We start from the raw sequence: 71,840 nt of genomic DNA, 5'->3' as shown, positions 1-71,840 counted from the left end.
ACACCAAAAGTAAGAACCAGACCATTTTCTTTTTTTAACTTAAAGCAGTTGATCGGTGTTTTACCATTGTTATGTTCATCCCCGTTTGAATCTCTTCTGTTCAAGACCATGTTCATTCTCTCCTTTTTTTGCAGAACTGCGTATTAGTGAAATCACTGCGCAGAACAAAAAAGATAAATTCCCAATTTTAATTTCAGACGTCATTATTTCAGCGTCTCAGTTAAAATTATTTATCAAAAAGTCCAAAACGGATCAGAAACAGCATGGACATTGGTTAACTTTGAACTCGTTAGCTGACGCTTCTATCTGCCCGGTTTTAGCACTAAAAAAGTGGAAAGAATTACGACGTATTAATAACATACCCCCCCCCCCCTTCCTTTTTCACTTACAGACTATACTCCAGTTACCAAATACCAGTATAACTTTGTATTGAAAAAATGCCTGAGTAAGCTAGGCTATTCTGATTTAAAATTCTCAGCACATTCTTCAGAATTGGCGCTGTGACTTTGGCAGCTCAGCTTAACTTGGATGTTAAATTCATCAAACAATTAGGTAGATGGCAATTGGATAGGTATAAATTATATATTAGGCCAAATTTAATAGTATCTTATTTTTCTTTTAGGTGATCATCGAGTTATCTGGATTATGAGAAACTATATACACTGCTCAAAAAAATAAAGGGAACACAAAAATAACACATCCTAGATTTGAGTTAATTAAATATTCTTCTGAAATACTTTGTTCTTTACATAGTTGAATGTGCTGACAACAAAATCACACAAAAATTTAAAAATGGAAATCAAATTTTTCAACCCATGGAGGTCTGGATTTGGAGTCACACTCAAAATTAAAGTGGAAAAACACACTACAGGCTGATCCAACTTTGATGTAATGTCCTTAAAACAAGTCAGAATGAGGCTCAGTAGTGTGTGTGGCCTCCACGTGCCTGTATGACCTCCCTACAATGCCTGTGCATGCTCCTGATGAGGTGGCGGACGGTCTCCTGAGGGATCTCCTCCCAGACCTGGACTAAAGCATCTGGCAACTCCTGGACAGTCTGTGGTGCAACGTGACGTTGGTGGATAGAGCGAGACATGATGTCCCAGATGTGCTCAATTGGATTCAGGTCTGGGGAACGGGCGGGCCAGTCCATAGCATCAATGCCTTCGTCTTGCAGGAACTGCTGACACACTCCAGCCACATGAGGTCTAGCATTGTCTTGCATTAGGAGGAACCCAGGGCCAACCGCACCAGCATATGGTCTCACAAGGGGTCTGAGGATCTCATCTCGGTACCTAATGTCAGTCAGGCTACCTCTGGCGAGCACATGGAGGGCTGTGCGGCCCTCCAAAGAAATGCCACCCCACACCATTACTGACCCAATGCCAAACCGGTCATGCTGGAGGATGTTGCAGGCAGCAGAACGTTCTCCATGGCGTCTCCAGACTCTGTAACATGTGCTCAGTGTGAACCTGCTTTCATCTGTGAAGAGCACAGGGCGCCAGTGGCGAATTTGCCAATATTGGTGTTCTCTGGCAAATGCCAAACGTCCTGCACGGTGTTGGGCTGTAAGCACAACCCCCACCTGTGGACGTCGGGCCCTCATATCACCCTCATGGAGTCTGTTTCTGACCATTTGAGCAGACACATGCACATTTGTGGCCTGCTGGAGGTCATTTTGCAGGGCTCTGGCAGTGCTCCTCCTGTTCCTCCTTGCACAAAGGCGGAGGTAGCGGTCCTGCTGCTGGGCTGTTGCCCTCCTACGGCCTCCTCCACGTCTCCTGATGTACTGGCCTGTCTCCTGGTAGCGCCTCCATGCTCTGGACACTACGCTGACAGACACAGCAAACCTTCTTGCCACAGCTCACATTTATGTGCCATCCTGGATAAGCTGCACTACCTGAGCCACTTGTGTGGGTTGTAGACTCCGTCTCATGCTACCACTAGAGTGAAAGCACCGCCAGCATTCAAAAGTGACCAAAACATCAGCCAGGAAGCATAGGAACTGAGAAGTGGTCTGTGTTCACCACCTGCAGAACCACTCCTTTATTGGGGGTGTCTTGCTAATTGCCTATAATTTCCACCTGTTGTCTATCCCATTTGTACAACAGCATGTGAAATTGATTGTCACTCAGTGTTGCTTCCTAAGTGGACAGTTTGATTTCACAGAAGTGTGATTGACTTGGAGTTACATTGTGTTGTTTAAGTGTTCCCTTCATTTTTTTTGAGCAGTGTATATATATTGCTGCCAGACACAACAATAGTCCTTAAAAGGACTTTTGGGACTCTAACACCAACCCTGCCTAACAAAAAAAAATAAAAAATTATTATAATTTTATTCCCTACACTATCTGTCTCTTCTACAGCACAGCTCTCCCTGACTAAGACTGAGCCAAACCACGTGTTTATATACATAGCACCCGATGACGCATTTCGGCCAGCCAATCACTGTAATGCCAGTAACCAACATTGCTATGGCATTACAGTGAAGGGCAGTACTTACCTGCACGTTCATTGGCTCCGTAACAGCCTCAAGCATCACGCTCGAGCACACGCGGTATTCAGCCAAACACCGCAATGTTCCGAACATGCTCGAGCAACACTACTCAGGAACAAAGCCTCAGATCAACCAAGAAAAACATCAGTTTAATCAGGTGAACCACAACTATGTGTCTATGCAAACAACTTGAAAGGGAGGTCACTGGGGACAGATTCCCTTTAAGGCAACATTCCAAACAAATCTGATACATTGTTGCATGTAGTGCAGGGGGCGGAGCACCAGGTGTAACAATGTATCAGCTCCTCCTTCCCAGCCCCTTGTAGCAGTGACTATCTGGCTCTGCCGCTCACCTCTCCATGGCTTCACATCCAATCTTCTCAGCGTCAGCGTCAATCTTCACAAACAAGGGCTCCAAAGCCACCTTCTCAGCATCTGATAGCGCCATCCTGGGATGTGAAGCTCCAGCACAAGGGCCAATCTGCACTGAGGGGCCCCAGACTCCATCATCACCTTTATATAGGGAGGAATGGCTGCTGATCCAGCACACCTGGGGCCCTACAGGAGAGCCTGACAACCTGGGCTGGCTGACAACTCCTGGGACTGGAGTCTGGGAATGGTCATCATGAGGTGATTTTCTAATGGATCTGGAAGCCGACAGCAGGAGCTGAAACATTCTAGAAATGTTTGGCCATCAAAAAATAGGACCTGTCCTATTCTGTCCTTTCTCATGGCCTGACAGTCCCCGTACAAGTCAATACTGCAACGGCCGTGTGCACGAGCCCTTATTACGAGCCAAAACCAGTAGTGAAGCCTCCACACAGATCAGGTAGAATGGGAAGATCTGCACCTGTTCTGTGGTGTGGACCCGCACCTGGTTTTGGCTCACAATAAGCTGATGTGAAATAACTTAAGTGTGAACTTGGCCTAAGACTGCATTCACATGGGACTTTTTAAAAACCAAATAAAAAACTGGTTCCCGTAGTTTTGCGGTGCTGTTTCTGCCCTTACAGCTTCTATGGATAAAGCTCATGATTTTAATGTGTACAAGTGGCGGCCAAAAACCACAAAGCAACATCGCAACTCATGCCAAAATTGTGTGCGATTTTTATAGCACAATTAGAAAATTCACGCATCCTTAAGTTGAATTTGCACATAGTTTTTATGTGGCTTTTTGCCTTTTTTTTTTTTTTGTTGTTGTTCAGTCTTTTTTTGCATGTGTTTCCAAATGGTAGCTGACGTTCAATTAGAATGGCATTTTAAAAAAAATGTTTTTCCATCACTCTATCCTTTGCCTGATAAAAAACAAAAATATGCAAATTTTTTACCCCAAAACGCCATAAAAAAACAAAGTATGCAGCAGGAAAAAACATGCCAGAGCAAATGTGTGCGTAGAGGAAGAAATCTGAGATAAATTCTGTTTGTCTTGCATGCAGATTTTCTGCAGATTTCCGTGTGCTGGAGTGACTGTGTTAGGCCTCATGCACACGAACGTTTTTTTTCACGGTCCGCAAAAACAGGGTCCGTAGGTCCGTGATCCGTGACCGTTTTTTCGTCCGTGGGTCTTCCTTGATTTTTGGCGGATCCACGGACATGAAAAAAAAAGTCATTTTGGTGTCCGCCTGGCCGTGCGGAGCCAAACGGATCCGTCCTGAATTACAATGCAAGTCAATGGGGACGGATCCGTTTGACGTTGACACAATATGGTGCCATTTCAAACGGATCCGTCCCCATTGACTTTCAATGTAAAGTCCGGAGTCCCTTTTATACCATCAGATCGGAGTTTTCTCCAATCCGATGGTATATTTTAACTTGAAGCGTCCCCATCACCATGGGAACGCCTCTATGTTAGAATATACTGTCGGATATGAGTTAGATCGTGAAACCTCATTTCCGACAGTATATTCTAACACAGAGGCGTTCCCATGGTGATGGGGACGCTTCTAGTTAGAATATACTACAAACTGTGTACATGACTGCCCCCTGCTGCCTAGCAGCATCCGATCTCTTACAGGGGGCCGTGATCAGCACAATTAACCCCTCAGGTGCCGCACCTGAAGGGGTTAATTGTACTATCATATCCCCCTGTAAGAGATCAGGGCTGCCAGGCAGCAGGGGGCAGACCCCCCCCCTCCCCAGTTTGAATAACATTGGTGGCCAGTGCGGCCCCCCCCCCCTTCCTCCCTCCATTGTAATAAATCGTTGGTGGCACAGTGTGCGCCCCCCCCCTTTCCTCCCTCTATTGTAATAATTCGTTGGTGGCACAGTGTGCCCCCCCCGCCCCCCCCCCCTTCCTCCCTCTATTGTAATAATTCGTTGGTGGCACAGTGTGCGCCCCCCCCCCCCCCCTCCCTCCCTCTATTGTAATAAATCGTTGGTGGCAATTATTGGCCCCCCTCCCTCTATAGCATTAACAACATTGGTGGCCAGTGTGCGGCCTCCCATCTTGCGCCCCCCCCCCCCCCCCGATCATTGGTGGCAGCGGGTTACTAGCAATAGTACAAGATTCATACTTACCTGGGAGCTGTGATGTTCGTGTCCGGCCGGGAGCTCCTCCTACTGGTAAGTGACGGTTCATTTAGCAATGCGCCGCACAGACCTGTCACTGTCACTTACCAGTAGGTGGAGCTCCCGGCCGGACACGAACATCGCAGCAGCAGGTAAGTATGACTCTTCAACTATTGTACTATTGCTAAGTAACCATGGCAACGAGGACTGTAGTAGCGTCCTGGTTGCCATGGTTACCGATCGGAGCCCCAGCGATTAAACTGGGACTCCGATCGGAACTCCGCTGCCACCAATGATGGGGGGGGGGGGGAGATGGGAGGCCGCCCACTGGCCACCAATGTTGTTAATGCTATAGAGGGAGGGGGGGAGGCAATGGGGGGCGCACACTGTGCCACCAACGATTTATTACAATAGAGGGAGGAAGGGGGGGGGGGCGCACACTGTGCCACCAACGAATTATTACAATGGAGGGAGGGAGGGGGGGGGGGGCGTACACTGTGCCACCAACAAATTATTACAATGGAGGGAGGGAGGGGGGGGCGCACACTGTGCCACCAACGAATTATTACAATAGAGGGAGGGGGGGGGGCCGCACTGGCCACCAATGATATTCAAACTGGGGAGGGGGGGGAGGGTCTGCCCCCTGCTGCCTGGCAGCCCTGATCTCTTACAGGGGGATATGATAGTACAATTAACCCTTTCAGGTGCCGCACCTGAAGGGGTTAATTGTGCTGATCACGGCCCCCTGTAAGAGATCGGGTGCTGCCAGGCAGCAGGGGGCAGTCTTGTACACAGTTTGTAGTGTATTCTAACTAGAAGCGTCCCCATCACCATGGGAACGCTTCTGTGTTAGAATATACTGTCGGTTCTGAGTTTTCACGAAGTGAAAACTCAGCTTTGAAAAAGCTTTTATGCAGACGGATCTTCGGATCCGTCTGTATAAAAACTAAACTACGGCCACGGATCACGGACACGGATGCCAATCTTGTGTGCATCCGTGTTCTTTCACGGACCCATTGACTTGAATGGGTCCGTGAACCGTTGGCCGTGAAAAAAATAGGACAGGTCATATTTTTTTCACGGCCAGGAAACACGGATCACGGATGCGGCTGCAAAACGGTGCATTTTCCGATTTTTCCACGGACCCATTGAAAGTCAATGGGTCCGCGAAAAAAAACGGAAAACGGTCGTGTGCATGAGGCCTTAGGCACAGTTCACACTTCAGTTATTTGGTCAGTTATCTCCATCACTATTGTCAGCCCGAGCCACGTGTGGGTCAGTCAGGAGGAAATCTTTACATTAGGTCTTATTTCCGAGTAGCCTTCACTACTGGTTTTGGCTCACAATAACTGATCAAATAACTGAAGTGTATACTTGACCTTGACTGCCCATAGCTTTGCATATGTTTATATAGGGCGTTCGTTCTACCTCCGCTAATCAGTAACCCAGAACAGAGTTACTGCAAAAGGTTAACTGTTATGTTGTATTGCTGAGTAACAGTGTTATGATTTACCATATTTGTGCACCCAACAGCATTGTTTGGATAAATCAGGGTTAACATCTTGACTCAACCCCGTTTAGGTTGCCAGGAAATGGACTTTGGTCCACTCCCTGTTTAGTCAGTCAGTATAGAGTGTGTGCTTAGCTGAGGAAGAGAGAAGAGCTACATGTGCATGCTCCTCAGAGCATCTCCTTCCCTTTCGTCCTAACCAGCAGCACAAGTGGGGTATTTGCCCCTGTGAAGCTGGTCAGGACAGGTGGAATTTTTAATGAACAAAAAAATTTCTGCCTAAGTATCCTATTAGTAATTAACTAATTAAGCCCCTACCCCATATAACCCGGCCCCTAACTGGACGGGGTTGCTTTTTTATTGTCCTGTGGACTCCAGGACAGGCTAGACTCCTTACTGGAGTCTCCCATAGTTATCTGTAGCGTTTTAATATGGTTATTATAATGTTTAATTCTGCCTTCTTGTTTTCTAGGTATCCTGCAGTGTCCTGCCCTCTCCTGCCTCGGTGGGAGCGTGCCTCCGGTGGATTACTTCGGGGCCCATCTATGTTTCCAGTCAACCTATCCCACCTAATGGCAGTCCATATCAAAGGGGATCTCAATGTGGTGGCAGATCGCCTGAGTCGGGGTCTACCGGTTCCAGGGGAATGGTCCCTGAACAAGAGTATCTTCTCCATGATTGTCCAGCGGTGGGGCACCCCGGAAATCGACCTGATGGCTACCCGATTGAACGCCAAGGTGAGCAAGTTCTGTTCCCTTTACAAGGAGGACAACCCGGTAGCGATAGACGCTCTGTCCATAACGTGGAGGTTCAGGCTGGCATATATCTTCCCTCCAATTTCCATGATACCGAGGGTATTGATGACGATCAAGCAAGACCAGACCTCGGTAATTGCCATCATGCCATTCTGGCCAAAGAGGTCTTGGTTCACCCAGCTCATGCAGATGAGTCAGGGCAATTATTGGAGACTTCCCCTAATACAGGACCTTGTGTATCAGGACACAGGTCCCTGTCTAGATCTGAGGAGGCTCAATCTGACAGCCTGGAGATTGACAGGTCCCTTCTAGAAGCTAGAGGGTTATCTGTGGAGGTCCTGAGAACAATTGCTCACTCCAGAGCGGAATCTACAAGCAAGAAGTATTCTAGAATCTACAGAATATTCCTGCAATGGTGTAATGACAGAGAGGTAGTTGCCTCAGACCCTCCTCTCTCCGCTATTTTACAATTTCTCCAAGATGGTCTAGACAAGGGTCTAAGCCCATCTACACTCAGAGCTCACGTCTCTGCCTTATCGGCATGCCTTAGCAGACCGATTTCTCAGGACCCCCTAATCAAGAGGTTCCTGAAGGGAGCCGAGAGGCTTAAACCCAGAATCCTGAGACCAATCCCACAGTGGGACTTAACAGTGGTTCTAAAAGGGTTATGTGTTCCCCTTTTGAGCCTTTGAATGAGGTAGACTTAAGGTTCTTATCTCTAAAGATCACCTTCTTACTGGCTATAACGTCAGCTAAGAGAGTTGGGGAACTTCAGGCTCTGGGGGCTTCCGAGCCCTATTTAAAATTCCTTCAGGACAAGGTCCTGTTAAGGTTTTTGCCAACCTTTTTGCCCAAAGTTCCTACTTTGTCTAATATCAATCAGACGATATGTCTGCCCACTTTTTTACCGGCTGCGGCTTCTCCCGAGGAGGAAAGGCTCCCTCTGAGCAGGTGGATTAAAGAAGCAATAATTCTAAAATATAACTTTTAATATGTATAAATAAAATAGTCAATGAATCCCTCCAAGTAATAATTAATCAATCAATATATAAGGACAAAAGAAAAAAATATATATAGAATACTAGGGTCAGGATGATATAGATTGTTTAATAATGGTTAGTAGTTGTTAATGAAACCTAATTAGGGAGGTAATAACCCTATTAAGGACCCTAACGTAGTAGCCCTACCTAATACGGAATAGCCGCCCCGATAGGGGCGATCCCGTTTCTCGTGCCTCCTAGAGTCCCTAGTTGACCCTACAGGGACAGATGCCTATATAAAGGGGACCCTATGGAGAAACCTGGGCTAATCTACACAAGAAAAATAATAAATGTACACAGATAATAAACCCCAGTGACAGACTACACCAAAATATGAGAAAAAGATATGTAAAGAATACAGAAATAAGATGTCCCTACGCGTTTCGCCTGGTTGGTGTCAGGCTCATCAGGGGACATATTCAGCAAAGAATACCTATCACCAAAGTTAAATACAAATATTATTACATATAAATATATAGAGATTTTTTATTTCTTTTTATATTTTTCTCCTCCGTTAGAGGGTACGTGGAAAGATATTAGAAATTAGAATAGAATGGGCCAGTGCTTGGATTAATACTGATCAATAGAGTCAATAGGATGGTTAGATCAGTTGCCAACAGTAATAGAAAAAAAAAAAAATCATTAGGAAGATGAACAGGAGGATGTAACGATATTAACAAAAAACCCCTGCTTATTCATCAAGCTCATGCTGAGGGCTGCGGCCAGACTGAGATACACCGAACCATATATTTAGGTGTATACTAGTCTGTCTATTATATTGAGACTCCGCCTCAAGACTATTAACATTACCACAGGTGATACCAATAGCGGACATTAGATATCAGTCAAAAGATAAAAGATAAATATGGTCATCTTGATATTAGTTAGCTATAGACAATGGCTAACATTTCAAGCAGTATATATAGATACCAACATACTGACACCATTCAATATAGAGGCTGTGGACTAGTAACTGCTGATTTATATCAGTAATACTTGCGTGCCCACATGGGGCTAGATGAATCAATGATATTGTCCGCAGCTCGGATGTATATAGCAGTAGTAACTTCGGAGAACCTGTGGTGATGGCGTCCGGTGGGTAAGCGGCACGATATTGCCGGCGTTCCTACCTTTTGAACCCTAACTTCCGGGTATCCGGTCACATGAGAGCTCACGTGATCGTGATGACGGAGGCGCGTTGGACGTCAGATGCCTGGAGCCAAGCCTCGTTTAGGAATGAACGGGGTAGCGTCTAAGGTGAGACGCATCCAGGAGAACACTGCATCTCTGATGTTAGACCGTGACTTCCGGATCACAAGGGAAAATCACGTGATCGCAATGGTATTACTGTGACTATATAATCTGTTGACCATATTCTACTATGGAATTCCTTGAACAGGCACTTGTTCAACCTGTGAATAAAATAAAAAAAAGGATTAAAGAAGCAATCCATCTGGCCTTTCTGTCCCAAGATTTGACGCCTCCTTCCTTTGTCTCAGCCCATTCTACCAGGGCTGTATCCACCTCTTTTGCTGAAAAGAAACTGATCCCCTTAGATCAGATTTGTGCAGCCGCTTCTTGGAGTTCTCTGAACACCTTCATCTCGCATTATCGTCTAGAGGCTAGACAGGCGGAGGGAATGGCCTTTGGACAATCCGTTTTAAGTGCCGCCCTCTCCTAAGAGGGGAGTAGGGAGCCCTCCCAATTTGGGTGAGGTTTCTTGCTACTTCCCCACTTGTGCTGCTGGTTAGGACGAAAGGGAAGCGTCAATTTTGACGTAAATTTGTTTTCCCTTAGTCCTAACAGCAGCACACAAATTTCCCTCCCCTTGTGTGATTTATTATCATTTACTTGTTATAAAGAAACCCCGTCCAGTTAGGGGCCGGGTTATATGGGGTAGGGGCTTAATTAGTTAATTACTAATAGGATACTTAGGCCAAAATTTTTGTTCATTAAAAATTACGCCTGTCCTGACCAGCTTCACAGGGGCAAATACCCCACTTGTGCTGCTGTTAGGACTAAGGGAAAACAAATTTACGTCAATATTGACGCATCTCTGAGACATCTACAGCTAAAGCTACTTCAGCTAAAAGTGCTCCAGAAAGAGAAAGGTGTCAGTCAGCAAGGTACTGTGCTCGTTTATGGCAGATAACCATCCGGTTGGGGTTGTTATATTTTAATATATTTCCAATAAAGACATTTTTATCATTAGATTCTTTAGTGGTATACACCAGGCACACAACAGAACTCACTGACCAGACCACGGGGAAAGTCTGGAGTACGTTCTCAATCCTCTGTTGTTCATCTTGGAAACGATTAAAGGAGTATTCCAGTAAGGCTACTTTCACACTAGCGGCACGGACCTCCGGCAGACTGTTCCGTCGGGTGAACAGCCTGTCGGATCCGTCCTGCCGCTAGTGGCCGTGTGCCCCTGGACTCCCGCTCCGTCCCCGTTGACTATAATGGGGGCGGAGCAGAGTTGGGGCAGAGCAGAGAGTCGGCGGATGCACGGCAAGAGGCTGCCGGAATAAATGTCGGACATGTCTTAGTTTTATTCCGGCAGCCTCTCGCCGTGCCTCCACCCCCATTATAGTCAATGGGGACGGAGCGGCAGTCCGGGACAACATGGTCACTCGCGGCAGGACGAATCCGACAGGCTGTTCACCTGCCGGAGGTCCGTGCCGCTAGTGTGAAAGTAGCCTTAGTTTAAGATATCAGGATAACTATTAGATTGGTGGGGGGGGGGTCAAACCTCTGGAACCCCCACTGATCACAAGAACCCCTGAAATGTACAGAGCAGCTGGTCACATGCGCATGTCCGCTCCATTCATTTCTATGGGAGTTCTGGAGATAGCCCCCTACAGTGCTCTGCTACCTCTGGAATTCCCCTAGAAATGAGCGCCTGCACACATGCCTGACCAGCCGCTCTATTAATCTCCGAGGGGGCTGCAAGGGGTACCAGGCCCCTGTCCTTGTGATCAGCAGGGGTCTCTGAATAAGGAATATCATGGAAACAGGGGTTAAAGGGGTTGTCTGGGTTCAGAGCTGAACCGGACTTAACCCCATTCTCACCCCCCAGCTTTCAGATATGAGCATTGGAGCATTTCATGCTCAGACCGCTTTCCACATCCATATGTCCATTCCATAGACCAAAAAAAGATATTCTTGTCCATTTTGGGGACAAGGATAGGCATTATTGTTAAATGGATCTGTGAAAAAAAAAAAAAAAAAGCAAGAGTTAGGCTACATGCACACGACCGTGCGCCCCCCGTGGCCATATTGCGGCTCACATACAGCGGGTCTGCAATCACAGAGATGTGGAACAGAGGCACAAATTGGAACCCCACACAGAAGCACTTCCATGGAGTTTCTGGTCGAGCCTCCGCACCGCAAGAAAGTAGCGCATGCACTACTTTTTTGCAGTGCGGACCGTCGGATTTGGATTGAGGACCCCATTCAAGTGAATGGGTCGCATATGGCTGCCCCACGGTCTGTGCCCGTACATTGCAGACCGCAATTTGCGGTCCACAGCACAGGCACGGAGCCCTAGCAAAAAAACGGAATGCACAAGGATGTCATCCGTATTTTTGCAGATTATTTTTTTTGCAGACCGCAAAATACATACGGTCGTGTCCGAGAGGAGAGATTATATATATATAATCTCTCCTCTCGGACACGACCGTATGTATTTTGCGGTCTGCAAAAAAAATAATCTGCAAAAATACGGATGACATCCTTGTGCATTCCGTTTTTTTGCAGAACAGAACAGCTGGCCCCTAATAGAACAGTACCAGATTTGTCCGAAATGCGGACACTAATAGGACTAATGTTCTCATTTTTTGCAGAACGGAAATAAAATGCACATGAAGTACCTTCTGTTTTTTTTGCGGACCCATTGAAATGAATGCCTATACCAGGGATGGCCAACCTGAGGCTCTCCAGCTGTTGCAAAACTACAACTCCCAGCATGCCAAGACTGCCTACAGCAGGGCATGGTGGGAGTTGTAGTTTTACAACAGCTGGAGAGCCTCAGGTTGGCCATGCCTGGCCTATACGGTCCAAAAAAAAAAAAAAAAAGGAAAGAAAAGAAAAGAAAAGAAAAGTTCGTGTGCAAGAGCTCCACCCCTGGAGATATGGAGTATTACACCATCTTATTGAACTATATTTATAACACACAGATGTGCTGGGTCCTCCCATGATGAATGAAGAATTCCCTAATAGTGTATATGAGGCCAGACAACCCCAGTTATGTCTTCTATACCTCCTACACCCTGTGACACCGTTCTTTCCTCCTCGGCTCTAGAGTTTATGGCAGGGATGCCCAACCTACAGTGTTCCAGCTGTTGCAAACCTAGACCTCCCAACATGCCCCAATAGCTGTAGGCTGTGGTGTGTCAGTGACTGAAGTTCAGACTAAATACAAGAAGACGGGATGTACAAGTATATAATTTATTATTACAGATCAGAAGAAGAGATCCCAGGTCATGGAGACATCAGTATCATGGAGGACAGACACCTGTTACAGGAGACACATGGACATAGATCTGAGGAAACCTCCCGGTCAGCTGGAGATCAGGGCAACAGCAACCTCATTGAGGAACTTGTCACAGGCCGACTTGTCCACATCCGGGAAATGCTTGACGATGACCTCCAGGAGACAACCACACAGCAGCTGGGGATGGATGATGGGAGTCATTGCACGCTCAACATTTCTTATAAGGATGGGGGTGTATTTGGTTTTGACAAGTCTAGCCCCCTCTCACCCCTCAGAACCAGCACCAGTCTTGTCTATGGGTTGTGTCTGGTTCTGCAGCTCACAATGAGGAGCACCTGCAATACCAGATAAAGCCATGGACAAGAGTGGCACCATTTTCAGCAAACTTTCTGCTCCTCACCTTGATGGTGTCCACACTGAGCTTCAGCTTGTTGGTGTGCATCTCCCGCAGTGTGGCCAAGTTCTCCTGCAGACTTCCATAGTGTTTGAGGGCATCATTAATGGCGTGGATGATCTTCCCTCCATGTGTCTTCAGATCCTGACTGCCGGGGGTCACGTCCATGTGAGTGAAGTGGGACTTGGTGTCTGGATGGTGCTGGAAGAGACTGAGGAGGAGAGGGGAACGTTCAGTGTTAGGGTGCATTCAAGTGACCGTACGCATTTTGTGGTTCGCAAAACACTGTGCTGCAAGATACGGATAAGAATGTATGTATCTCTTGTGGGGTGAAAGAATGGACATACACATGCTGAGCACACTGTTGGGCCACAAGAAATGTGGTCAACTGAAATGAAAGGGGCTGGAATTTTTTTTTGTGTGAATGGGGCTTTATATGAGAACACCCCAAGGGGCAACTTAATATGAACTTGCAGAAGCAGCACCTAACCAATCCATGGATTGTATCTGGTATCACACACGTCCGTTCCATTGAAGTGTATGAGGTCAAGCTACAATATAACAAACTATAGACAGCAGCCATAATTTCTAATCCTGTGCAACTTTTAAAATTTTTGGGTTCAGGTCACCTGGTTAAACATTAAAGGGCTTGAGCAGGATAAACAGGATCAGCACCAACCACAAGATGTCCTACTGCAGATCAGATCCACTCATTGAATACAAGTAGCACTTATCACCTTCACCACACCACCCAAATCTCTGGACAGTCAAAGAGGAACACCTATGGGTCATTGTGTGCAAGATCCATTTTTCCTGAAATATACAATGTAGGGTCTAATATACAGATAGGAACCAAAATGTTCCTGGATCAATATTGTAAGTGTAATAATACAAGTCTATACCTCAGGTCAACAAGAGGGACATTTGAGGAGCAAAGAGGAACTGGGATCAAAAAAAAAAATAGGGACCAACCCCCTAAAAGATGAACACTAGGGAGATCTGCCTTCACCCCTCAAGCTGCCATTCACAGGAAAGTTTTTAACTTTATGAGAAGTCCTATGGACATGCATTGTTATTTCTAGCAGCACATTCCCTCCCCCCACTGAGAAACATGCATGCTCAGCCCCATTCCTGGATTACAGTTTTTCATGATCAAGGAAGATTCCAAACAAATCTGACACATTGTTGCATGTAGTGCAGGGGGCGGAGCACCAGGTGTAACAATGTATCAGCTCCTCCTTCCCAGCCCCTTGTAGCAGTGACTATCTGGCTCTGCCGCTCACCTCTCCATGGCTTCACCTCCAATCTTCTCAGCGTCAGCGTCAATCTTCACAAACAAGGGCTCCAAAGCCGCCTTCTCAGCATCTGATAGCGCCATCCTGGGATGTGAAGCTCCAGCACAAGGCCCAATCTGCACTGAGGGGCCCCAGACTCCATCATCACCTTTATATAGGGAGGAATGGCTGCTGATCCAGCACACCTGGGGCCCTACAGGAGAGCCTGACAACCTGGCCTGGCTGACAACTCCTGGACTGGAGTGCAGACACAATCAGCTGGTGGCTCTTGTAGACTCCTATCATCTGAGAAGACGCTCGTGTGTATAAGGACGCCTTCACACGCTGCAGATTTTGTTGCTGAATTTTCTGCAACTAAAACTCAGTTCTTACATTTGAATGGGGCGGCAAGCACATGGGTTTCTGCAGGCCGCATTCAGGTGAATGGAACTAACTTTCAATCATGGAAAATTCTGCAGCAAAATCCGCAGCGTGTGCAGCCAGCACTTTGCACCATTGGCCGCTCAGTTTTCGCTGCGGATTTGCACTGAGGACTTCACCCTTTCCAAAAGCAGAGGATGAAATCGGCTGCAAATCCGATCAAAATGCTCATCTGGTCTGCAGCAGAATTTCCACAGTAGGAAAATCTGTAAGTGTACAACCACGCGGCGCGGTCCTGATGCGGTCGTGTTACAAACTGCATCATCTCATTTCCCAATAGAAGTCAATGGGGAAAGGTTCCTGAGACTGACCTGGCTAAGGGCTCATGCACACAACCATTGTTGTGGTCAGCATCCGTTGCTCCGTTCCGTGGCACGAACATTCACAACAGTTCAAACACCAGTCCATAGACGATCACAGACTTAAAAGCTCTCCCTAACCGCAGCATGATCGCAACACGACCGTACTGTGTGGTCGTACCCTCACAAAACCAGCTCCGGACTAACAATCTTCATGGCTGGGCCGCATTCCTGTCGGCCACACCGCTAGTCGACTCCATGGGGGACATTTACAAAGACCAGGGTTTTCATGATCGTCTTTGTTACCTCTTGCGCAGCCAGAGGATTAGCTTAATTTATGACGAAGCATGTTCTTCGCAGAAAAACTCTACCAGCCTCAGGCATACATGTTAGCAAATTAGCCAGGACCATAGTCACAACCCCTGACATGCCCCAAACTTTTTGACCTTGATTTGTATGTAGTAATCTCCTGAGCTCCCTCTAGTGGTGGCTGTATATATCTGTATACAGTAATCTCCTGAGCTCCCTCTAGTGGTGACTCTATATATCTGTATGCAGTAATCCTCTGAACTCCCTCTAGTGTTGACTGTATATATCTGTATGCAGTAATCCTCTGAACTCCCTCTAGTGGTGGCTGTATATATCTGTACACAGTAATCTCCGGAGCTCCTTCTAGTGGTGGCTGTATATATCTGTATGTAGTAAGCTCCTGAGCTCCTTCTAGTGGTGGCTGTATATATCTGTATGCAGTAAGCTCCTGAGCTCCTTCTAGTGGTGGCTGTATATATCTGTATGCAGTAATCTCATGAGCTCCCTCTAGTGCTGGCTGTATATTTCTGTATACAGTAATCTCCTGAGCTCCCTCTAGTGGTGGCTGTATATATCTGTATTCAGTAATCTCCTGAACTCCCTCTAGTGGTGGCTGTATATATCTGTATACAGTATTCTCCGGAGCTCCTTCTAGTGGTGGCTGTATATATCTGTATGCAGTAATCTCCTGAGCTCCCTCTAGTGGTGGCTGTATATATCTGTATGCAGTAAGCTCCTGAGCTCCCTCTAGTGGTGGTTGTATATATCTGTATGCAGCAATCTCCTGAGCTCCCTCTAGTGGTGACTCTATATATCTGTATGCAGTAAGCTCCTGAGCTCCCTCTAGTGGTGGCTGTATATATCTGTATGCAGTAATCTCCTGAGCTCCCTCTAGTGGTGGCTGTATATATCTGTATGCAGTAATCTCCTGAGCTCCCTCTAGTGGTGGCTGTATATATCTGTATGCAGTAAGCTCCTGAGCTCCTTCTAGTGGTGGCTGTATATATCTGTATGCAGTAAGCTCCTGAGCTCCTTCTAGTGGTGGCTGTATATATCTGTATGTAGTAATCTCCTGGGCTCCCTCTAGTGCTGGCTGTATATATCTGTATACAGTAATCTCCTGAGCTCCCTCTAGTAGTGACTCTATATATCTGTATGCAGTAATCCTCTGAACTCCCTCTAGTGTTGACTGTATATATCTGTATGCAGTAATCCTCTGAACTCCCTCTAGTGGTGGCTGTATATATCTGTATACAGTAATCTCCGGAGCTCCTTCTAGTGGTGGCTGTATATATCTGTATGTAGTAAGCTCCTGAGCTCCTTCTAGTGGTGGCGGCTGTATATATCTGTATGCAGTAATCTCCTGAGCTCCTTCTAGTGGTGGCTGTATATATCTGTATGCAGTAAGCTCCTGAGCTCCCTCTAGTGCTGGCTGTATATATCTGTATGTAGTAAGCTCCTGTGCTCCCTCTAGTGGTGACTGTGTATATCTATATTCAGTAATCCCCTGAGCTCCCTCTAGTGGTGGATGTATATACCTGTAGGGACCTTAAATGCATTACTCTGCATGTGTAAATTGTATAAATACTGTGTGTGGCGAAAATAACCTCGCCACTGGGTTTTGGAGGGGCCTGTTTGCCAGCCTCCTGCCTCAGGATTATGGCCCATACTAACTTTGAAGGAGAAGACAGACCGGACAGCTTAAATCTGTGGAACTGTTTTGGGCAGGAAAGCCATGCTTGCGGCCGGCCGACCAAATGTGACTTCCATGGAATTCGGGAACCCCTGCTCGGATCTGGGTGATTTTTTGGTAGGTTGTTCACCCAGATTAGAGCTATCCATGGATGTATACATTATGGGGATATGTGGGGTTTTGAGGTGTTTTCTGTGTTTTGGGAAAAATGTGTGGTTTCTGTCTGAGTGATTAAGTTAGCCCATTATGTTTGGTAATGGTATCACAGGCAGAGCCCAATGTGTTTTGGTAATTGTATTTTGCGTCAAAGACAATGCTAGTGTGTTTGTTGAATATGGTTAGTTTTGTGTTTAAACTGTACAGGATTGGCTGCTATGTCATGTCCTCAGTATGTCATGTGTATATAAGTCAATGCTGTGTGTTCAATAAAGAGTTCCTGTTTTACATTCAACATAGAGCCTCGTCTCATGTGTATGGGGATCGCTATATGCTGTATACTCCCCTGGCTATAACTCCTAGCTCTTGTAAGAGCTGTTCCTGCTCTCTGGAGTGGTTCACCCACTGGAGCCTTGTCGTAGGTCCAGGGTGAGTAGGAGACGGTGAGACCTCAAGCTTCGGCTGTTCGTGGGGTCTGCAGCGCTTACAGTGTTAAGTGGAGTGCTTGGAGTCCTCGGGAAGCACTAGGAGCATCCATCGACGGAGGCACGCAGTCGGGGTGTCAGGAGATCCTTTTCATACTGCAATGTCTCACTTTTGTCAGTAGATGGCAGCAAAGAATAATATGCTAAAAGTCTACATGGAGCTGCCTCTCAGAGTAATATTATTAACCTGTTTTGTTTGCAAAGTTGGTAATTAACTAATTTATGGGCTGTACCTCTACAAGTGTGATAGCAGGCTGTATATGTAGGTTTGACACTGCACTTAGCAAATGACTTATTGCATCACACTCTCCCCGTGAAGGGGAGGAGCAAGAAGTGGGGAGACAGAGGCTGCTCTTGGTGCAGCTGGAGACCAGAAGAGATCTTCTCTGCAGATTCTGGAGGCGAATGGACAGGCTCACCGTGTAGACTGGCGACAGCACGGAGGAGAGGTTTGCAGCAACAACCCCAGGAGTGCGTGTCTTTAGGATCCAGTTCTGGAGGAAATAAAGCACCCAGAACCTGCTCAAGGAACTGTAAGTGCGGCTGGTAAAGTGGCATTTGGACAGACAATAAGGCTGGGTTCACACGAGCGTGTCCGGATTAGGTCCGGATGCGTCCCGGTGTGTTGCGGCAAACCCGCGCGAGTAGGAATGCAATTGCAGTCAGTTTTGACTGCGATTGCGTTCCGATGTTCAGTTTTTATCGCGCGGGTGCAATGTGTTTTGCACGCGCGTGATAAAAAACCGACTGTGGTACCCAGACCCGAACTTCTTCACTGAAGTTCAGGTTCAGTGTTGTGTAGATGTTATTATTTTCCCTTATAACATGGTTATAAGGGAAAATAATAGCATTCTGAATACAGAATGCATAGTAGGTGATCAATTGAGGGTGATGGACCGCGGTGATGGACCATGTGATTGGAGAATGTGATCTGACGTCACCAAAGGTCCTTTAGCCCATAGTTCATCTTTTTAAAGAACTAAAGACCGGGAGAACTACGCGAACAAGAGGAGAAGGAGTTATTTTTTTTATTTTTTAACCCTCAATTGATCACCTACTATGCATTCTGTATTCAGAATGCTATTATTTTCCCTTATAACCATGTTATAAGGGAAAATAATACAGTGTATAGACTGTCACCTAGCAACCGTGCGTGAAAATCGCACTGCATCCGCACTTGCTTGCGGATGCATGCGATTTTCACGCAACCCCATTCACTTCTATGGGGCCTGCGTTGCGTGAAAAACGCAGAATATAGAGCATGCTGCGATTTTCACGCGATGCGTGAAAATCATCGCTCATCTGAACAGCCCCATTGAAATGAATGGGTCCAGATTCAGTGCGGGTGCAATGTGTTCCCCTACCGCATTGCACCCGCGCGGAAATCTCGCCCGTGTGAACGCTACCTAACACTCCAAATACAGTTGCATTGCGGTGTACGGGCTGCAAACTAATGCAAAGCCCTAAGGGACTAATACGCTGACACCTTCCTAACTCACTGGCTGCTCATAGGGTGTTAAATACTGGGAGCTGGAGTAAGAATTACAGCTGCAATCAAAGGGACAGACATAATTTACCTGTGGATTACAAATAGTATTGCGCAATACTTAGGGTGCACCCCAACAAGGAACATACAAGTGCAGCTAGGCTGCTTAATGGACTTTGGAGAAAACATCACATTTACTGGTTTATTGTTAGGCCGTTTTAAATTCACTGTTGATTTATTTTCTGTGTACTAGTCTGTTTAATATATTCTCAGCTTCTTGTTCACTATACTCAACTGCTGGGAAAGAACCATTGTCTTGGTGGCATAGTGTACCCTCTGTAACCAGCCCTCGTCTTCTTTCATATGCAGTAATCTCCTGAGCTCCCCCTAGTGGTGGCTGTATATATCTGTATGCAGTAATCTCCTGAGCTCCCTCTAGTGGTGGCTGTATATATCTGTATGCAGTAATCTCCTGAGCTCCCTCTAGTGGTGGCTGTATATATCTGTATGCAGTAATCTCCTGAGCTCCCTCTAGTGGTGGATGTATATATCTGTATGCAGCACTTCTAATTGGAGATGAGCAAATTTCCACTTATGAAAATGAATCCATCTCGTTATGCAGGGGAGGACTCCCCTGCATAAGATGGATCCGCTTTGCAGCCCATAGACTTCTATTATAACAGAATGGCTCTAAAGGCATTCCGTCATAGAATTGCGTTATGGTCTGTGCTAACGGAATCCATAACGCAATTCACCTTTAACCAACAAAGTGTGAACGGATTTCACCACTCATCTCTACTCATAAATCACACAGCCATTAACAATGCATACTGACTAAACAGTTCAGTCCTTATTCATCTCTTTAAGGTGCACAGCATGGCCACATTGCAACACTGACAGGGCTGTGCCATGTGGTCATACCCAGGGACAGACTGGAAAAGTCAAGTGGCCCTGGGGGAAGAAAAAAAAAAAAAAAAACCACTAAGAGTGGCCCCCATACTGTAGTTGGGTCTGAATTGACAGAAAGTGTGGCAACAGAAGTAGGCAGTGCCAACAATATCTAATATCACAAAATACTGTTGCGTGCACCACAGTATTAGACCTCATGCACAGGTCCACATGTTGTTTTGGTCCACATCCCAACCTGCAGTGTTCCAAACCTACACCCCCCAGCATGCCCTAATAGCTGCAGGCATGATGGAACTTGTTCTGCAACAGCTGAAAGCCCACAGATTGGGTATTCCTGGTCTACTGGATTCTGTGGTGTAGAAGACATTATTGGCCAAATTCACAGTTAGACGCTCAGACTAAAAATACAAGGAGACGGGATGTACAAGACTATAATATTTATTACAGAGATCAGGAGAATGGAGATACCGGGTCATGGAGGACAGATGCTTGTTACTGGAGACACATTGACATAGATCTGAGAAGAATCCTCCGTCAGCTGGAGATCAGGGCAACGGCAACCTCATTGAGGAACTTGTCACAGGCCGACTTGTCCACATCCGGGAAATGCTTGACGATGACCTCCAGGAGACAACCACACAGCAGCTGGGGATGGATGGGAGTCAGCGCATGCTCAACACTAGATATCCTTTAAAGGGCTTCTACCACCAGAAATAGTTATGTAGCTGACTGACATTAGCGATGCGCTAATATCCGCACTAAATAACAGTGTGCTTTATAACATTTCTCCCTGCAGCCGTTTTTGTAAAATAAGCACTTTTATTATATGCTAATGAGCCTCTAGGTGCTATGTGGGCGTAGATTCGGCACCTAGAGGCTCCGTCCACTCACCCTTTATCCCGCCCCGCTCCTCTTGATTGATGTCACCGTTCCCTGCATAGTTCACAAAATCCCGCGCCTGCAACTTCTGTATTTGGCGCAGGCGCAGTGAGTAAGCTGGCATCAGGAGAGCGGCCTTCACTCACTGCGCTGAAGACAGAAGTGAATGGCGCAGGCGCGGGATTTTGTCAACGATGTGGTGGACCGTGGCATCAATCAAGAGGAGCGGGGCGGGCAAAACAGGGGACCTGGGCGGGATAAAGCGTGAGTGGACGGAGCCTCTAGGTGCTGATTTTATGCACATAGCACCTAGAGGCTCATTAGCACATTATAAAAGTGCTTATTTTACAAAAACGAATGACAAATGTTAGAAACATACTGTTACGTAGTGCAGACATTAGCGCATCTCTATATCAGTCAGCTACATAACAGTATTTCTGGTGGTAGAAGCCCTTTAAGGATGGGGGATGTATTTGATTTTGACAAGTCTAGCTGACTAGAGTGTAGCCCCCCAGAAACTGCACCAGTCCTGTCCATGGGTTGTGTTTCGTTCTGCAGCTCAGTGAGAAGTTACTGCAATACCAAATACAGCCATGGTCAAGAGTGGCACCATTTTCAGCAGACTTTATGATCCCCACTGTACAGATCCTCACCTTGATGGTGTCCACACTGAGCTTCAGCTTGTTGGTGTGCATCTCCCGCAGTGTGGCCAAGTTCTCCTGCAGACTTCCATAGTGGTTGAGGGCATCATTAATGGCGTGGATGATCTTCCCTCCATGTGTCTTCAGATCCTGACTGCCAGGGGTCACATCCATATGAGTGAAGTGGGACTTGGTGTCTGGATGGTGCTGGAAGAGACTGAGGAGAGAGGGGAACGTTCAGTGTTGGGGTACATTCAAGTGACCGTACGCATTTTGTGGTTCGCAAGACAGATGGCTTTTTGTGGACCTATTGTTACAACGCCTACTCTGGTCCACAAGATGGATAAGAAATGTATATGCATCTTGTGGGGCCACAGATGCTGACAGCTTACCGTTGACCACATTTCTTGTGGCCTCACTGTAATGAAAGGGTAAGAAAAAAATAAAAAATGGGGCTGTATATGAGAACATGTCCTTAGCCCCAAGTACTAAGATCTCTAGACAGTATGGTGGGGGGGTTACCCTGAGGGGCAACTTAGCCCTCCTTGCGGAGGCAGCACCTCACCAATCCATGGATGGTACCTGGTATCACAATTCAGTTCCATTGAAGTGCGAGGTCAAGTGACAATATCAAACCGTAGACAAAGATGGCGCTGTAATAGAAAGCAGCCATGTTTTCTAATCCTGTGCAACTTTTAAGATTTCTCGGTTCAGGTCACCTGGTTGAACATTAAAGAACTTGAGCAGGATAAACAGAATCAGCACCAACCACTAGACGTCCTACTGCAGCTCAGATCCACTCATTGATTACAAGTAGCACTTTCATCACCTTCACCACACCGTCAGAGGGGGACACTTAGGGCTCATGCACACAAGTGTATTTTCTTTACGCGTCTGTTCCTTTTTTTCTGTGGAACCATTCATTACAATGGGTCCGCCAAAAAAAAAAAGTGCATTACGTTTGTCAGTATTTCCGTTCTGCAAAAAACACAGAACATGTCCTATTATCGTCCGCATTACAGAGAAGGATAGGACTGTTCTATTAGGGGCCGGCTGTTCCGTTCTGCAAAATACGAAATGCACACAGACGTCATCCGTATTTTTTGCGGACCGCAAGAAACATATGGTCCTGTGCAAGAGCCCTTAGGCCCCATTCACACGTCCGCAATTTCGTTTCACATTTTACGGAACGGAATTGCAGACCCATTCATTTCTATGGGGCCGCACGATGTGCTGCCTGGATACGAATTTGCAGACGCGCACTTCCGGGTCCGCAATTCCGTTACCGAAAAAAAAAACAAAAAAAAAAAAACTGTCCTATTCTTGTCCACAATTGCGGACAAGAATAGGCATATTCTATAAGTGCCAGCGATGTGCGGTCCGCAAAATGCGGAACGCACATTGCCGGTGTCAGGGTTTTGCTGATCCGCAAAACACACTACGGACGTGTGAATGGAGCCTCATGGGTCATTGTGTACAAGATCAATTTTTCCTGGTGGGGGTCGAATATACAGATAAAAACCAGAAACTGTTTCTGGATCAATATTGTAACTAATACAAGTCTATACCTCAGGTCAACAAGACACCAAAGAGGGACAGAGGAACTTTGATCAAAAATAGGGACTGTCCCCCCAAAAGAGGGACACTTGGGAGGTCTGCCTTCACCTCTCAAGCTTCCATTCAGGTGAAATTTATTAACTTCATGAGAAGTCCTCTATAGACTGTATTATTCCTAGCAGCACATTCCCCTCCCCCACTGAGATAAACATGCATGCTCAGCCCCATTCCTGGATTACAGTTGAAGATTCCAAACAAATCTGATACATTGTTGCATGTAGTGCAGGGGGCGGAGCACCAGGTGTAACAATGTATCAGCTCCTCCTTCCCAGCCCCTTGTAGCAGTGACTATCTGGCTCTGCCGCTCACCTCTCCATGGCTTCACATCCAATCTTCTCAGCGTCAGCGTCAATCTTCACAAACAAGGGCTCCAAAGCCGCCTTCTCAGCATCTGATAGCGCCATCCTGGGATGTGAAGCTCCAGCACAAGGGCCAATCTGCACTGAGGGGCCCCAGACTCCATCATCACCTTTATATAGGGAGGAATGGCTGCTGATCCAGCACACCTGGGGCCCTACAGGAGAGCCTGACAACCTGGCCTGGCTGACAACTCCTAGGACTGGAGTCTAGGGACGGTCATGAGGTGATTTTCTAATGGATCTGGAAGCCGACAGCAGGAGCTGAAACATTCTAGAAATGTTTGGCCATCAAAAAATAGGACCTGTCGTATTCTGTCCTTTTTCATGGCCTGACAGTCCCCGCACAAGTCATGGGGATGTTTTTTCTTCTCTGTTGTGTGAAAACAGCCTAGGCCTTTTTTTTTACATTTCCGTTCCGTTTTTTGCGTTCCGTGTACGGAACCATTCATTTTCCGTTCCATTCAAACATAGAACCTGTCCTATTATTGTCCGCATAACGAACCAGGATAGTCCTGTTCTATCAGGGGCCGGCTGTTCCGTTCCGCAAAAATCTTAATGCACACGGACGTCATCCGTATTTTTTGCGGATCTGTTTTTTGCGGACCGCAAAATACTGAAAAAGCCATACGGTCGTGTGCAAGAGGCCTTAGGATGAGTTCACACTTCAGTTATTTGGTCAGTTATTTCCATCAGTTAGGGCTCGTCCTCACAACCGCGTTTTGAGTCCGTATCCGATGCACATTTTTTGCAGGGTCAGTTGTGGACCCATTCACTTCAACGGGGCCGTAAAAGATGCAGAAAGCACACCTGTGAGCTGTCCACATCCGTATGTCTGTTCCGAGGCCCTGCAAAAAAATAGAACCGTTTTGCGGACAAGGACAGAACAGTTCTATAGAGGGCAGGACGTTCCTTTCTGTAAAATGCGTAAAACACACTGCCGATATCCGTGCTTTCGTGGATTCGCAATTAGTGGGCCCCAAATACGGCAATGGTTGTGTGCATGAGCCCTTATTGTGAGCCAAAACCAGTAGTGAAGCCGACTCAGAGATGAGGTAGAATGGGAAGATCTGTTCTGTGTATTTGACCCGCACCGGGTTTTGGCTCTGATGGAAATAAGTGTGAACTTGGCCTAAGGCTACTTTCACACTGGCGTGTTGGATCCGGCAGGGTTCAGCAAAAACGCTTCCGTTACTGATAATACAACAGTCTGCATCCGTTATGAACAGATCCGGTTGTATTATCTTTAACATTGCCAAGACGGATCCGTCATGATCTCTGTAAAATAATAAACTAACATTTTTTATCAGGCTAGGGTTATTTCAAGGACCATGCAAGGGCAGCACTTGTGTTGAAGTGTCAATTTTGACAGGTTGAGACGACAATAGCATTTGGGAAGGTTAGGAATCCTCCTTCTCAGCATATTATTATTAGCTTTACAAATAAGGTATACATAGAAGACCACGATGTAAGGGAATTTACTTGTTAACCATATATGTCTATTAGAATGTTAAATTTAGGATACAATGTAACTCTATGAAGAGTCAACCTATAAAATGGCTTTGTTTCATGACATAGGCAGAGCATTCTTGCACGGACACCTGTTGCTCTCACACACACACACACAGATTCACACATACACGTTATTTTGGGGAAATAAGCTTTTTCACTTATTTTAATTGTTTTATTGCTTGCTTGAAACCTTTCAAAGACTTATTGCTGTGCTATATTTTTCTCTTTCTAAACTTTGTAACTTTCTTTTTATGAGAATTAAATCCTTCTAATTTTATCTTTCATCACGAACTTTGCACATTTTGTTGGGCTCCTTCTAAAGCATTTCTTGAAAAATAGAGAAATGCAGGACGTTATTCTACAATCTCCAATAAAAGTCAATGGAGGACGAATCCGTTTTCTATTGTGGTAGATTGTGTCAGAGAAAACGGATCCGTCCCCATTAACTTGCATTGGGGGTCATGACGGATGCGTCTTGCTCCACATCCCAGGACAGAAAGCAAACAACATGTTGAGCTTTGCTCTCCGGTATGGGAACGCAACTAAACGGAACGGAACGCATTCTGTTCAGTTTTGTCCCCATTGACAATGAATGGGGACAAAACGGAAGCGTTTTTTTCCGGTATTGATCCCCTATGACGGATCTCAATATCAGAAAACTAAAACGCTAGTGTGAAAGTAGCAAATAGCGGGCCGCAATGCACGATCGCCGGCCGTAGGTCAGCCGCATCGGATCGCGGACCAATTCACTTTAATGGGTCCGCGATCTGCCCGTTCCGCAAAAAGATAGGACATGTTCTATCTTTTTGCGGAACGGAAGTACGGGACGTAACCCCACGGAAGCACTCCGTAGTGCTTCCGAGGGGTCCCGTCCCGTGCGGCCGTTCCGCGATTCCGGATTTGCGGACCCAATGAAGTGAATGGGTCCGCATCCGTGATGCGGAATGCACACGGAACTGTGGCCGTGAACTGTGGCCGCAATACGGCCACGGATCACACACGTTCGTGTGAACTTAGCCTTACCTTGGTTTTGCTGTGCTGTTTCTATGTGTACAAGTCGCAGCCAAAAACCCCAAAGCAAAACCGCAACGCGATTTTTACAGCGCAATCAGAAATGCATGCATTATGTGGCTTTTTGCATTTTTTTTTATTTTCGGTCTTTTTTTGCATGTGTTTATGGGTGTGTTTTTTGGGGTAAAAACGCTATCTCTAAATGGCATATTTTTTTTCATTTTTCAATCTCATCCTTTGCCTGATAAAAAAAAAAAATGCAACAATTTTAACCCAAAAACATCATAAAAAAACACACAGTATGCAGCGGGAAAAAACATGCCAGAGCAAACGTGTGCGTGGAGAAAGAAATCTCAGATGAATCCTGCTTGCAGGTTTTGCATCAGATTTCCGTGTGCTGTTTGCAAGGTTGTGGTGGAGTGACTGTGTTAGGCCCAGTTCGCACTTCAGTTATTTGGTCAGTTATCTCCATCAGTTATTGTGAGCTGAAACCAAGTGTGGGTCAAACAGGAGGCAATCTTTACATTATACAGTCCTGATCAAAAGTTTAGGACCACTTGGAAAATGGCAAAAAATCCTATGTAGCACGGCTGGATCTTAACAAGGTTCCACGTAGAGCTTCAACATGCAACAAGAAGAAATGGGAGTGAGACAAAACATTTTTTGAGCATTCAATTTAATGAAAATAACGATTAAACTGAAACAGGCTGTTTTTCAGCTGATCCAAATTTTAGGACCACATGCCTTTAAAAGGCCAAATCTGTGCAAAGATATGGATTCATTGTCATTTTCTGTCAGGTAGTCACACGTTGTGATGGCAAAGGCAAAAAAACTCTCCCTTTTTGAACGTGGTCGGGTTGTTGAACTGCATAAGCAGGGTCTCTCACAGCGCGCCATCGCTGCTGAGGTGGGAAGCAGTAAGGCTACTTTCACACCTGCGTTTAAGTGCGGATCCGTCTGGTGTCTGCACAGACGGATCCGCACCTATAATGCAAACGCTTGTATCCGTTCAGAACGGATCTGTTTGCATTACCATGAACAAAGAACATCATGATAATGCAAACGGATCCGGTTTGACTTACAATGAAAGTCAATGGGAGGCGGATCCATTTTTAATTGCACCGTATTGTGTCAGTAAAAACGGATCCGTCCCCATTGACTTACATTGTAAGTCAGGACGGATCCGTTTTACTCAGTTTCGTCAGACGGACATCAAAACGCTGCAAGCAGCCTCCAGAGCGGAATGGAGGCTGAACGGAGGCAAACTGATGCATTCTGAACGGATCCTTATCCATTCAGAATGCATTGGGGCTAAACTGATCCGTTTAGGGCTGCTTGTGAGAGCCTTGAAACAGATCTCGCAGGCGGACCCAGAAACGCCAGTGTGAAAGTAGCCTAAGACAGTCATTTGGAATTTCTTAAATTCTTAAATGATCCTGAGGGTTATGGAACAAAAAAGTCAAGTGGAAAACCCCAAAAGAATTTCATCAGCACTGAGCCGGAGGATCCAATTGGCTGTCCGTCAAGACACTGGACGATCCTCGACCCAAATTAAGGCCCTTACTGGTGCTGACTGCAGCCCCATAACCATCAGACGGCATCTGAGACTGAAGGGCTTCAAAAACAAAAAAACATCTTCAAAGACCTCGTCTCCTTGAACGCCACAGAACTGCTCGTTTGGACTGTGCAAGAGAGAGCACCAAACATGGGACATTCAAAGGTGGAAGAAAGTTTTATTCTCTGATGAGAAAAATTTTAACCTTGATGGTCCTGATGGTTTCCAACGTTACTGGCATGACAAGCAGATCCCACCTGAGATGTTTTCTATGCGCCACAGTGGAGGGGGCGCCATAATGGTCTGAGGGGCTTTTTCCTTCAGTGGAACAATGGAGCTTCAGGAAGTGCAGGGGCGTCAAACGGCCGCTGGCTATGTCCAGATGTTGCAGAGAGCATTCCTCATGACTGAGGGCCCTTGTCTGTGTGGTAACGACTGGGTTTTTCAACAGGACAACGCTACAGTACACAATGCCTGCAGGACAAGGGACTTCTTCCAGGAGAATAACATCACTCTTTTGGCTCATCCTGCGTGTTCCTCTGATCTAAATCCAATTGAGAACCTTCGGGGATGGATGGCAAGGGAAGTTTACAAAAATGGACAACCGTTCCAGACAGTAGATGGCCTTCGTGCGGCCGTCTTCACCACTTGGAGAAATGTTCCCACTCACCTGATGGAAACACTTGCATCAAGCATGCCGAAACAAATTTTTGAAGTGATAAACAATAACGGCGGAGCTACTCATTACTGAGTTCATGTTTGGAGGTTGGATTTCTGTTTTAGGGGGGGGGTTTAGTTTTTTTTTGGAGGTGTTGTCCTAAACTTTTGATCAGCTGAATAACAGCCTGTTTCAGTTTATTCGTTGTTTTCATTAAATTGAATGCTCAAAAAATGTTCTGTCTCACTCCCATTTCTTCTTGTTGCCTGTGGAAGCTCTACTTGGAACCTTGTTAAGATCCAGCCATGCTACATAGGATATTTTGCCATTTTTCAAGTGGTCTTAAACTTTTGATTAGGACTGTATAAGCTATACTAGCAACCTAGAACAGGTCTTAGCTGGCCAGCTACATAAGGTCCTGAAGAGAGAGTTTAGTAAGACAAAGAGAAGTACTATAACTCCTATCAATGCTGCTATCCATCCATACATTGCCACTAGGGAAGAATTTACTCAGAATTGTGCCTTGATTCTGGCAGAGGTACTACTCCTCCTATTCTGCACTTTAGTATATCACCTGGCTTATCAACTGACTCCATCAACATCTGCTGGACGCTGTTTCCACACTTCTTACCACCAAGGGCACCCCAGCCAGCACCAAGACCAGGGTGTGCCCGAGGAAAGAGGAGGGTGCCACCTCCAGTTACTGCAGAGCCCTAGGGGGTATCAGTGTGAAGGTTGCCACTAGAGAAAAAAATTTGATTCGGTCGGTTTGCCGAATTTTCCGAAAAGATTCGATTCCATACGAATTAATTTGTGGCGAATTGCGTTAAAAAACTGCTATTTCCTGGCTGCAGAGAGCCTGTATAGTGGTGTAGAACACTGTGCCTGTGTAGTGGTGTAGAACACTGTGCCTGTATAGTGGTGTAGAACACTGTGCCTGTATAGTGGTGTAGAACACTGTGCCTGTATAGTGGTGTAGAACACTGTGCCTGTATAGCGGTGTAGAACACTGTGCCTGTATAGCGGTGTAGAACACTGTGCCTGTATAGTGGTGTAGAACACTGTGCCTGTATAGCGGTGTAGAACACTGTGCCTGTATAGTGGTGTAGAGCACTGTGCCTGTATAGTGGTGTAGAACACTGTGCCTGTGTAGTGGTGTAGAACACTGTGCCTGTATAGTGGTGTAGAACACTGTGCCTGTATAGTGGTGTAGAACACTGTGCCTGTATAGCTGTGTAGAACACTGTGCCTGTATAGTGGTGTAGAACACTGTGCCTGTATAGTGGTGTAGAACACTGTGCCTGTATAGTGGTGTAGAACACTGTGCCTGTATAGCGGTGTAGAACACTGTGCCTGTGTAGTGGTGTAGAACACTGTGCCTTGCAGTAACACGCATAGGGAGTCTGCTGTAGTAGTGAAATAATACTGTCAGTCAGTATGACATGCAGATGACAGGCGTCGCTCTTAGAATCACTGCACACTTCACTTATTTGGGCAGTTACTGACCAAATAACTCAAGTGTGAACTCAGCCTTACAGGTCGAAGTTAGCGCCAGGTATAAAGAACTGTGCAGAGGCCCAAGATCCTACTATAGCGTGAAAGAGCGCTCTCCTTTTACACCGTCGTCAGCTGATTCCACATAGATGTCTACAGAACCTGTTCTATTAAACGCTTGTGCAGCGGGCCGGTCCCGCGCTAGGGGCCTCTTCTACAGGTGTTATGAGAGTTTTTAGAGTTTTTTGTCGTGACGCCAGTTGCATTTCAGCAACGACGGACTAGGTCCCCCTATGTAGAAGGTGATGGCGGAACCCAGGTGTAGAAATGCCAGAGTGGTGTAAGGGTTGCCTATAGTGTCCCTTTAGGTGCGGCTTTTGCACTTGTCATGTGCTCCTACCTGGATATCCAGGAACCCCAAGCAGCGTCGTCCTAGCAGTGATAATAGGGTTAACAGTTGAGAGTTTTGTAGAAATGATTGGAGTCCAAACTTTTATTGAAGTAGTTAGCTTTACTTGGCATAAACTTTCATCAGGGAACAATCTTCCAACTTTATCTTGGCTAGCAACAGATTTTGGCATTAATTCTGGCAGGCAAACACATTCAGCTCTGCTACATCTGTACTCTTTCATCTATGCTATGCTGGCTGGCTTAAATAGGAACATTTTCCTTTCTGCTGTAGGCTGCAACTTAGCTTTCTGTAGTCTGACTCTCTCTTATGTTGCTCTGTATCCTTCTCTTTATCTTTGTCTTTATCCAGGGAATCTTTCTCATGGATGGAACAGAGCCTTTCCCTTACAGGGGTAAAGCTAGACTGACTTCTGCAGGGCTTGTCCAGCAGGGACAAGGGCCTGCTCCTTCCCCTAGGAGGAGATCCGAGTCTAGACTGACTCTAACTAACACCTTGCTCTCTAGGTGAACTAGCTCTGCCATTGTTGCCGCCATCTGCTGGTAAACCAGGCACATTACAATTAAACATAACATTACAGGGAACTATGAATATACATTGTGCAGGACATGGAAGTAAATATGTAAGATGACACAGGATCAACCTTAGGAGATAGTAGGGGAGCAAAAAGGTTGTAATGCCACTGTGGGGCATTACATTTGTACAAGTAGAGCCCCCCTGACAGAGTGGAGAGGGTGTCAGCAGTAAGTTTGTGAGGATGTCACTGATTATTTTGCCCTTCCTCTGATTCGTCAGAACAATAACACCCCAAAAAATGGATCCTGTCTGATGAACATTCCCCTTCACTCGGTCAGCATTTGGTCAGTAATTCATCAGTATTGCTAAAGCCAAAAAGAACAGGAGTGGACCCAAAACAGAGATGGCACGTGAATGGAATATTTGCATGTCTTCTGTGTTTTGTACCCACTTCTGCTTTTGGCTACCAAAACATAAGCCAATTCTGATGGGACCATACAGGCCTTACAGCTGCTACACAGACAGGATCCGTTGTGCGTCTCATTTTTCCTTCCTTCTGACAGATCAGAAGAAGGATCAAATAAATGATGATGTCAACCAGGCCAAAAAGGCAAAATAGTGGCCCAGTCATGAAGTGGGAGGGTGGAAACAGCATGAGAAGGCTCAATTACATAGTGGTGAGGTGGCAGCAGTATCAGGAGACCACAGAGTGGCAAGGTGACATAGTGTGGAGGTGGCAACAGCATCAGGAGATCACAGAGTGGTCCAGTGACATAGTGTAGAGGTGGTAGCAGCATAAGGAGACCACAGAGTGGCAAGGTGACATAGTGTGGAGGTGGCAGCAGCATCAGGAGACCACAGAGTGGCCCAGTGACAGTGTGAAGGTAGCAGCAGGATCAGGAGACCACAGAGTGGCAAAATGACAGAGTGTGGAGGTGGCAGCAGCAGAAAAAGGAGTTCACAGAGTGACAAGGTGACACAGTGTTGAGGTAGCAGCAGCATCAAGAGACCACAAAGTAGCAAGGTGACATATTATGGAGATGGCAGCAGCATGAGGAGGACATAGAGTAGCAAGGTGACATAGTGTGGAAGTGGCAGCAGCATCAGGAGACCACAGAGTGGCCCAGTGACATAGTGTGGAGGTAGCAGCAGGATCAGGAGACTACAGAGTGGCACAATGACATAGTATGGAGGTGGCAGCAGCAGCATGAGGAGGCCACAGAGTGGCAAGGTGACATAGTGTTGAGGTAGCAGCAGCATCAGGAGACCACAGAGTTGCAAGGTGACATAGTATGGAGATGGCAGCAGCATGAGGAGGCCACAGAGTGGCAAGGTGACATAGTGTGGAGGTGGCTGCAGCATCAGAAGACCACAGAGTGACCTGGTGACAAAGTGGGGAGGTGGATGGCACTAACAGTACCCGCTGACGATGGTAGGTGTAAGAAGTAGCACTTGGCATCAGATGTGTGGCATCAGGCGGGTGGCAGCATCAGAATAGTAGCAAAGGCAGATAGCCAGAAGAAACCAGTCTCTTTTGTCAAAGTGTGGGTGAGGCAGCATGGATGATCTAATCTGATGCATCAGGCATTGGTGGGTGGAAATCCTGGCTGATCCACACCTGATTCATCTTGACAAAGGTCAGTCTCTCCACATTTTGGATGGACAGGTGAGCTCTTCTTGGGGTAACTATGGCCCCCGCCGCACTAAACCGCCATTTTGATGCCACACTACTGCCTGGGCAGAACAGCTTTTCCAGGGCAAACTCGGCCAGTTGCGGACACAAATCCAGTTTGGCTGCCCAGTAGTCCAGCAGATCTTCAATGACAGCTGGCAGGATGCACTCCAAGTATGCCACCACCTGCTCGTTCAGGTTCTGCTCTATGTCTAGCTGCTGGTGACTGGTGAGTAGTTTCTTCACTATGCGGATGAAGAAAGCTGCTCATCAGCAACTCTAGACTCAGGCTGCTGGTGATGGAGATGGTACTGCTCCTGTCCCCCCCCCCCCCGAAGCCATGGAAGTGTAACGTGAGCGGAGAGGGCCCCCCCCTCGGTGAGACCTGCAAGAGGATGGACGATGGCGCAGATAGGCAGCGGCCAACTGACTACATAGTATGTCTCTATAGTAGTTCAGTTTGTCCTCCCTCTCAGCAGGTGTAAAAAAGGCCCCCTATTTTGGATCTAACATGGTGGGTCTAACATGGTGGAGTAGCCATCTCTCTGGCAAATGGTGACAATTCGGCTGTCACTATGCAAGCAAGTGAGCATGCATTGAGTCATTTGCGCAAGTGACTCTGAGGGACTCCCTGCCTCTATCTCCACTGCATACTGCCACAGTGTGTCTGGGTCATCTGCCTCATCTTCCTCATCTCCATCTTGCTCATCCGGCTGCTCCTGTTTCTCCTCTCCTGTCACCTGTGTACAAAAACCACCCATTTTGCTACACATTGTTTGTGCTCCAATGTCCTCCTCCTCCTCCTCCAGTGCAGCCCCCACAGGGCTCATGTGGCCGTGAGATGTAGGCACCATGACTCCAGTCCCCTGACCAGCCAGATTTACCAGCATCTTTTCCAGGATATGAATCAGTGTAATTATGTTGTCCATCCCATGTCCTCTTCAAAAGGCACGAGCAAACGGCAAGTGTCACGCATGAGCTGCCACTGGCTAACATCAAAGTTACACAGGGGAGTACCTCTGTCCGCCTGTATCATCAAGAAATCGTTTATGGCCTTTCTCTGTTCGTACAGTCGGTCCAACATATGGAGGGTGGAATTCTAACGGGTGGAAACGTCGCATATCAGCCTATGTTGGGGTATGCCGTTCTGCCGCTGCAGCTCAAGGAGGGTGTGCTTGGCGGTGTATGAGTGGCTGAAGTGCATACAAAGTTTCCTGCCCATTTTTAGGATGTCTTGCAGATGGGTGGAAGACTTCACGAAACGATTGACAACGAGATTGAACACGTGCACCATGCAGGGCGCATGGCTCAGCCTTTCTTGACACAGTGCCGACACCATGTTCTTCCCGTTGTCGGTCACCATGGTTCCGATTTTTAGTTGTCGTGGAGAAAGCCAGGATTTGGATTTCTTGATGAATAACACGGAGCAGTTCCTCCCCTGTGTGACTCTGTTCGCCCAGGCAAACTAGGTGCAGAACAGCGTGACACCGCCGTGCCCTGCACATGTGGTATGCTGAAGGGGCACTGTGAATTGTCCCTGCAGTGGAGGCTGAGCACAAGGTAGAAGATGAGGAGGCAGAAGCGGACATTGTTGCAGGACCAATGGCGGGAGAACCTAAAGGTGGAAACGGCATCACCTGGCAAAGTTTATGATGTGGCTGGGCAGGAACCACATTTACCCAATAGGCCATAAAGGACATGTATTGTCCCTGACCGTAGTTACAGCTCCACACGTCGGCGCTGCCGTGCACTTTGGCAGACACTGACAGGCTCATGGACTGGCCCACCTTCTGTTCTACATATGTGTGCAGGGCTGGTACTGGCTTTTTGGCAAATAAATGACGGCTTGGGACTCTCCACCTCAGCTAGGCACAAGCCATCAGTTCTCTGAAAGGTGCAGTGTCCACCACTTGGAAAGGGAGGGACTGCGGCACCAGCAACTTGGCCAGGAGCACGTTCAGCTTCTGCGCCGTTGGTTGAGTGCATGCATACTGTTGTCTCTTGGCAATCGCTTCGGTGATCGATTTGTAGTGTCCCACTACGTAACGGTGGGCACTACACAAGGGTCAATTGGGTCACGTTGTTCTCCACCTCCTGTGGAACATGGTCATTGTATTTTATATTGCATTTTAATGTATATTGTCATGTTATTTATGTTATCTCCTGTGTACCAGGCCTGTTAGGGGTGTAGTTCCTCTTCCTAGACAGTAGAGGGAGCTAGGGAACCCCCTAATATATATAGTCAGGTCCAGACCAGAGAGAGTGTAGCCAGAAGCCAAGAGTCACTTCAGCCAGAGAGGAGCTGAGAAGCAGCTTCTGACATGCAGCTAGATAGCCCAGGCTTCTAGTTTGCCACCAGGAGAAGAGTCTGCCTCCTGAGAAACTAAGTTCCTACAAAAAGTACAGTGCAGTGTACATTGGAGCCACGGTTCTCCCAAGCCACCTTATGGTGATGCTGCATATGTTGACGCAGGGCCGTGGTGCCAACATTGGCACCCTGGCCACGCTTCACCTTCTGCTCACAGATTTGAAAAATGGCCATGTTCACCTCCCCCGGCGGCTTAACAAAAAACAGCCACACTGCGGAGTATGTGATTTTACCCCCAACACTCTGCACTGACTGACTGCTACCGCCACTGCCTCTGTGAACCCCTTCACCACTACTTTCTGGGCCGGTAGGCTTCAGCGAAGCGGGTGGCCTATCCGGGCACATTTGGCTCCCAACCTCCCACTGCTGCCACCCTGCTGACTCCCGGCCACGCTACCGACTTGCTGGCTCCACCGCTGCCTCACGCGCAAGCTGGCACCCTCTACTCCCGATGATGATGAAGCCCCTTCATCACCCAGCTCCCAATTGGGATCGGCTACATCATCATCGAGTACTGTCTGCACGTCACTGATGTCCTCCTCAACAGACTCTGAGCCAGGAGCCTGACCGCTCGGAACACCAGCTCCCACGCCACTCTCCTTATCACTACTTGTGCAACGGGCGCCTCCCCCCAGGGCCCTCTCTATCTCACGTCTCAGGTGTAGGAATGACGAGGGGTATAGTGTGGCCTAAATGTCTCTCTTTGCGTGTCACGGTGCTCCTACCTGGATACAGCTGGACACCAGTTTTTGGCTCCAAAGCAATAAATAGGTGAAGTCATTGAGGGATTTGAAGAAATAACTTGAATCCAGACCTTGAGATGAAGATCAATGGCAGATTTACTTGAATACATTTTTCTCCAAACAGTTTCAGGCTTTGTCTTGGTTCCAGCAGGCTTTAGCATTAAACTGGCAGGCAAACTCAACTCTGCTATATCTTTCTGTGAACTCTGCTGTACTGACAAGCTAACTTGGTGTCTGGGTTTCCTCTTTATGCTGCACTTTACTTTTGTAGTCGGACTTATGTTCAGCCAAAAAGTAGGTTAGAATCCTGGCAGCTCTAACATGGAGTCTCAACCAGAACAGACTAGCACTGCCCCACCTCATTCTGGTAGTAAGCAGGACTGGCCCACTTCTGCCCAAAGGGGGGAGAATGGAATGGCAAGTTCCATTTTTACTAAGGATAGCTCTGCCATTTTCGCTGCCACCTGCTGGTGAACCAGGCACATTACTTGTAATAAACAGTTACATAACAAGATTATGAATGCACATTGTGGAGGACCTGGAAAGACATACATAAGATGACATTATATTAGCCCATTAGAGATAGTAGCAGGGAGCAGTAGTGGTAACACCACTCTAGGGTGTTACACTTGCCCGCCTACCGGAGGAAGTGGCGGATGTCTCTTCCGTATCTTGGCTGGGCAGTAGCTGCTGACTGTCCTCTGGTAGCTCGTCCTCGCTGTATAGTGGGGCTGAGCCCACAGCATATAATACTTGTCTCACTGAGGGAACAGAAAAGGACAGAGGCAGGTTGAGGACAGGTGAGGGCCTGCTCCCGGGTCATGCCAACTAAGGGTTGTGTCTGACGAACCCACCGACTCTTGGCTGGGGGTGTCTGATGTCACTTGCAACGAAGTCGAAGATCAAGTCAACCATTCAAGAACCATTGGGTTGCTGGTCAAGACACAAACTCTAGCTGACCCCGGGAGCTCAGGCCTCTCGCTGCAACTCCTGCTGCCACGACCCCTTACTCTGCTGCGACCCGTGCCAGAAACATTTAGGCCTCTGCCACTCCCCTGTGCAGGGCCTGGCACTTCTCTGTCTGACATACTGTTAGATCAAATAAATAAATAAAAAGGAAATTAATACACGCCAAAAAAAGGCTGTAATTTTCTCACTTAACCACACAACGGCTAATAAGCCCTTTTTCTTTTTCCTTAATAATAATAATACACAAAAAAAGGCTTTAGAACATATAACTGCACCGCACAAGGGCTAATAAGACCCCAATAACACGAACGGTTTGCTGGAATTACAGAGCTGTATAATGGCAATTTGGATCCCCAGTCAGTGCAGCAAGGTGTAATAGGATTGTTCCTATTACCCAGGCTGTAACCTCCCCTACTGAACCCTGTTCTGCTTCAATACTGTGGAATGATTCCTTCCTATCCTCTCCCTATACTTCTAATGCTCTTTCCCTGAACTTCTATTGAGCAAAATATACGTTTTCAAGTTTTTCCTAGCACTGTCCCTAACGCCTGCTGACATCTCTCCCTGCACTAACTACACTGGAAAATGGCTGAATCCAAGATGGCTGAGGCTATTTATAGGGCTGTGACATCACAGGGGCTGGCTGCTGATTGGCTGCATGCATGGCATTGTGGGTGATTCCTCGTTCCCTCAGTGTGAATCTAATAATTCCTGAAATTCAGGACGAATTCCACCTCGTCAGCTTCGATTCGCTCATCTCTAGTTGCCACTATGATCCATGAACTCACCTAACATTGCCAGAGCTACTACCACTCCCATCCTCCGCTCATGCCTCCTGGGCCCACTGCAAAAGGGATGCAGCGACCGGGCCGCAGGGGCAACATGTGAGCTATGGGGGTAGTAGTAGTTTTTACTTCCAGTTAGCAGAGCCTCCTTGGGACAGCTTGCAGTGATGGGGAAGACAGCACTAAATCCTCGGGGGCACTCTACAGGTACAGGGATCACCAGCCAGATGGTGGTTGAGGTGCCCTTGATGGTGTAGGTGTTTAGGGTGCTTTTTGAAGCTAGGACCCCGGTTGTTCGTGACGCCAGCACTGTTAGGTGCAAAGGTCGGTGGTAGTAAAACAGTTGAACGTTTACTTGATCAATTGCCTCAGGATAGTCAGTACAGTTCATGTAGATAGCATAAGTAATCATCCAAATATTAGTTCAGCTGTATTCCTTATAATAGGCTTGGCAATTGTAAGTTATGGCGTTTTCCTTCTCCCTATATCTGTCTATACTTTGTCCACGCTCTAGCACTCAGGTACTGGATATAATAACTTCTAACTGGTCAGTAGTAATCCACAGGGCAGCTCCCTAATGGCAGGCATCAGTCTCCTGCTCCATTCTTTGGAAAGGATGCTCACTGAAGAACTACAGTCCGCTATGTCCATAGAGGCATGTGGTAAAGGAGAATTTTGCGCATTAATCATCCGGGTGTGTCCAGATACTTTTAGGTTCCTCCTGGTCACTGGCGCTTGTGAAGTCCATTGGCCAATTTAGCGCTAACCTCCACTAGACTTTCTCTATATCCAGATGTAGACTCACTGGTCTGTATGCTCCCTTAGCTTGATCAGGGCCAAGGGGATAAAATGGCAGCTACATTGTGGACTAAGCCTGTTCTGCTCCTCCATTAACTTCCTTCCACTCTCAACTCCCTATTAGCATACCCCGGATATAGAGATATACATGTGGTGCCAGCACCACCTAGGGGAGAACAAATGTAATGACACTCTAACAGCCTGTTAATAGGAATTACAGGTATATACAGAAATACATTTGATAACATACAAAAGTTTGAAGTGCCCACAACCAAGTGTAAATTCTGGTGAAACAAGGGATGTTATCTGCCCGTAGCTCCACTTCCCCCACCTTCCTATATTAGCCCTTATAATAACAGATAACCATGCGGTTGGGGTTGGTATACTTTTTATATATTTCCAATAAAGACATTTTTATCATTAGATTATTTTGTGGTGTACACCAGAACTCACTGACCAGACCCCGGGGAAAGTCTGGAGTAAGTTCTCAATCCTCCGTTCATCTTGGAAACGATTAAAGGAGTATTTCCGTTAGATTAAGATATCAGGATAACTATTAGATTGGTGTGTGTGGTCATACCTCTGGGACCCCCCACTGATGACAACAAGGGCCCTGTACCCCCTGCAATGAACAGAGCAGCTGGTCACTCCATTCATTTCTATGGGAGTTCTGGAGATAGCAGAGCACTTTAGGGGGGCTACCTCTGGAAATCCCTTAGAAATGAATTGAGCGGCTGCACACATGCCTGACCAGCCGCTGTTAATTTCCAAGGGGTACCCGGCCCCTGTTCTTGTGATTGGGGGGGGGGGGGGGTCTCTGAATAGGGAAATATAACTTTCACCCCTCCAGCCCCCAATATGAGCATTTCATGCTCCGATGCTCTCCCTTGCCCTGCTCTGGATCTCACAACACTTGTCTGTTAATATTTCTTACATTGCTAGGCAGAGGCTTCCGCCTAGCAGTGTTGTCAGTGACATTAATGGCACTGATGGGTGGGCTTTAGCGCTGCCCTAGCAGTTAGGGATTCAGACCCATTTATGTAAATTCCACACAATAAAAAATTTTTTTTTCTTTTTACTAAAAACAGGCAGGCACTTTAGTAAGTGTCCCCCCTTGTCCCAGGAAAGAGTGATGAAACCTGAAGTGATTAACTTCCCTACAGCTCCACCACTGGAGATATGGAGTATTACACCATATCATTGAAGTCAATGGACTATGTATAGTACAGAGATATGCTGGGTCCTCCCATGAGGAATTAATTCCATAATAAAGTAGTGCATGCCATACAACCCCAGTTATGTCTTCTATACCTCCTACACCCTGTGACACCGTTCTTTCCTCCTCGGCTCTAGAGTTTATGGCAGGGATGCCCAACCTGCAGTGTTCCAGCTGTTGCAAACCTAGACCTCCCAGCATGCCCTAATATGCCCCAATAGCTGTAGGCTTGATGGAACTTGTTTTGCAACAGCTGGAGGCCACAGATTGGCTATTCCTGGTCTACTGGATTCTGTGGTGTAGAAGACATTGACCAAATTCACAGTTACAGAAGCTCAGACAAAAAATACCAGGAGACGGGATGTACAAGTATATAATATTTATTACAGATCAGGAGAAGAGATCCCGGGTCATGGAGACATCAGTATCATAGAGGACAGACGCTTGGACATAGATCTGAGAAGAATCCTCCGTCAGCTGGAGATCAAGGCAACAGCAACCTCATTGAGGAACTTGTCACAGGCCGACTTGTCCACATCTGGGAAATGCTTGACGATGACCTCCAGGAGACAACCACACAGCAGCTGGGGATGGATGATGGGAGTCAGTGCATGCGCAACATTTCCTATAAGGATGGGGGGTGTATTTGGTTTTGACAAGTCTAGCCCTCTCTCACCAGAGTCGGCACCAGTCTTGGGATGGATGATGGGAGTCAGTGCATGCTCAACATTACAACAATTCTGAAAGGAATGGGGGTGTATTTGGTTTTGACAGGGCTAACTGATTCTCTCCAAAAAATAAACCCCCACACACAACTCTTGTCCATGGGTTCTGTAGTGCAAAACCATTGACAGTTAATGTGGAGTAACTGCAATACCAGATACAGCCATGGTCAAGAGTGGTGCAATTTTTTAGCAGACTTTCTGATCCCCACTGGACAGACCTTCTCCTCATCTTGATGGTGTCCACACTGAGCTTCAGCTTGTTGGTGTGCAGCTCCCGCAGTGTGGCCAAGTTCTCCTGCAGACTTCCATAGTGGTTGAGGGCATCATTAATGGCGTGGATGATCTTCCCTCCATGTGTCTTCAGATCCTGACTGCCGGGGGTCACGTCCATATGAGTGAAGTGGGACTTGGTGTCTGGATGGTGCTGGAAGAGACTGAGGAGGAGAGGGGAACGTTCAGTGTTATAGCCTCATGCAGACGTCCGTGGAACACCGTGCGCTCCTGCAGTACCAGTCCGGTATCTCATGGACAGTGTTCCACGGACGTCTGCATGAGGCTTTAGGGTGCATTCACATGACCGTATGCATTTTGTGGCTCTCAAAACACAGAACTTTTTGCAGACCCATTGTAACGCCTTGTCCACAAAATTGATTAAAAAAAGGGATATGTATCTTGTGGGGCCACAGAACAGAAATACAGATGCTGACAGCACACTGTTAACCATATTTCTTGTGGCCCCCACTGAAATGAAAGGGTCCTAAAAAAAAAATAATAATTGCGGACCGGATGCTGACCATAAATACGGTTGTGTGAATGGGGCTTTATATGAGAACATGTGTCAGGCCCTGAGGAACAACTTAGTATAAAAACTTGCAGAAGTAGAATTCATGGATTGTATCTGGTATCACAGATCAGTTCCATTGAGTTGTATGAGGTCAAGCTACAATAACAAACTGTAGATAGGGGTGGCGCTGTAATAGAAAGCAGCCATGTGTTCTAATCCTGTGCAACCTTTAAGATTTTAGTTCATTTCACCTGGTTAACCCCTTAACGACCAGCACCGTATATGTACAGCGCTAGTGGGGTCTTTAAAGATGGCGTCCGCTCCCGAGCGCTGCAGGCGCCATAGCCACCTGCTTCTTATAGCAGACACCCGCGGCTCATGTCCGCAACCAGCAGTAATGCCGATCGCGGACATTTAACCCCTCAGATGCAGTGGTCAATCCGGACCACGGCATCTGAGCGCGCTGAGAGCATGCGCTTTCAGTTATGCTCCGGCTCCCAGTGTGGCGATCGGAGGAGCTGGAGTGTGTATGCAGCAGCCCCTGTCTTTGTGAATGACCGGCGGCTGCTGCATAGTATTTCCTATGGAGCCCTTGCCTGTACTAGGGCTCCATAGGAAGCTAGTAAATCATTATAGATTCCAATGCTAGTGCATTGGAGTTCATCATAATAGCAATCCAATGATTGCATGTTATAGTTCCCTATGGGAACTATAGAAAAGTAAATAAAAAAAAATGTAAAAAAATTAAAATTCAAAGCACCCCCCTTTTCCCATAAAAAAAAAAAAAAAAAAAAAAAAAAAGGCATACACACCCCAGAATGGCATCAATAAAAAGTTAAGATCACCCCACAAAAAATGAGCCCCCATACAGCTCCATACACATAATTACAAAAAAGTTATAGGGGGGGTCAAAGAAATACAGATTTTTTTCCCACATTTTAAAACTGTGGTGGAATTGCTTTTTTTGCAATTTCACCCCATTTGGAATTTTTTTCCCCCCCTTCCCACTAAATCATATGCAATATTAAATACTGGCGTTGGAAAGTACAACTTGTTCCAGGAAAAAAAAAAAATAATAAATAAAATTACGGCTCTGGGAAGGCAGGGAGCACAAAACTAAAACGCAAAAAAAAACTCTGGTCCTGAAAGTGTTAAACATTAAATGGCTTGAGCAGGATAAACCGGATCAGCACCAACCACAAGGTGTCTCTTATCGCAGCTCAGATCCACTCATTTGAATACTAATAGTACTTTTATCACCTTCATCACACCGCCCAAATCTCTGGATGGTCAAAGAACACTTCTGGTTCATTGCATGCAAGATGGGGTCTAATATAGTCTATATCTCAGGTCAACAAGAGGGACATTTAAGGAGCAAAGAGGGACAGAGGAACTTGGATCCAAAAATAGGGACTGACCTCCCCCAAAAGAGGAACACTTGGGAGGTCTGCCTTCACCCCTCAAGCTGCCATTCAGAGGAAAGATGTTAACTTCATGAGAAGTCCTATGGACATGCATTGTTATTTTGTAGCAGCACATATTCCCTTCCCCCACCAAGAAACATGCATGCTCAGCCCCATTCCTGGATTATTTACAGTTTAACATTTAAGGAAGATTCCAAACAAATCTGACACATTGTTGCATGTAGTGCAGGGGGCGGAGCACCAGGTATAACAATGTATCAGCTCCTCCTTCCCAGCCCCTTGTAGCAGTGACTAACTGGCTCTGCCGCTCACCTCTCCATGGCTTCACATCCAATCTTCTCAGCGTCAGCGTCAATCTTCACAAACAAGGGCTCCAAAGCCGCCTTCTCAGCATCTGATAGCGCCATCCTGGGATGTGAAGCTCCAGCACAAGGGCCAATCTGCACTGAGGGGCCCCAGACTCCATCATCACCTTTATATAGGGAGGAATGGCTGCTGATCCAGCACACCTGGGGCCCTACAGGAGAGCCTGACAACCTGGCCTGGCTGACAACTCCTGGACTGGAGTGCAGACACAATCAGCTGGTGGCTCTTGTAGACTCCTATCATCTGAGAAGACGCTCATGTGTATAAGGACGCCTTCACACGCTGCAGATTTTGTTGCTGAATTTTCTGCAACTGAAAATCAGTTCTTACATTTGAATGGAGCACATGGGTTTCTGCAGGCCGCATTCAGGTGAATGGAACTCATTTTCAATCATGGAAAATTCTGCAGCAAAATCCGCAGCGTGTGCAGCCAGCACTTTGCACCATTGGCAGTTTTCGCTGCAGATCTGCACTGAGGACTTCACCCTTTCCAAAAGCAGAGGATGAAATCGGCTGCAAATCCGATCAAAATGCTCATCTGGTCTGCAGAAGAATTTCCACAGTAGGAAAATCTGTAAGCGTACAACCACGAGGCGCGGTCCTGATGCGGTCGTGTTACAAACTGCATCATCTCATTTCCCAATAGAAGTCAATGGGGAAAGGTTCCTGAGACTGACCTGGCGCTTTCTAAGTTGTGATGACTGCAGCGGGTTTATGTGCGGGGGACTGCACCTAAATCATGTCCTGCTGCTTGTGGGGCTGACCACATGAGCTACACAGTTGATCAGCCCCTTGCGGTATACAGTATGTTTGACATACTTTACTACGTGTCACTGTTTGAAGTTTATCAGAACGTTGAAGAACCACGAACATTCACAACAGTTCAAACACCAGTCCACTAGAGGCGTGGCTTAACTGTTTTGGCGTGAGGACGCTCGATGCTTCAGCTCCTCTGGCATCCTGCTAATATCTTGGCCATCCGACGATCCCTCACTGCCAGAACCGCCGAGCCTGACCCCAAGGTGTGGCAGTCTTTGTGTGGACCTGTCTGGGCTCCATTCTTCCCCTCGCTCCGGTCCCGCTGGGCGGGTGCGGCCTCCTTCCTGAACTCTGCGCTGTGGAGCATGGCGCTCTGCCTGTGGCCTGCTGTCTGACTCCGCTGGATTCCGCTTTGCAGCGGTAGTGATGGGAGCTACGAGGAGGCTTTCTATCGCTTGCTGCCTCCCTGACCGGCGACATTTTGGGCTGTGACAGACACGTGGCCCTGCCATCTTTGACCAGCTACAGGAGGAGTTAATAGCGGTGAGGGGACTTGCTGCTGCCTCACTGGGCCCTGGGGACACTTGGAGCTCTGTTGAAGAGGGCTATTCTTTGGGAAACCCGCCTGGACAGTGTGAGGTACCTTGGGGGTGACCCCCTAACAATAATCAGTGTCCAGATATTCATGGACGCAAAAACGGTACCTCTACTACTACCCCTACCCCTAAAGCGCTAGTGGATGTCATGATCCAAACAGATGAGATAGCAGAAAGTAGTCCTCCTGATCAACTAGAGTAAAATAATGACTGCTATAATGAACTGCCAGCCCGCACTTACAGCTAAAATAGACCACCTTCAAACGGATCTAACCTTCCTCCGCCATGATATTGATAAGATACAAGATAGAACCGCTGAGGTGGAGAAGCGTCTGGGTGAGGTGGAAGATGTAGCGCACTTAGGGGAAAATCATGTGCGAGCCTTCCAGCAGGTGAAAATACTACAGGCAAAAGTGGAGGATACAGAAAACCGCAATAGACGCAATAACATAAGCATTTTGGGCCTCCCGGGGAGAGCCAAGGGTCAAGCACCTGAGGACTTTGCGGAACAGCTCATCAAATAATGCCTGGCACCATGTCTGTTTTTTCTGAAAGTTCTGAATTATCATAACAGAGATACCATACTTGTGGCAGCTCGCCGGCTGAAAGAGATAAAGTATGAGAGCGCTAGAATCTTGTTTTCTGATAAAGTATGAGAGCGCTAGAATCTTGTTTTCTCATCAGAGGTCCAGAGACAGAAGCGACAATTCACGGCGGTGAAAGCACGACTACGGGAGAAGGGCATCAAGTACGCCATGCTGTACCCTTCTTGGCTTAGAGTCCAAGATGGGGATTCTTGCAATATTGGGATAGTGGTGGCTCAACCATCCTAGATCTATATTATAGGTGCACTCTCCTCGACACACCCGATGTCGATAGTATAAATAATTAAAAAAGTGCAAATAAATTGGAGGGCACTCAGTTATCTGGTGTTGCATCGAACTACACAAATGGTTGTTATTAATATATAGTTGTTTATTATCAAAACATCAAAATAAAAATACAAATAAAATAATCAATCAAAATATTAAATATACATCATTTACACTCTCATGGTCAATCTGTGGTGGCTGCTATCCCGATTTTCCATGGAACTGAATATCAATACATGCTGAATGCACACCACTATAGAACAATATAAATTTTTTTTTTTTTTTTTTTTATAAAAACAAGGATAAAAAGGTAATAAAGATAATCCAATGCAATCTATGGGGTACAGATTCAAGTATATATATAATTACTACTTAGCGTTGGCTGGTAGTTCAGCCACTGATCAGTCAGCAGGTTCAATCTGGCAGAAATTAAAATATGTCAGTGCCCTTATATTACATTTGTAATCATATTTATACCACCATTCAATTGAAAAAGAGCCTTATATACACATCATATTGCTAAATTAACTTGTCATCAAGGGATATGAGACTCTCATATATTTTCAGTCGCAACTCGATGTCCAATATAGTTCATATATAATAATTCATCACCAAAATAGTATAAGTCTCGCATAAGTTGATCCTATATTTGCAGTTTGGCTCATATACTTTCTTTAATTGAGAGGCTCCAATATTGCGTATATTCTTGTATATATTAAAAATAAATAAAGAGATAAACGAATAGCTTGATATCCCTTATAATTTGCTTCTTGTAGGCAAGATCTGACAGAAAAAGCGGTGTATAAGTGTATGATATAACACACAAGTAGGTTAGGACCACAGCGGTATATACTTTTTTCTCTGTGGCTAAATACTATGTTTATGTTGGTAGCCGATGTTTGTGAAACATAAGAGTTTAATGTTCGTTGGTGATAAAATTGTCAGCAGAAGCGTTTCGGAAAAAGCTATCTCCTTCCTCAGTGGTGAATTGTCAGTGTTTTTAAAGGATGGTTTCTCAATGAGGGGGCGTAGATGCTAATATTGTGAATTTACCCTGAAAACGTGTACTGGATATCTTCAATAGAGAGAATTAATACATCTATGCATTATATAATGAGTACTCTTATTAAAAAAGTAGAATGTATAACTATACATATTTATAATACCACAAATTAATGGCAATACAAATTAGAAATGACTAAATAATAAAACAAAAACAAAAGAATAAAAATGAAAATAAAAGCGCATGTGCATTATTGGTGCGATATTGATAAGTTTTTTTGTCTAATCCAGTTCATCATGAGCTGTTCTATACTCTGTATAGCTTCACTATTAATTTCATACTTGATGTCATATAATAACATACTTTGGAAAGGGATTTTTTCTATTTTTGTAGGAAATATATTTCACTACTTATGTGATGTTTTTCCATATGTATTCATATGGATGTCCTTAAAGGATGTAGTCGAGGCCCTGCAGACAGAATTGAGAGAACTTCGTCTGGAAGTGTCCCAGATAAAGACAGAATCTTCCCGGCCTCTGGAAATGACCCCAGCATCCCGCTCCACTCTTCCAAGGAGGACCCAGGTGCGGGGGCACGTCAAAAGAGAGCCCCTCTGCTGGGCTTGTCGACAGTATGGCCATCTGGCCAGAAAATGCTGCGAACAGATGAAGTCCGAGCCGACGTTAAACTTCCAGCCCCTGCAGTAGCTTGGCGTCCTGCGGCGGTACATCAGAAGCTAAGCTTTATGCATGAGGAACACGACCTGTATGCCAGCAGCTCCGTTATGGAAGCCGAGTTGGAAGGCCAGAAGGTGCGCTGTCTAGTTGATACAGGGTCGGAGTGCACCCTTATGCCTCTGGAGTTCTTCGAAAGACATTTTGGACATATGATGGAGCCGGAAGACGGGAGCGTCATCAGGCTGACGGCTGCCAATAACAGAGAGATGGACGTCCGAGGGAAAGTCTGGATGCGGGTCTGACTGTTTGGGAAAGACATTGGCAAGAAGGGGGTCGTGCTGGTGGATGTGACACTAGGTATGAATGTGCTGAGAGACCTAGACCGTCAACTCTATGCCAAAGAAGGACCGAAGTATTGGCAATGGGCCACCACACACCGGCCAACCCAGAAGGTTCCACAGCAGATGGTGAGGAACTGTAGTCTGCAAAAGAGCAACATGTTCAGCCCGTTGTACACGTGAAGGTGCCGCGGGGAACCCGAATGAAGATCCTTCCTCGACATGAACAAATATTGATGCTGCCAGTGGGGGCTGGACGACAGCTGAATGGACTGGAGGTTCTGATCGAGCCCACTTATCAAGAGGAGACCCAGGCTCGCCCACTGGTAGCCCGGGCCCCCGGCCCTCGCTATTGTGAAGGATGGATATGTGCCTGTACGCTGTCTCAACATTGAAGACTGCGAGTTAACGGTTCCTGGGAATACCTTGCTGGCCAAAGTTTATATGTCTGAAGGGGACATCCCTCGACGAAGGGGCTTCATGCTAAAGCCAGATAGGAGATCAGCTTGGACCTATACTGTAGAAGTACATAAAAGGAAGACCCCCAACAGTAGAGAGGAACGGTCATGACCTGGATGGGGGTGGAGTGCAAGACCCTGACTCCAGGACAACAGAAGTTGCTGGAAGACACCCTTTGGGAATTTCAGGAGGCGTTCTCGAGATATGATAAGGACTTGCGGTGTGCTTCCGCCATAGAGCACAAAATCCCCACCAGCGATGCTGCACCAATTAGGGATCGTTACCCGCAAATCCTGCCTAAAATGTACAAGGAGGTGAAGGACATGGTGGCCAGCATGTTGGAAAACCAGGTGATTCAGGAGAGCCAAAGTCCTTGGGCTGCTCTAGTAGTCTTGGAGCAGAAGAAAGATGGGAGTCTCTGGTTCTGCGTGGATTATCGGAAGCTGAATGCCCAGACCATCCGGGATGCCTACCCCTTCCGCGGATTGAGGAGTCATTGTCCGCCCGAGTCATGCGAAGTTCTTCTTGACTCTTGACATGGCCAGTGGGTATTGGCAGGTACTGATGGCCAAGAAGGACAAAGCGAAGATGGCCTTCATCCTACCTACGAGTTTAACTGGATGCCATTCGGCCTTTCCAATGCCCCAGGAACATTCCAGCGGTTGATGGAGCACTATCTGGGAGATCTCAACTTAGAGTCGGTATTAATCTACCTAGATGACATAGTAGTGTTTGGGGCCTCCTTTGAGGATCACCTCCAAAGGCTGCAACAGGTCCTAAGACGGCTGCAAGACCATGGGCTCAAGATCAAGCCCAAGAAGTGCCAACTGTTTTGACAGCAGATAGAGTTTTTGGGACATTTGGTCACCAAGGAAGGGGGTAAAGCCAGACCACAGCAAGGTGGAGGCCGTCCAAAAGTGGCCCAAGCCGCGTACACTACGAGAGATACAGGCATTAGTGGGACTAGCTACTACAGGAGGTTTATACCCAAATTTGCTCATTTGGTGGTATAAACGTTAAACTAGTTATCAAAGGGCAATGCGGGGGGCCCAAATAATTGTCTCATCGAGTGGGGACCCCAGAAACAAGAGGCCTTTGAAGCAGTGAAGGAGGCGCTGACCAGTGCCCCGATTCTGGCTTATGACCGGTTCGACACCCCATTCCTAGTGTACACTGACGGAAGTCTACATGGTCTGGGGGCCGTGTTATGCCAAGTCGAGGATGGACGTGAGAGAGTCATTGCCTATGGTGCCGGTCTCTGAGGGAGTCAGAGCATAACCCTGACAACTATAGCTCCTTTAAACTGGAACTACTGGCACTGGTGTGGGCCATGACCGAAAGGTTCGCGGAGTACCTGACAGGTGCAGATATGACCGTGATGACGGACAACAACCCGTTAGCACATCTGGAGAATGCCAAGCTCGGTGCGCTTGAGTAGAGGTGGTTGGCTCGCCTTTCTAAGTACCATTACTGCATCAAGTTCTGGTCAGGTAGGGAGAACGGCAACGCCGATGCACTCTCCCGAGTCCCTGTACGGTTGTCAACACAGAGTGCTGATGAAGTGCTAGAGGACACTGAAACTCCTGACCTTGGTCGATTACCCATGTTCCAGGACGTGGTACACTCAAGTGGGGTGGCATCCGGGATGTCCATGGTGCTGGGAAAGACGTTGGCTGATTGGGAGAGAGTCCAGAATGGCTTCCCAGACCTGTGGAAAGTGAAAGAATCGGTCCGGACTAAGATATGCCCTTGGCTAGAAAAGCGGCCCCATCTGACTTCAGAGGGAAAAAAGTTGTTGAGACAGTGGGATAAGCTGACTGTTACCCGGGGCTTCCCGGCAGCCTCCAGTCCCAATGACATGGGGATGACAATCTGTCGTCTGTACTGCAACTCTGATTGCAAGTATATGGTCCGACAGATGCGGTAGCTGTGCCCACCAGAGACCAGACGGCAGAGTCGGCCGCTGAAGCGGTCTGCAAACACTTTATACAGGTGTTCGGGTGTCCACAGGACAGACGGAGGATACATTCGGACCAGGGGGCATGTTTTCAGGATACTCTAATGAATGATCTTTACCAGCTGTATGGGATCGAATGTTCCCGCACCACCCCGTATCACCCTCAACCACACCTTGCTCCAGATGCTGCAGACTCTGGAGGACAGCCAAAAGGCTTGGTGGTCCGAGTACCTACATACCTGAACTGATGTGGGCCTATAACAATAGGGTACATAGTACCACCATATACTCCCCACATATGCTCATGTTTGGGAGAGCCGGATGGGAGATTGAAGACCTTCACATGTCCGATCTGATGGAGCCACCTACCAGAAGTACCACAGCATGGATGCAAGAGCACGGCTGCCGGCTGAGAGCGATCCACAAGGTTGTGGGGGAGCGCCTGGGGCAAGTGGTACACCCTAACCCAAGACCAGTGTAGAGGGATTGGTTATGCCCCGAGCGATCTAGTGATGGTCAAAGCCAAACAGCCATCTGGGAAGTTAAATGGGCGGTGGGAGGCGGTCCCATACACGGTGAATAGAAGAGTAGACCCTGCCATCCAGGTCAATGAAGTAGAGCCAATAAGGACTGGGGGGCCCTCAAGAAACTTGCACCGTAACATGTTGAGGCGTTGTAATTTTGATGAGCCAGTGTGCGTGGAGGAGATGTCTCCTCCTGCTCAGAGTACAGAGGAAATTCCTTTAGAGGAGGAGGAATGGTGAGTTGTCCCTGCCCGGTACCCACAGAGGCTCCAGCCATGGCAAGTTTGCCCCCCAGTGAAAGTGTTGGACGGTCAGCAGCCCCTCTCCTATTGAATGTGCCTGACGTCCCTAGTGCTTCTGAGCCTATCACTCCACGAAGGTCAACGAGGCCCAACGCTGGTGTGCCCCTACAGAGCTATACCCAGGATGAGTTTGTATGGGGAGTAGAGTTGAGCGGACACCTGGATGTTCGGGTTCGATGGGTTCGGCCGAACTTCACAAAAAAGTTTGAGTTCGGGACCCGAACTTGACCCGAACCTGACCCTGAACCCCATTGAAATCAATGGGGAACAAACTTTGGAGCACTAAAATGGCTCTAAAAAAGTAATGGAAAGGGCTAGAGGGCTGCAAATGGCAGCAAAATGTGGTTAAGAGCGTGGCAAGTGCTCTGCAAACAAATGTGGATAGGGAAATTACTTCAAATAACATAAAATACGTAAAAATAAAAAATAATAATCTTGATCTAGGAGGAGGAGGTCCATATGGAGTAGGAGGTTGAGGAGGCGGTGGATGTGGCGGTGGAGGTGGAGGAGGAGGTAGCCAACACTGGTTTTTGTTTTTGTTTTTTATTTTTTTATTCAAATTTGGGTAGACCCCAAAACATTTGGAAATATAAAAAATAAAACAAAGAGAAAGTGCGCTGGAGTACAACAATGGCTGGGTGAGGCCGGTATACATGTCTATTCTGCACAAGGTACAGACAAGTCCTGTGGGATCCATGCCTGGTTCATTTTAATGAACGTTAGTTTGTCCACATTGGCTGTGGACAGGCGGCTGCGCTTGTCTGTGATAACTCCCTCATGCCGTGCTAAACAAACGTTCAGACAATACACTGGCTGCAGGGCAGGTCAGCACCTCCAAGGCGTCAAGGGCAAGCTCAGGCCATGTGCCCAATTTGGAGACCCAGAAGTTGAAGGGGGCAGACCCATCAGTCAGTACGTGTCGGTGTGTGCACACATACTGCTCCACCATGTCGCACGTCCCCGTGATGTCCACAATTCAATTGGATATCTTCCCTATCAACTTTCGATGTTCTTTTATGCACCTACCATGTTGATCACAGGTAACGGGGAATCAGGGTTCCAAGCTGGAGAGGAAGTGTGAGAAAGGGATACCACATCCAAGGGATGAAATGTGATCAAGCGGAAATGTGGGACAAGTTGTTAAAAAGGAAGGATCGAATAAAAGGAGGGGGCGCGCGTCAATTAAAGACGAATTTTAGAAATTTAAGTCCCTGTCACCTATGCAGAGCAGAGGTTTTTCATTGGAAAAAATGGGTTAATGTCACCCACCAATGGAACAGACGATTTTTTTAAATTTCGGTCCCTGTCAACTATGCAGAGCAGAAGTTTATTCATGGCAAAACTGGGTTCATGTCACCCACTAATTGAACAGACGATTTTACAAAAATTAGTTCCCTGTCACCTATGCAGAGCAGGGGTTTGTATACGGCAAAAATGGTAAAATGTCAGCTGAGAATGTAACAGACGATTTTTTTAAATTTAGGTCCCTGTCACCTATGCAGAGCAGGGGTTAATTCACGGCAAAAATTGTAAAATGTCACCCAAGAATGTAACAGACGCTTTTGCACCCTGCTCCCTCTTTTGCTGTGCTGGTGCCTCTGTACGACCACCGCCTCTTCCTCCAAACTGCACACGTCACTCGCATGACCTTGATTCCATGTGGGGTCTAGTACCTCATCATCCTTTCACATCATCTTCCACCCACTCTTTACCCCTGCCGTCCTTGTCGGTCTGCAGACTGCAGAAAGCCGCAGCAGTTGGCACCTATGTTTCATCATCATCAGAGACGTGCTGCGGTGGTCTTCCCATGTCCTCATCGTGAAACATAAGTGGTTGGGCATCAGTGCACTCAATCTCTTCCACTTCTGGGGCAGGGCTATTTGGATGGCCCACGGAAACCCTGCCAGCAGAGTCATCAAAAAACAGAAGAGACTGCTGCATGACTTGGCGCTCAGACTGCTTGCCTGATTTGCAAGGGGGTGAGTTGAAAGACAGATAGCCATGTGCTGTAGGTGCCAACTCTGATCTTTCAGCAGGGGACTGGGTGGGAGACAATGTGAAGGAACTGGAGGCACTGTCAGCCACCCTATCTACTATCGTCTGTACTTGTTCTGGCCTCACCGTCCTTAATGCAGTGTAGGCCGCAAATGTACTTTCTAGCGCAAAAGATGAGCATTTATCACCCAACAATGTAACAGAAGAATTAGTGAAATGTATTTCCCTGTCCACAATGTAGAGCAGGGGTATATCACAGCCAAAAATTGGTGAATGTCACCCAACAATGTAACAGACGATTTAGTGAAATGTATTTCCCTGTCCACAATGTAGAGCAGGGGTATATCACAGTCATAAATTGGTGAATTTCACCCGACAATGTAACAAATGAATTAGTGAAATGTATTTCCCTGTCCACAATGTAGAGCAGGGGTATATCACAGCCAAAAATTGGTGAATGTCACACAATGTAACAGACAAATTAGTGAAATTTATTTCCCTGTCCACTATGTAGAGCAGGGGTATATCACAGCCAAAAATTGTTAAATGTCACACAACAATGTAACAGACGAATTAGTGAATTTTTTTTCCCTGTCCACAATGTAGAGCAGGGGTATATCACAGCCAAAAATTGTTAAATGTCACACAACAATGTAACAGACGAATTAGTGAAATTTTTTTCCCTGTCCACAATGTAGAGCAGGGGTATATCACAGCCAAAAATTGGTAAATTTCACCCAACAATGTAACAGACGAATTAGTGAAATGTATTTCCCTGTCCACTATGTAGAGCAGGGGTATATGACAGCCAAAAATTGTTTAATGTCACACAACAATGTAGTAGACAAATTAGTGAAATGTATTTCCCTGTCTACTAGGTAGAGCAGGGGTATATTACAGCCATAAATTGGTGAATTTCACCCGACAATGTAACAGACGAATTAGTGAAATGTATTTCCCTGTCCACAATGTAGAACAGGGGTATATCACAGCCAAAAATTGTTAAGTGTCACTCAATGTAACAGACAAGTTATTGAAATGTATTTCCCTGTCCACAATGTAGAGCAGGGGTATATCACAGCCAAAAATTGGTGAATTTCACCCAACAATGTAACAGATGAGTTAGTGAAATGTATTTCCATGTCCACTAGGTAGATCAGGGGTATATCTGTAACGGTCGCGTACACACACACACAGGGGGAGGGAAGTGACCACTGCGCTCCACCCTTACCCCTGGCCCTGCCTACTTGCCTTCGCGAGTCCTAATGACAGGGGACAACTAGACGGCAATCCCTAGCTTATAATAAGTGCAGGGATGACAGACAGACAAACAACAGAACGTGAACGGACCGAGTCAATAACAGGAAAGCTACAAAGTACAAATAGAGCAAGCAGAGAATTGTCAGGAGAAGCCGGGGTCATAAATACCAGGAGAGTCGTGACGTACCAAAGGAGTCAGCAGAGGATCGTCAGGAGGAGGCCGGGGTCAGAATACCAGGAGAGCAGCAAAGTACACAAGGAGCAGGCAGAGGATCGTCAGGAATTCAGCAGGAGGTAAGTATGCCAGGAGAGACAAAATCACAGGTGGGAACTAAATTAACAGGCAACCTGTGGCCAGCAGGCTGCCTGTATTTATAGTGGGGAGTGAGGGTCATGTGATGTGGCCAGCATCACATGACTGACAGACCAACCAGTCGAGCACCGAGTGATCAGCTCAGCGCTCAAGGCAGACTTAGGAGCAGGGGGCCTCCCAGCTAGCAAAGCCGCCCTGGGAACGAGGTCAAACACAGATCCTCGCTCCTGAAGCTAAGCAGCAGGTCTGCGGCTAATGGGAGACCGAGTGCACCTTCGGAAGCCCGTTACAATATCACAGCCAAAAATTGGTGAATTTCATCCGACAATGTAACAGAGGAATTAGTGAAATGTATTTCCCTGTCCACTATGTAGAGCAGGGGTATATCACAGCCAAAAATTGGTGAATTTCACCCGACAAAGTAACAGACAAATTAGTGAAATGTATTTCCCTGTCCACAATGTAGAGCAGGGGTATATCACAGCCAGAAATTGGTGAATTTCACCCGACAATGTAACAGACGAATTAGTGAAATGTATTTCCCTGCCCACAATGTAGAGCAGGGGTATATCACAGCCAAAAATTGGTGAATTTCACCCGACAATGTAACAGATGAATTAGTGAAATGTATTTCCCTGTCCACTATGCAAAGCAGGGGTATATCACAGCCAAAAATTGGTGACTATCACCCAACAATGTAACAGACGAATTAGTGAATTTTTTTTCCCCTGTCCACAATGTAGAGCAGGGGTATATCACAGTCAAAAATTTGTGAATTTCACCTGACAATGTAACAGACGAATTAGTGAAATGTATTTCCATGTCCACTAGGTAAAGCAGGGGTATATCACAGCCAAAAATTGGTGAATTTCATCCGACAATGTAACAGACGAATTAGTGAAATGTATTTCCCTGTCCACTATGTAGAGCAGGGGTATATCACAGCCAAAAATTTGGGATATGTCACCCAACAATGTATCAGACAAATTAGTGAAATGACTTAAAATAACATAAAATAGGTAAAAATAAAAAATAATAATCTTGATCTAGGAGGTGGAGGTCCATATGGAGTAGGAGGTTTAGTAGGCGGTGGACGTAGCGGTGTAGGTGAAAGCGGTGGTGGAGGAGGAGGAGGTAACCAACACTGGTTTTTGGTTTTAATTTTAAATTTCTTTTTTGTTTAAATTAGGGTACACCCCAAAACATGTCTATTCTGCACAAGGTACGGACAAGTCCTGTGGTATCCATGCCTGGTTCATTTTAATGAACATGAGCTTGTCCACATTGACTGTGGACAGGCGGCTGCGCTTCTCTGTGATGACGCCCCTACCGTGCAAAAACACACGTTCAGACAATACACTGGCTGCAGGGCAGGTCAGCACCTCCAAGGCGTAAAGAGCAAGCTCAGGCCATGTGCCCAATTTGGGGAGACCCAGAAGTTAAAGAGGGCAGACCCATCATTCAGTATGTGTAGGCGTGTGCACACATACTGCTCCACCATGTTGCTGAAATGTTGCCTCCTGCTAAGACGTTCCATATCAGCTGGTAGTGCTGGTTGTTGTGGCGTGCTGACAAAGCTTTTCCACATTTCGGCCATACTAATCCTGCCTTCTGAGGTGCTGGCGGTGCCCCAGCTGCACTGGAGACCTCTTCCTCCTCCCCTGCCTTCGCCTTGTGCTTCCACTGTGCCCCCGCTGTCAGGTGGGAATGCCATCAGCAGCGCGTCTACCAGCGTGCGCTTGTACTCGCGCATCTTACGATCATGCTCCAGTGATGGAATTAAGCACGGTATGTTGTCCTTGTAACGGGGATCTAGCAGTGTGGCCACCCAGTAATCAGCACAAGTTAGAATGTGGCCAACTTGGCAGTCGTTGCAGAGACACTACAGCATGTATTCGCTTATGTGTGCCAGGCTGCCCAGAGGCAACGAAAAGCTGTCCTCTGTGGGAGGTGTATCGTCTGTGTCCTCTGTATCCCCCCCAGCCACGCACCAGTGATGGCCATGAGCTGGTTCTGGTGCCACCCTGCTGTGAACACGGTTTCTCCTCCTCCATCTTCTCCACCTCATCCTCCACCTCATCATCCTCCAGAACTGTGCCCTGGCTGGACAATTGTGTACCTGGCGTATGTTGGTGCAGGAACCCACCCTCGGAGCCACTTTTGAATGACTGGCCTGAAACCCTTGTAAATGATCCCTGTTCCTGCTCCTCCTGTGCCACCTCCTCTTCCATCATCGCCCAAAGCGTTTTTTCAAGGAGGCATAGAAGTGGGATAGTAACGCTGAGAATGGCATCACCGACACTAGCCATGATGATGGAGTACTCGAAACAGCGGAACAGGGCACACAGGTCTCGCATGGAGGCCCAGTCATTGGTGGTGAAGTGGTGCTGTTCCGCAGTGCGACTGACCCGTGCGTACTGCAGCTGAAACTCCACTATGGCCTGCTGCTGCTCGCACAGTCTGTCCAGCATGTGCAAGGTGGAGTTCCACCTTGTGGGGATGTCGCATATGAGGCGGTGAGCGGAAAGGCCCAAGTTACGCTGCAGCGCTGACAGGGGAGCAGCAGCAGGGTGAGAACGCCGAAATCGCGCACAGACGGCCAGCACTTTCTGCAGCAGCTCTGACATATTGGGGTAATTTTTCAGGAACCTCTGTACCACCAAATTCAGCACATGCGCCAGGCAAGGGATGTGCGTCAAACTGGCTAGTCCCAGAGCTGCTACGAGATTTCACCCATTATCGCACACAGCCAGGCCGGGCTTGAGGCTCAATGGCACCAACCACTCATCGGTCTGTTGTTCAAGGCCCGTCCACAGCTCCTGCGCGGTGTGGGTTTTGTCCCCCAAACAGATACGTTTTAAAACAGCCTGCTATCGTTTACCCCTGGCTGTGCTGAAGTTGGTGGTGAAGGTGTTACGCTGACCGGATGAGGAGGCGGTAGAGGATGATGAAGCGGAGTAGGAGAAGAAAGCAACAGGAGGCAAAGAGAAACGCCCTGCAATCCTCGTGGTGGAAGGACATGCGCCAAACTGCTATCCGCCTCAGGCCCAGCCGCCACTGCATTTACCCAGTGTGCTGTTATGGAGATATAACATCCCTGACTGTGCTTACTGGTCCACGTATCCGTAGTTAGGCGGCCCTTGCCACAGATTGCGTTGCGCAGTGCACACCTGATTTTGTCCCCCACTTGGTTGTGCAGGGAAGGTATGGCTCGCCAGGAAAAGTAGTGGCGGCTGGGAACGACGTACTGTGGGACAGCCACCGCCATAAGGCTTTTAAAACTCACTGTCTCTACCAGACGGAAAGACAGCATTTTAAAGGCCAGGAATTTTGAAATGCTGGCATTCAGGGCCAGGGGTCGCGGGAGGGTAGGGGGGTACTTCCTCTTCCGCTCCAGTATTTGGGAGATAGACAGCTGAATGCTTCCATTGGACATTGTGGAGATGCTTGGTGACCCAGGTGTTGGTGTTGCTGGCAGATCCTCTGTTTGCGGGGTGGCAGGTGGCACTGTCACTCCAGAGGTGGATAAAGAGGCCGAGACTGCAGCAGAAGAGGTGTTTACTCCACTGCAGCTCGTGCTTTGCACTTAAATGCCTGGTCATGCAGGTTGTGCTCAGGTTGAGAACGTTTATGCCTTGCTTCAGGCTCTGATTGTGCAGCCAGCCAGTACCGCAGGGGCAACACGTGAGGTGCACGGTGGACCGATGAGGGCCCAAATAACAACACAGTTCATCAGTTTACTCACGGTTAGCAGAAAGCCTCCCTGGGCCAGCAGCACAGTATTGAGGTGGACAGCACGAAATCCTCCGGGGCACGCTCTGTGGTAGGGAAGCATCAGCTAAGATGGTGGTTGAGGTGCCCTTGATGTCAGGGGTGCTTAGGGTGCTTGTTGCGGCTGAGTTCCTTGATGGTATTTGTTGTGACGCCAGTACCGTTAATGGTGGTACAACCAATGGTAAGAATTAAGTAGACAGTGGTAGGATACAACTCACAGCTTTTACTGATGTTGGGTCCAGTTGTAGCATGTACATCAGATAGAATACAGTCCTTTGTAATTTAAAGGAATCCTGTTGATCCACTGTTATCAGATTTGGCTGGGTTTAGCTTAGCTTGAAGGTTCTGTATCAGTGTAATTTGGTGAGGTTGCCTTTAAGATCGATTTGGTATGCTTAGTCCTTTCTGTTTCTGTAACTTCCAAGCCCTTAAACAGTTAGCTAATCTGTACTCTTCCAAGTATGGTGAGGCTGCCTGTAGCTAGATTGTCCTCCCCCATGTGCAAAGGTGCCCATTAAGCCTTTAGTAATGGCTGTTATCACCGATGTCTCTCTTTAGCTTGGTTAACTTCTTCCAGGGACGAAAACGCTATCCTCTGGTTTCAGGATCTAGGATCTAAGAAGGTCACAAGAGGAAAACGCTCTCCTGCGCCTCATACCTTGGCTCTACCTCATTTCTGCATTTGGCTTTACCCACTAATGTGTGGTGTGTAGCCTCAGAGTACCACTGACTCTGCTACTCTCTCACTTGACTTCTCTCCTTCCTCTCCACTACAACCTTCTCAACCTTCTCTCATCTCTCTACACTAGGCCTGACCTAAGTATTTATATGACCTAAGTGCTATCCCCATCTAGTGGTGGGATGTATAAATTACACCAGACCAGCCTATGAACAGGGATACAACAGGTGTTGTAGTACAAAACGACATGCAAGATGATAATACAGTTTTAAAGTTATTTTGCAGTTCCCACGTATTCTGAGTGGGACGCTGCAATTGCACAGCGTGCAAACCACTCGTGTCTTGTCGTCAGCACATTATCTGAAGAACTGCCACGCCAGGGAACTCCTTGGAGCTGGCCTTGGTGTGTTCGGTTGCTTGGTGCGGTGGTCAGTAGAAGGCGTACTGTCTAGAGGACGGCCGCTCCGCTTTTGCACCCTACTCCCTCTTCTGCTGTGCTGGTGGCTCTGTGCGACCACCGCCTCTTCCTCCGAAATAGACAGGTCACTTGCATGACCTTGATTCCATGTGGGGTCGAGGACCTCATCGTCCTCCACATCATCTTCCACCCAGTCTTCACCCCTGCCTTCCTTGTCGGTCTGCACACTGCAGAAAGCCCCAGCAGTTGGCACCAGTGTGTTGTCATCATCCGAGATGTGCTGCGGTGGTCCTCCCATGTACTCATCCTGAAACATAAGTGGTTGGGCATCTGTGCACTCAATCTCTTCCACTTCTGGGGCAGGGCTAGGTGGATGGCCCTGGGAAACCCTGCTAGCAGAGTCATCAAAAAGCAGAAGAGACTGCTGCATGACTTGGGGCTCAGACTGCTTGGCTGATTTGCAAGGGGGTGAGGTGAAAGACTGATGGACATGGGCTGCAGGTGCCAACTCTGGTCTTTCAGCAGGAGACTGGGTGGGAGACAATGTGAAGGAACTGGATCCACTGTCAGCAACCCAATCTACTATCGCCTGTACTTGTTCTGGCCTCACCATTCGTAGAGCAGCATTAGGCCCGACCAAATACCGCTGCAGGTTTTGTCGCCTACTCGCACCAGAGGAAGGGGTTTCACTTGTGCGTGTAGCTGGCACAGATCGACCACGTCCTCTCCCTGCAACAGGAGCTCCACCAGCAGCACCACGACCTGGGCCACGTCCCTTATTTGACGCTCTACTTATTCTTTGCGTTCACCAACCAAACTAACAGATGGTTTATGTCAGGCGACAATGTAATCGCCAATAGTCAAAAATTAAGTTCTCTGACAGTAAGGCAGTGCTGGTATATGGTATGTGTACAATTGTGAAGTGTGTTGTAATAAATAATAAAGCGAAAAAGATTGCCATATGTCATAAATAATGTATAAGGTGATAAAAAGGACCTATTCCAATATAAAAAAAATATATATAAAAATATATATATATGTATAAATATATAATGCATTTTATTAAATATTGCAAAATAAATATGTAGAGCAGGGGTATATCACAGCCAAAAATTGTTAAATGTCACACAACAATGTAACAGACGAATTAGTGAATTTTTTTTCCCTGTCCACAATGTAGAGCAGGGGTATATCACAGCCAAAAATTGTTAAATGTCACACAACAATGTAACAGACGAATTAGTGAAATTTTTTTCCCTGTCCACAATGTAGAGCAGGGGTATATCACAGCCAAAAATTGGTAAATTTCACCCAACAATGTAACAGACGAATTAGTGAAATGTATTTCCCTGTCCACTATGTAGAGCAGGGGTATATGACAGCCAAAAATTGTTTAATGTCACACAACAATGTAGTAGACAAATTAGTGAAATGTATTTCCCTGTCTACTAGGTAGAGCAGGGGTATATTACAGCCATAAATTGGTGAATTTCACCTGACAATGTAACAGACGAATTAGTGAAATGTATTTCCCTGTCCACAATGTAGAGCAGGGGTATATCACAGCCAAAAATTGTTAAGTGTCACTCAATGTAACAGACAAGTTATTGAAATGTATTTCCCTGTCCACAATGTAGAGCAGGGGTATATCACAGCCAAAAATTGGTGAATTTCACCCAACAATGTAACAGATGAGTTAGTGAAATGTATTTCCATGTCCACTAGGTAGATCAGGGGTATATCTGTAACGGTCGCGTACACACACACACAGGGGGGAGGGAAGTGACCACTGCGCTCCACCCTTACCCCTGGCCCTGCCTACTTGCCTTCGCGAGTCCTAATGACAGGGGACAACTAGACGGCAATCCCTAGCTTGTAATAAGTGCAGGGATGACAGACAGACAAACAACAGAACGTGAACGGACCGAGTCAATAACAGGAAAGCTACAAAGTACAAATAGAGCAAGCAGAGAATTGTCAGGAGAAGCCGGGGTCATAAATACCAGGAGAGTCGTGACGTACCAAAGGAGTCAGCAGAGGATCGTCAGGAGGAGGCCGGGGTCAGAATACCAGGAGAGCAGCAAAGTACACAAGGAGCAGGCAGAGGATCGTCAGGAATTCAGCAGGAGGTAAGTATGCCAGGAGAGACAAAATCACAGGTGGGACCTAAATTAACAGGCAACCTGTGGCCAGCAGGCTGCCTGTATTTATAGTGGGGAGTGAGGGTCATGTGATGTGGCCAGCATCACATGACTGACAGACCAACCAGTCGAGCACCGAGTGATCAGCTCAGCGCTCAAGGCAGACTTAGGAGCAGGGGGCCTCCCAGCTAGCAAAGCCGCCCTGGGAACGAGGTCAAACACAGATCCTCGCTCCTGAAGCTAAGCAGCAGGTCTGCGGCTAATGGGAGACCGAGTGCACCTTCGGAAGCCCGTTACAATATCACAGCCAAAAATTGGTGAATTTCATCCGACAATGTAACAGAGGAATTAGTGAAATGTATTTCCCTGTCCACTATGTAGAGCAGGGGTATATCACAGCCAAAAATTGGTGAATTTCACCCGACAAAGTAACAGACAAATTAGTGAAATGTATTTCCCTGTCCACAATGTAGAGCAGGGGTATATCACAGCCAGAAATTGGTGAATTTCACCCGACAATGTAACAGACGAATTAGTGAAATGTATTTCCCTGCCCACAATGTAGAGCAGGGGTATATCACAGCCAAAAATTGGTGAATTTCACCCGACAATGTAACAGATGAATTAGTGAAATGTATTTCCCTGTCCACTATGCAAAGCAGGGGTATATCACAGCCAAAAATTGGTGACTATCACCCAACAATGTAACAGACGAATTAGTGAATTTTTTTTCCCCTGTCCACAATGTAGAGCAGGGGTATATCACAGTCAAAAATTTGTGAATTTCACCTGACAATGTAACAGACGAATTAGTGAAATGTATTTCCATGTCCACTAGGTAAAGCAGGGGTATATCACAGCCAAAAATTGGTGAATTTCATCCGACAATGTAACAGACGAATTAGTGAAATGTATTTCCCTGTCCACTATGTAGAGCAGGGGTATATCACAGCCAAAAATTTGGGATATGTCACCCAACAATGTATCAGACAAATTAGTGAAATGACTTAAAATAACATAAAATAGGTAAAAATAAAAAATAATAATCTTGATCTAGGAGGTGGAGGTCCATATGGAGTAGGAGGTTTAGTAGGCGGTGGACGTAGCGGTGTAGGTGAAAGCGGTGGTGGAGGAGGAGGAGGTAACCAACACTGGTTTTTGGTTTTAATTTTAAATTTCTTTTTTGTTTAAATTAGGGTACACCCCAAAACATGTCTATTCTGCACAAGGTACGGACAAGTCCTGTGGTATCCATGCCTGGTTCATTTTAATGAACATGAGCTTGTCCACATTGACTGTGGACAGGCGGCTGCGCTTCTCTGTGATGACGCCCCTACCGTGCAAAAACACACGTTCAGACAATACACTGGCTGCAGGGCAGGTCAGCACCTCCAAGGCGTAAAGAGCAAGCTCAGGCCATGTGCCCAATTTGGGGAGACCCAGAAGTTAAAGAGGGCAGACCCATCATTCAGTATGTGTAGGCGTGTGCACACATACTGCTCCACCATGTTGCTGAAATGTTGCCTCCTGCTAAGACGTTCCATATCAGCTGGTAGTGCTGGTTGTTGTGGCGTGCTGACAAAGCTTTTCCACATTTCGGCCATACTAATCCTGCCTTCTGAGGTGCTGGCGGTGCCCCAGCTGCACTGGAGACCTCTTCCTCCTCCCCTGCCTTCGCCTTGTGCTTCCACTGTGCCCCCGCTGTCAGGTGGGAATGCCATCAGCAGCGCGTCTACCAGCGTGCGCTTGTACTCGCGCATCTTACGATCATGCTCCAGTGATGGAATTAAGCACGGTATGTTGTCCTTGTAACGGGGATCTAGCAGTGTGGCCACCCAGTAATCAGCACAAGTTAGAATGTGGCCAACTTGGCAGTCGTTGCAGAGACACTACAGCATGTATTCGCTTATGTGTGCCAGGCTGCCCAGAGGCAACGAAAAGCTGTCCTCTGTGGGAGGTGTATCGTCTGTGTCCTCTGTATCCCCCCCAGCCACGCACCAGTGATGGCCATGAGCTGGTTCTGGTGCCACCCTGCTGTGAACACGGTTTCTCCTCCTCCATCTTCTCCACCTCATCCTCCACCTCATCATCCTCCAGAACTGTGCCCTGGCTGGACAATTGTGTACCTGGCGTATGTTGGTGCAGGAACCCACCCTCGGAGCCACTTTTGAATGACTGGCCTGAAACCCTTGTAAATGATCCCTGTTCCTGCTCCTCCTGTGCCACCTCCTCTTCCATCATCGCCCAAAGCGTTTTTTCAAGGAGGCATAGAAGTGGGATAGTAACGCTGAGAATGGCATCACCGACACTAGCCATGATGATGGAGTACTCGAAACAGCGGAACAGGGCACACAGGTCTCGCATGGAGGCCCAGTCATTGGTGGTGAAGTGGTGCTGTTCCGCAGTGCGACTGACCCGTGCGTACTGCAGCTGAAACTCCACTATGGCCTGCTGCTGCTCGCACAGTCTGTCCAGCATGTGCAAGGTGGAGTTCCACCTTGTGGGGATGTCGCATATGAGGCGGTGAGCGGAAAGGCCCAAGTTACGCTGCAGCGCTGACAGGGGAGCAGCAGCAGGGTGAGAACGCCGAAATCGCGCACAGACGGCCAGCACTTTCTGCAGCAGCTCTGACATATTGGGGTAATTTTTCAGGAACCTCTGTACCACCAAATTCAGCACATGCGCCAGGCAAGGGATGTGCGTCAAACTGGCTAGTCCCAGAGCTGCTACGAGATTTCACCCATTATCGCACACAGCCAGGCCGGGCTTGAGGCTCAATGGCACCAACCACTCATCGGTCTGTTGTTCAAGGCCCGTCCACAGCTCCTGCGCGGTGTGGGTTTTGTCCCCCAAACAGATACGTTTTAAAACAGCCTGCTATCGTTTACCCCTGGCTGTGCTGAAGTTGGTGGTGAAGGTGTTACGCTGACCGGATGAGGAGGCGGTAGAGGATGATGAAGCGGAGTAGGAGAAGAAAGCAACAGGAGGCAAAGAGAAACGCCCTGCAATCCTCGTGGTGGAAGGACATGCGCCAAACTGCTATCCGCCTCAGGCCCAGCCGCCACTGCATTTACCCAGTGTGCTGTTATGGAGATATAACATCCCTGACTGTGCTTACTGGTCCACGTATCCGTAGTTAGGCGGCCCTTGCCACAGATTGCGTTGCGCAGTGCACACCTGATTTTGTCCCCCACTTGGTTGTGCAGGGAAGGTATGGCTCGCCAGGAAAAGTAGTGGCGGCTGGGAACGACGTACTGTGGGACAGCCACCGCCATAAGGCTTTTAAAACTCACTGTCTCTACCAGACGGAAAGACAGCATTTTAAAGGCCAGGAATTTTGAAATGCTGGCATTCAGGGCCAGGGGTCGCGGGAGGGTAGGGGGGGTACTTCCTCTTCCGCTCCAGTATTTGGGAGATAGACAGCTGAATGCTTCCATTGGACATTGTGGAGATGCTTGGTGACCCAGGTGTTGGTGTTGCTGGCAGATCCTCTGTTTGCGGGGTGGCAGGTGGCACTGTCACTCCAGAGGTGGATAAAGAGGCCGAGACTGCAGCAGAAGAGGTGTTTACTCCACTGCAGCTCGTGCTTTGCACTTAAATGCCTGGTCATGCAGGTTGTGCTCAGGTTGAGAACGTTTATGCCTTGCTTCAGGCTCTGATTGTGCAGCCAGCCAGTACCGCAGGGGCAACACGTGAGGTGCACGGTGGACCGATGAGGGCCCAAATAACAACACAGTTCATCAGTTTACTCACGGTTAGCAGAAAGCCTCCCTGGGCCAGCAGCACAGTATTGAGGTGGACAGCACGAAATCCTCCGGGGCACGCTCTGTGGTAGGGAAGCATCAGCTAAGATGGTGGTTGAGGTGCCCTTGATGTCAGGGGTGCTTAGGGTGCTTGTTGCGGCTGAGTTCCTTGATGGTATTTGTTGTGACGCCAGTACCGTTAATGGTGGTACAACCAATGGTAAGAATTAAGTAGACAGTGGTAGGATACAACTCACAGCTTTTACTGATGTTGGGTCCAGTTGTAGCATGTACATCAGATAGAATACAGTCCTTTGTAATTTAAAGGAATCCTGTTGATCCACTGTTATCAGATTTGGCTAGGTTTAGCTTAGCTTGAAGGTTCTGTATCAGTGTAATTTGGTGAGGTTGCCTTTAAGATCGATTTGGTATGCTTAGTCCTTTCTGTTTCTGTAACTTCCAAGCCCTTAAACAGTTAGCTAATCTGTACTCTTCCAAGTATGGTGAGGCTGCCTGTAGCTAGATTGTCCTCCCCCATGTGCAAAGGTGCCCATTAAGCCTTTAGTAATGGCTGTTATCACCGATGTCTCTCTTTAGCTTGGTTAACTTCTTCCAGGGACGAAAACGCTATCCTCTGGTTTCAGGATCTAGGATCTAAGAAGGTCACAAGAGGAAAACGCTCTCCTGCGCCTCATACCTTGGCTCTACCTCATTTCTGCATTTGGCTTTACCCACTAATGTGTGGTGTGTAGCCTCAGAGTACCACTGACTCTGCTACTCTCTCACTTGACTTCTCTCCTTCCTCTCCACTACAACCTTCTCAACCTTCTCTCATCTCTCTACACTAGGCCTGACCTAAGTATTTATATGACCTAAGTGCTATCCCCATCTAGTGGTGGGATGTATAAATTACACCAGACCAGCCTATGAACAGGGATACAACAGGTGTTGTAGTACAAAACGACATGCAAGATGATAATACAGTTTTAAAGTTATTTTGCAGTTCCCACGTATTCTGAGTGGGACGCTGCAATTGCACAGCGTGCAAACCACTCGTGTCTTGTCGTCAGCACATTATCTGAAGAACTGCCACGCCAGGGAACTCCTTGGAGCTGGCCTTGGTGTGTTCGGTTGCTTGGTGCGGTGGTCAGTAGAAGGCGTACTGTCTAGAGGACGGCCGCTCCGCTTTTGCACCCTACTCCCTCTTCTGCTGTGCTGGTGGCTCTGTGCGACCACCGCCTCTTCCTCCGAAATAGACAGGTCACTTGCATGACCTTGATTCCATGTGGGGTCGAGGACCTCATCGTCCTCCACATCATCTTCCACCCAGTCTTCACCCCTGCCTTCCTTGTCGGTCTGCACACTGCAGAAAGCCCCAGCATTTGGCACCAGTGTGTTGTCATCATCCGAGATGTGCTGCGGTGGTCCTCCCATGTACTCATCCTGAAACATAAGTGGTTGGGCATCTGTGCACTCAATCTCTTCCACTTCTGGGGCAGGGCTAGGTGGATGGCCCTGGGAAACCCTGCTAGCAGAGTCATCAAAAAGCAGAAGAGACTGCTGCATGACTTGGGGCTCAGACTGCTTGGCTGATTTGCAAGGGGGTGAGGTGAAAGACTGATGGACATGGGCTGCAGGTGCCAACTCTGGTCTTTCAGCAGGAGACTGGGTGGGAGACAATGTGAAGGAACTGGATCCACTGTCAGCAACCCAATCTACTATCGCCTGTACTTGTTCTGGCCTCACCATTCGTAGAGCAGCATTAGGCCCGACCAAATACCGCTGCAGGTTTTGTCGCCTACTCGCACCAGAGGAAGGGGTTTCACTTCTGCGTGTAGCTGGCACAGATCGACCACGTCCTCTCCCTGCAACAGGAGCTCCACCAGCAGCACCACGACCTGGGCCACGTCCCTTATTTGACGCTCTACTTATTCTTTGCGTTCACCAACCAAACTAACAGATGGTTTATGTCAGGCGACAATGTAACCGCCAATAGTCAAAAATTAAGTTCTCTGACAGTAATGCAGTGTCGGTATATGGTATGTGTACAATTGTGAAGTGTGTTGTAATAAATAATAAAGCGAAAAAGATTGCCATATGTCATAAATAATGTATAAGGTGATAAAAAGGACCTATTCCAATATAAAAAAATATATATAAAAATATATATATATGTATAAATATATAATGCATTTTATTAAATATTGCAAAATAAATATAGTGTTGATGTCAACATTCGTGACACAAAAATGGGAATATAAGGTGACGTGTGTTGTAATGAATAATGAAGCGAAAACTAAAAAATTAATAAATATAAGTGAATGTGATGAACTTACTTGATGAATAAAAAATAATAATAAATGTGCGTGATGGGCAAAATCTGACAGTGTAGTGATGCAATATGCTCTAAGTAACAGTGAAAAAAAAATAATGGTGAAGAAAATGTCGAATCATTAAAAGTGGTGAGAAAAAACACAGAGACAGTTCAATATTGAATCCTGTGAGACAGTGAGAATTATAAATAAAATAAGTGCATATAAAGTGATAGCGACACTGGGTGAAGCAAAGTGACATAAAACAACAAAATAATGATAAAAAGAAAAAGAATAAAAATGAACCCAACAATATTTGTAATGTATAATATAAAGGACATCCACGGCAGCTCTCATGGATACGACACAGTAGAAGGATGGTTCAAACAACAGATGGCCAAGTAATTGAATCAAGAATGAGCATCCTTCAGAAACCTCGGGTTGCATGCTTGAAAATTCTTGAAATGTTTGGAGATAGGTTTCAGATCTTCGTATTTTTCTATGTCCTTTGCAGCGATAATGTCCCTCACATGTCCTCGTACACGGATCTTCAATTCACGAGTCGTCAATCCGACGTATATATTTTGGGACATGGACAGGTGGCATAGTAGATCACCTTGGAACTGATTTTATTATCAGCAATTCTATCTTTTCTTGGTTGCAGCAAATTCAATTGTTTCTGTGACTTCACTCTGTAGTGTGCCTTCTTGATGGATCTCTGGCTATAACCTCTTCTCAAAAAGCGATCTTTCAAATCCTTAGCCTGTTCCTCAAAAGTTGTGTCATCTGAACAGATCCTCCGTAGACGTAAGAACTGGCCAATTGGAATGGCTTTGATAGTGTTCCTGGAGGTGTTGATGCATTCTTGTGGATTTTGGGCAGTAGATAAAATGTAGAAATGGTGGGTTCCTGGATAATTAGGGCTTGATGTAGTTGTTTAGAGATGGTACCCTTCTCCAGTGCCGTCTCCAGGATTGTCATCAATTCACCCCTTGAGATCTCTATCCTGTTGTTTGGTGTGGTTCACTGGATTCTGTTGTCTCTTTTTTCCGGATTCTTGTCCATGGTCCATCTTTCTCTTGCTTCGGCCAAAGCGGGTGGAATAAGCTACATTTGGTTGAGGCTCGCTTAGTGAGGTTAATGAAGAGACAGAGGAGGATCTACTAAGGGGCCTTTCCCTTTCTTTCTTTGACCCTCCATCTATATACCCTTTCTTTCCCGGATGAATGCACGCCGAAATGCTCGTCGGGGTAACGCCATCCTGGGTTGCATGCACCTCCGATATTTGACCAATTGTTACCATGGATTACAAGGCCAGGGAGCAGTCCTGGCTTTCCCTGTTGGATGCCGTTTTTAAGGATGAAGGGGCAGTTGGTTGTTATGAATATCGGGGGGTGATTACGGAGACCCAGAACTCATTACAGTTACTACTACACAGAAGAACACGGGTGTGGTGGAACAAGGCTTTTCTGGAAAAGTATCTCCGGAGGGGTCTTATTCCCTGAGGTCTGGGAATACAAGTTTTCCCTTCCTTTCCCATTGAGCATGAAAGTTTCACCTCTAAATGGGAGGATATATGTAACAATAGCTCCTTCAAATTTATGGAACTTCTGATTGGACTTAACAGGTGGAGTCTGGAACAGATGGATGGAGACATTGAACAGTTACAGATAAGACTATTGAGTGAGTGCAATCCTGATATGATGAAAAACTTCCAGGAACAAATAGAGAAAAAATATCCAAAATAGGAGAAAGAGATTCAAAAAGTAAAAATAAAAATGTTTGCCTGAGACAACAATGATGCACAACAAAAAAGGGTATATAGATGGAGGGTCAAAGAAAGGGACAGGCCCCTTATTAGATCCTCCTCTGTCTCTTTATTAACTTCACTAAGCGAGCCTCAACCAAATGTAGTTTATTCCACCCGCTTTGGCCGAAGCAAGAGAAAGATGGACCATGGACAAGGATCCGGAAAAAAGAGACAACAGAATCCAGTGACCCACACCAAACAAGAGGATAGAGATCTCAAGGGGTGAATTGATGACAATCCTGCAGACAGCACTGGAGAAGGGTACCAGCTATAAACAACTACATCAAGCCCTAATTATCCAGGAACCCACCATTTCTACATTTTTTCTACTGCTCAAAATCCCCAAGAATGCATCAACACCTCCCGGAACACTATCAAAGCCATTCCAATTGGCCAATTCAGTGGTGTACCGCTAATATAGGCAGACAAACGCCGTTGCTATGGGGCCCGCGGCACAGGGGGGCCGGGAGCGCATGGAGGGCCCCTCCCCCTCCGTTTGCTCTGCACACTTAATAAGTTAATATTACTTGTGTGTTCTTCCAAAGGCCCCCCCGTCGGAGCCACTGGCCAATCACTGACCTGAAGGACCGGGACTCTGGGCTGCAGGCGTGCTGCTTTTCCCACTGGCCAATCAGCGCAAATAGGCTGCTGCTGATTGGCCAGTGTATTGCTGGCACAGGCAGCAGGAGCGGGCGCTGCAGTCATACATACAGTCGAGCGATGCAGCATATTATCCTCTGGAGTCTCTGCGCGCCGCTCACGTCTGCCACCCGCCTGAAGTTATCAGCCAGTGCAGTGGCAGACAACCTCCCCCTCCCCCCTGGACCTGGGGCCGGTTTATATGGTTGGTTCATCATGTATGCATCAAGAGGACTCATAGGGAGGAGGGAGTAGGGAGGTGGAGGGGGTTTCTCATAGAGGACAGTGTGCTTTCATCCTATTCCCCCCCCCCCCCCCCTTGGGATTTTGGGTGGTATTAGGGGTTGGGGGGGCTCATAGAGGACTCAGGGGGGGGAGGCTCATATATATGTACAGATGGTAATAGCAGCTATACATATATAATTATATACAGGAGATGTCCAGGTTATACCAGCTGTACATATACAATTATATACAGGAGATGCCTAGGTTATACCAGCATGGTCCATATCACTATATACAGGAAGATGTATAACTTATACCAGCTGTACATATATAATTATATACAGGAGATGCCCAGGTTACACCAGCATGGTCCATATCACTATATACAAGAAGATGTATAACTTATACCAGCTGTACATATATAATTATATACAGGAGATGTCCAGGTTATACCAGCTGTACATATATAATTATATACAGGAGATGCCCAGGTTATACCAGCATGGTCCATATCACTATATACAGAAGATGTATAACTTATACCAGCTGTACATATATAATTATATACAGGAGATACCCAGGTTATACCAGCATGCTTCATATCACTATATACAAGAAGATGTATAACTTATACCAGCTGTACATATATAATTATATACAGGAGATACCCAGGTTATACCAGCATGGTCCATATCACTATATACAGAAGATGTATAACTTATACCAGCTGTACATATATGATTATATATAGGAGATACCCAGGTTATACCAGATGTACATATATAATTCTATACAGGAGATACCCAGGTTATACCAGCTGTACATATATAATTATATACAGGAGATGCCCAGGTTATACCAGCATGGTCCATATCACTATATACAAGAAGATGTATAACTTATACCAGCTGTACATATATAATTATATACAGGGGATACCCAGGTTATACCAGCATGCTCCATATCACTATATACAAGAAGATGTATAACTTATACCAGCTGTACATATATAATTATATACAGGAGATGCCCAGGTTATACCAGCATGCTCCATATCACTATATACAAGAAGATGTATAACTTATACCAGCTGTACATATATAATTATATACAGGAGATGTCCAGGTTATACCAGCTGTACATATATAATTATATACAGGAGATGCCCAGGTTATACCAGCATGCTCCATATCACTATATACACAGGAAGATGTATAACTTATACCAGCTGTACATATATAATTATATACAGGAGATGCCCAGGTTATACCAGCATGGTCCATATCACTATATACAAGAAGATGTATAACTTATACCAGCTGTACATATATAATTATATACAGGAGATGCCCAGGTTATACCAGCTGTACATATATAATTATATACAGGAGATGCCCAGGTTATACCAGCATGCTCCATATCGCTATATACAAGAAGATGTATAACTTATACCAGCTGTACATATATAATTATATACAGGAGATGCCCGGGTTATACCAGCTGTACATATATAATTATATACAGGAGATGCCCAGGTTATACCAGCTGTACAGATATAATTATATACAGGTGATGCCCAGGTTATACCAGCTGTACATATATAATTATATACAGGAGATACCCAGGTTATACCAGCATGCTCCATATCACTATATACAAGAAGATGTATAACTTATACCAGCTGTACATATATAATTATATACAGGAGATACCCAGGTTATACCAGCATGGTCCATATCACTATATACAGGAAGATGTATAACTTATACCAGCTGTACATATATAATTATATACAGGAGATGCCCAGGTTACACCAGCATGCTCCATATCACTATATACAAGAAGATGTATAACTTATACCGGCTGTACATATATAATTATATACAGGAGATGCCCAGGTTATACCAGCATAGTCCATATCACTATGTACAAGAAGATGTATAACTTATACCAGCTGTACATATATAATTATATACAGGAGATACCCAGGTTATACCAGCTGTACATATATAATTATATACAGGAGATGCCCAGGTTATACCAGCATGCTCCATATCACTATATACACAGGAAGATGTATAACTTATACCAGCTGTACATATATAATTATATACAGGAGATGCCCAGGTTATACCAGCTGCTCCATATCACTATATACAAGATGTATAACTTATACCAGCTGTACATATATAATTATATACAGGAGATGCCCAGGGTTTATCAGCATGTTCCATATCACTATATACAAGAAGATGTTATACCATATACATATTATTGTATATAGTGATATGGGCA

At 46.7% G+C, this 71,840-nt stretch overlaps 3 protein-coding genes across 3 annotated transcripts; all 3 read right to left on the bottom strand.

Moving 5' to 3' along the window:
- Nucleotides 1-12,859: 12,859 nt before the first annotated feature.
- On the bottom strand, nucleotides 12,860-14,699 carry LOC120997550 (hemoglobin heart muscle subunit alpha-type-like). The gene is made up of 3 exons (XM_040427641.1): nucleotides 14,483-14,699; nucleotides 13,206-13,410; nucleotides 12,860-12,982 (listed from the first exon to the last, which is right to left on the bottom strand). Exons 1-3 carry the CDS (start codon nucleotides 14,575-14,577, stop codon nucleotides 12,872-12,874), a joined length of 411 nt encoding a protein of 136 aa, XP_040283575.1. The 5' UTR covers nucleotides 14,578-14,699; the 3' UTR covers nucleotides 12,860-12,871.
- A 6,086-nt stretch (nucleotides 14,700-20,785) lies between these two features.
- On the bottom strand, nucleotides 20,786-42,975 carry LOC120997549 (hemoglobin heart muscle subunit alpha-type-like). The gene is made up of 4 exons (XM_040427639.1): nucleotides 42,921-42,975; nucleotides 23,698-23,922; nucleotides 21,784-21,988; nucleotides 20,786-20,896 (listed from the first exon to the last, which is right to left on the bottom strand). The coding sequence occupies exons 2-4, from the start codon at nucleotides 23,790-23,792 to the stop codon at nucleotides 20,786-20,788; spliced, it is 411 nt and encodes a 136-aa protein (XP_040283573.1). The 5' UTR covers nucleotides 23,793-23,922; nucleotides 42,921-42,975.
- LOC120997548 (hemoglobin heart muscle subunit alpha-type-like) lies at nucleotides 39,898-42,966 on the bottom strand. The gene is made up of 3 exons (XM_040427638.1): nucleotides 42,696-42,966; nucleotides 40,405-40,609; nucleotides 39,898-40,034 (listed from the first exon to the last, which is right to left on the bottom strand). The coding sequence occupies exons 1-3, from the start codon at nucleotides 42,788-42,790 to the stop codon at nucleotides 39,924-39,926; spliced, it is 411 nt and encodes a 136-aa protein (XP_040283572.1). The 5' UTR covers nucleotides 42,791-42,966; the 3' UTR covers nucleotides 39,898-39,923.
- Nucleotides 42,976-71,840: the final 28,865 nt, after the last annotated feature.

Source organism: Bufo bufo, chromosome 4 (genome assembly GCF_905171765.1).
Source record: "Bufo bufo chromosome 4, aBufBuf1.1, whole genome shotgun sequence".
NCBI classification, from domain to species: domain Eukaryota; kingdom Metazoa; phylum Chordata; class Amphibia; order Anura; family Bufonidae; genus Bufo; species Bufo bufo.
This window is presented reverse-complemented; position numbering and strand designations above follow the sequence as displayed.

Excerpts from the sequence above, each read along its gene's own strand:
- LOC120997550 (XM_040427641.1), bottom strand. The coding sequence starts at position 14,577 with ATGGCGCTATCAGATGCTGAGAAGGCGGCTTTGGAGCCCTTGTTTGTG. Across the intron at positions 13,411-14,482 it reads GGAGGTGAAGCCATGGAGAG|TCTCTTCCAGCACCATCCAG; the intron begins GTGAGCGGCAGA and ends TCTCCTCCTCAG. Across the intron at positions 12,983-13,205 it reads TCAGTGTGGACACCATCAAG|CTGCTGTGTGGTTGTCTCCT; the intron begins GTGAGGAGCAGA and ends ATCCATCCCCAG.
- LOC120997549 (XM_040427639.1), bottom strand. The coding sequence starts at position 23,792 with ATGGCGCTATCAGATGCTGAGAAGGCGGCTTTGGAGCCCTTGTTTGTG. Across the intron at positions 21,989-23,697 it reads GGATGTGAAGCCATGGAGAG|TCTCTTCCAGCACCATCCAG; the intron begins GTGAGCGGCAGA and ends CTCTCTCCTCAG. Across the intron at positions 20,897-21,783 it reads TCAGTGTGGACACCATCAAG|CTGCTGTGTGGTTGTCTCCT; the intron begins GTGAGGATCTGT and ends ATCCATCCCCAG.
- LOC120997548 (XM_040427638.1), bottom strand. The coding sequence starts at position 42,790 with ATGGCGCTATCAGATGCTGAGAAGGCGGCTTTGGAGCCCTTGTTTGTG. Across the intron at positions 40,610-42,695 it reads GGATGTGAAGCCATGGAGAG|TCTCTTCCAGCACCATCCAG; the intron begins GTGAGCGGCAGA and ends TCTCCTCCTCAG. Across the intron at positions 40,035-40,404 it reads TCAGTGTGGACACCATCAAG|CTGCTGTGTGGTTGTCTCCT; the intron begins ATGAGGAGAAGG and ends ATCCATCCCCAG.